Below are 72,089 nucleotides of genomic sequence, written 5' to 3'. Positions count from 1 at the left end.
AACCCAAGGGATGTGCATGATAACCTTGATGGACTAGAGTTGGGTTAACATGCTTTGAGGTTTCCTAATCAAGAGTTGATGTTTAACGACCGAAGGGATGTGCATTATAACATTGATGGACTAGAGTAGGGTTAACATGCTTTGAGGTTTCCTAATCAAGAGTTGATGCTTAACGACCCAAGGGATGTGCATGATAACCTTGATGGACTAGAGTTGGGTTAACATGCTTTGAGGTTTCCTAATCTAGAGTTGAGGCTTAACGACCCAAGGGATGTGCATGATAACCTTGATGGACTAGAGTTGGGTTAACATGCTTTGAGGTTTCCTAATCAAGAGTTGATGCTTAACGACCCAAGGGATGTGCATGATAACCTTGATGGACTAGAGTTGGGTTAACATGCTTTGAGGGTTATATCGTTGAAATCAATGCTCTCAATCTTTTATCTTTTCACACAATTGGATATTAACTTTTTTGTTTAGTTTAAAAACATGCAGGGATGTGCATGATAACCTTGATGGACTAGAGTTGGGTTAACATGCTTTGAGGTTTCCTAATCAAGAGTTGATGTTTAACGACCGAAGGGATGTGCATGATAACCTTGATGGACTAGAGTTGGGTTAACATGCTTTGAGGTTTCCTAATCAAGAGTTGATGCTTAACAACCCAAGGGATGTGCATGATAACCTTGATGGACTACAGTTACGTTAACATGCTTTGAGGTTTCCTAATCAAGAGTTGATGCTTAACGACCCAAGGGATGTGCATCATAACCTTGATGGACTAGAGTTGGGTTAACATGCTTTGAGGTTTCCTAATCAAGAGTTGATGCTTAACGACCCAAGGGATGTGCATGATAACCTTTATGGACTAGAGTTGGGTTAACATGCTTTGAGGTTTCCTAATCAAGAGTCGATGCTTAACGACCCAAGGGGTGTGCATGATAACCTTGATGGACTAGAGTTGGGTTAACATGCTTTGAGGTTTCCTAATCAAGAGTTGATGCTTAACGACCCAAGGGATGTGCATCATAACCTAGATGGACTAGAGTTGGGTTAACATGCTTTGAGGTTTCCTAATCAAGAGTTGATGCTTAACGACCCAAGGGATGTGCATGATAACCTTTATGGACTAGAGTTGGGTTAAAATGCTTTGAGGTTTCCTAATCAAGAGTTGATGCTTAACGGCCCATGGGATGTGCATGATAACCTTTATGGACTAGAGTTGGGTTAACATGCTTTGAGGTTTCCTAATCAAGAGTTGATGCTTAACAACCCAAGGGATGTGCATGATAACCTTGACATACTAGAGTTGGGTTAACATGCTTTGAGGGTTATATCGTTGAAATCAATGCTCTCAATCTTTTATCTTTTCACACAATTAGATATTAACTTTCTTGTTTAGTTTAAAAACATGCAGGGATGTGCATGATAACCTTGATGGACTAGAGTTGGGTTAACATGCTTTGAGGTTTCCTAATCAATTGTTGATGTTTAACAACAGAAGGGATGTGCATGATAACCTTGATGGCTAGAGTTGGGTTAACATGCTTCGAGGTTTCGTAATTAAGAGTTGATGCTTAACGACCCAAGGGATGTGAATGATAATCTTGATGGACTAGAGTTGGGTTAACATGCTTTGAGGTTTCCTAATCAAGAGTTGATGCTTGACGACCCAAGGGATGTGCATGAGAACCTTGATGGACTAGAGTTGGGTTAACATGCTTTGAGGTTTCCTAATCAAGAGTTGATGCTTAACAACCCAAGGGATGTGCATGATAACCTTGATGGACTAGAGTTGGGTTAACATGCTTTGAGGTTTCCTAATCAAGAGTTGATGCTTAACGACCCAAGGGATGTGCGTGATAACCTTGATGGACTAGAGTTGGGTTAACATGCTTTGAGGTTTCCTAATCAAGAGTTGATGCTTAACAACCCAAGGGATGTTCATGATAACCTTGATGGACTAGAGTTGGGTTAACATGCTTTGAGGTTTCCTAATCAATAGTTGATGCTTAACATCCCAAGGGATGTGCATGATAACCTTGATGGACTAGATTTGGGTTAACATGCTTTGAGGTTTCCTAATCAAGAGTTGATGCTTAACGACCCAAGGGATGTGCATGATAACCTTGATGGACTAGAGTTGGGTTAACATGCTTTGCGGTTTCCTAATAAAGAGTTGATGCATAACGACCTAAGGGATGTGCATGATAACCTTGATGGACTAGAGTTGGGTTAACATGCTTTGAGGGTTATATCGTTGAAATCAATGCTCTCAATCTTTTATCTTTTCACACAATTGGATATTTACTTTTTTGTTTAGTTTAAAAACATCCAGGGATGTGCATGATAACCTTGATTGAATAGAGTTGGGTTAACATGCTTTGAGGTTTCCTAATCAAGAGTTGATGTTTAACGACCGAAGGGATGTGCATGATAACATTGATGGACTAGAGTAGGGTTAACATGCTTTGAGGTTTCCTAATCAAGAATTGATGCTTAACAACCCAAGGGATGTGCATGATAACCTTGATGGACTAGAGTTGGGTTAACATGCTTTGAGGTTTCCTAATCTAGAGTTGATGCTTAACGACCCAAGGGATGTGCATGATAACCTTGATGGACTAGAGTTGGGTTAACATGCTTTGAGGTTTCCTAATCAAGAGTTGATGCTTAACGAACCAAGGGATGTGCATGATAACCTTGACGGACTAGAGTTGGGTTAACATGCTTTGAGGTTTCCTAATCAAGAGTTGATGCTTAACGACCCAAGGGATGTGCATGATAACGTTGATGGCCTACAGTTGGGTTAACATGCTTTGAGGTTTCCTAATCAAGAGTTGATGCTTAACGACCCAAGGGATGTGCATGATAACCTTGATGGACTAGAGTTGGGTTAACATGCTTTGAGGTTTCCTAATCAAGAGTTAATGCTTAACGACCCAAGGGGTGTGCATGATAACCTTGATGGACTAGAGTTGGGTTAACATGCTTTGAGGTTTCCTAATCAAGAGTTGATACTTAACAACCCAAGGGATGTGCATGATAACCTTGATGGAGTAGAGTTGGGTTAACATGCTTTGAGCATTCCTAATCAATAGTTGATGCTTAACAACCCAAGGGATGTGCATGATAACCTTGATGGACTAGAGTTGGGTTAACATGCTTTGAGGTTTCCTAATCAAGAGTTGATGCTTAACGACCCAATGGATGTGCATGATAACCTTGATGGACTAGAGTTGGGTTAACATGCTTTGAGGTTTCCTAATAAAGAGTTGATGCATAACGAACTAAGGGATGTGCATGATAACCTTGATGGACTAGAGTTGGGTTAACATGCTTTGAGGGTTATATCATTGAAATCAATGTTCTCAATCATTTATCTTTTCACACAATTGGATATTAACTTTTTTGTTTAGTTTAAAAACATGCAGGGATGTGCATGATAACCTTGATGGAATAGAGTTGGGTTAACATGGTGTGAGGTTTCCTAATCAAGAGTTGATGTTTAACGACCGAAGGGATGTGCATGATAACATTGATGGACTAGAGTAGGGTTAACATGCTTTGAGGTTTCCTAATCAAGAGTTGATGCTTAACGACCCAAGGGATGTGCATGATAACCTTGATGGACTAGAGTTGGGTTAACATGCTTTGAGGTTTCCTAATCAAGAGTTGATGCTTAACGACCCAAGGGATGTGCATGATAACCTGGATGGACTAGAGTTGGGTTAACATGCTTTGAGGTTTCCTAATCAAGAGTTGATGCTTAACGACTCAAGGGATGTGCATGATAACCTTGACAGACTAGAGTTGGGTTAACATGCTTTGAGGGTTATATCGTTGAAATCAATGCTCTCAATCTTTTATCTTTTCACACAATTGGATATTAACTTTTTTGTTTAGTTTAAAAACATGCAGGGATGTGCATGATAACCGTGATGGACTAGAGTTGGGTTAACATGCTTTGAGGTTTCCTAATCAAGAGTTGATGTTTAACGAAAGAAGGGATGTGCCTGATAACCTTGATGGCTAGAGTTGGGTTAACATGCTTCGAGGTTTCCTAATCAAGAGTTGATGCTTAACGACCCAAGGGATGTGCATGATAACCTTGATGGACTAGAGTTGGGTTAACATGCTTTGAGGTTTCCTAATCAAGAGTTGATGCTTAACGACCCAAGGGATGTACATGATAACATTGATGGACTAGAGTTGGGTTAACATGCTTTGAGGTTTCCTAATCAAGAGTTGATGCTTAACGACCCAAGGGATGTGCATGATAACCTTGATGGACTAGAGTTGGGTTAACATCCTTTGAGGTTTCCTAATCAAGAGTTTATGCTTAACGACCCAAGGGATGTGCATGATAACCTTGATGGACTAGAGTTGGGTTAACATGCTTTGAGGTTTCCTAATCAAGAGTTGATGCTTAACGACCCAAGGGATGTGCATGATAACCTTGATAGAGTAGAGTTAGGTTAACATGCTTTGAGGTTTCCTAATCAAGAGTTGATGCTTAACGACCCAAGGGATGTCCATGATAACCTTGATGGACTAGAGATGGGTTAACATGCTTTGAGGTTTCCTAATCAAGAGTTGATGCTTAACGACCCAAGGGATGTGCATGATAACGTTGATGGCCTACAGTTGGGTTAACATGCTTTGAGGTTTCCTAATCAAGAGTTGATGCTTAACGACCCAAGGGATGTGCATGATAACCTTGATGGACTAGAGTTGGGTTAACATGCTTTGAGGTTTCCTAATCAAGAGTTAATGCTTAACGACCCAAGGGGTGTGCATGATAACCTTGATGGACTAGAGTTGGGTTAACATGCTTTGAGGTTTCCTAATAAAGAGTTGATGCATAACGACCTAAGGGATGTGCATGATAACCTTGATGGACTAGAGTTGGGTTAACATGCTTTGAGGGTTATATCGTTGAAATGAATGCTCTCAATCTTTTATCTTTTCACACAATTGGATATTAACTTTTTTGTTTAGTTTAAAAACATGCAGGGATGTGCATGATAACCTTGATGGAATAGAGTTGGGTTAACATGATTTGAGGTTTCCTAATCAAGAGTTGATGTTTAACGACCGAAGGGATGTGCATTATAACATTGATGGACTAGAGTAGGGTTAACATGCTTTGAGGTTTCCTAATCAAGAGTTGATGCTTAACGACCCAAGGGATGTGCATGATAACCTTGATGGACTAGAGTTGGGTTAACATGCTTTGAGGTTTCCTAATCTAGAGTTGAGGCTTAACGACCCAAGGGATGTGCATGATAACCTTGATGGACTAGAGTTGGGTTAACATGCTTTGAGGTTTCCTAATCAAGAGTTGATGCTTAACGACCCAAGGGATGTGCATGATAACCTTGATGGACTAGAGTTGGGTTAACATGCTTTGAGGGTTATATCGTTGAAATCAATGCTCTCAATCTTTTATCTTTTCACACAATTGGATATTAACTTTTTTGTTTAGTTTAAAAACATGCAGGGATGTGCATGATAACCTTGATGGACTAGAGTTGGGGTAACATGATTTGAGGTTTCCTAATCAAGAGTTGATGTTTAACGACCGAAGGGATGTGAATTATAACATTGATGGACTAGAGTAGGGTTAACATGCTTTGAGGTTTCCTAATCAAGAGTTGATGCTTAACGACCCAAGGGATGTGCATGATAACCTTGATGGACTAGAGTTGGGTTAACATGCTTTGAGGTTTCCTAATCAAGAGTTGATGCTTAACGACCCAAGGGATGTGCATGATAACCTGGATGGACTAGAGTTGGGTTAACATGCTTTGAGGTTTCCTAATCAAGAGTTGATGCTTAACGACTCAAGGGATGTGCATGATAACCTTGACAGACTAGAGTTGGGTTAACATGCTTTGAGGGGTATATCGTTGAAATCAATGCTCTCAATCTTTTATCTTTTCACACAATTGGATATTAACTTTTTTGTTTAGTTTAAAAACATGCAGGGATGTGCATGATAACCGTGATGGACTAGAGTTGGGTTAACATGCTTTGAGGTTTCCTAATCAAGAGTTGATGTTGAACGAAAGAAGGGATGTGCCTGATAACCTTGATGGCTAGAGTTGGGTTAACATGCTTCGAGGTTTCCTAATCAAGAGTTGATGCTTAACGACCCAAGGGATGTGCATGATAACCTTGATGGACTAGAGTTGGGTTAACATGCTTTGAGGTTTCCTAATCAAGAGTTGATGCTTAACGACCCAAGGGATGTACATGATAACATTGATGGACTAGAGTTGGGTTAACATGCTTTGAGGTTTCCTAATCAAGAGTTGATGCTTAACGACCCAAGGGATGTGCATGATAACCTTGATGGACTAGAGTTGGGTTAACATCCTTTGAGGTTTCCTAATCAAGAGTTTATGCTTAACGACCCAAGGGATGTGCATGATAACCTTGATGGACTAGAGTTGGGTTAACATGCTTTGAGGTTTCCTAATCAAGAGTTGATGCTTAACGACCCAAGGGATGTGCATGATAACCTTGATAGAGTAGAGTTAGGTTAACATGCTTTGAGGTTTCCTAATCAAGAGTTGATGCTTAACGACCCAAGGGATGTCCATGATAACCTTGATGGACTAGAGTTGGGTTAACATGCTTTGAGGTTTCCTAATCAAGAGTTGATGCTTAACGACCCAAGGGATGTGCATGATAACGTTGATGGCCTACAGTTGGGTTAACATGCTTTGAGGTTTCCTAATCAAGAGTTGATGCTTAACGACCCAAGGGATGTGCATGATAACCTTGATGGACTAGAGTTGGGTTAACATGCTTTGAGGTTTCCTAATCAAGAGTTAATGCTTAACGACCCAAGGGGTGTGCATGATAACCTTGATGGACTAGAGTTGGGTTAACATGCTTTGAGGTTTCCTAATAAAGAGTTGATGCATAACGACCTAAGGGATGTGCATGATAACCTTGATGGACTAGAGTTGGGTTAACATGCTTTGAGGGTTATATCGTTGAAATCAATGCTCTCAATCTTTTATCTTTTCACACAATTGGATATTAACTTTTTTGTTTAGTTTAAAAACATGCAGGGATGTGCATGATAACCTTGATGGAATAGAGTTGGGTTAACATGATTTGAGGTTTCCTAATCAAGAGTTGATGTTTAACGACCGAAGGGATGTGCATTATAACATTGATGGACTAGAGTAGGGTTAACATGCTTTGAGGTTTCCTAATCAAGAGTTGATGCTTAACGACCCAAGGGATGTGCATGATAACCTTGATGGACTAGAGTTGGGTTAACATGCTTTGAGGTTTCCTAATCTAGAGTTGAGGCTTAACGACCCAAGGGATGTGCATGATAACCTTGATGGACTAGAGTTGGGTTAACATGCTTTGAGGTTTCCTAATCAAGAGTTGATGCTTAACGACCCAAGGGATGTGCATGATAACCTTGATGGACTAGAGTTGGGTTAACATGCTTTGAGGGTTATATCGTTGAAATCAATGCTCTCAATCTTTTATCTTTTCACACAATTGGATATTAACTTTTTTGTTTAGTTTAAAAACATACAGGGATGTGCATGATAACCTTGATGGACTAGAGTTGGGTTAACATGCTTTGAGGTTTCCTAATCAAGAGTTGATGTTTAACGACCGAAGGGATGTGCATGATAACCTTGATGGACTAGAGTTGGGTTAACATGCTTTGAGGTTTCCTAATCAAGAGTTGATGCTTAACAACCCAAGGGATGTGCATGATAACCTTGATGGACTACAGTTACGTTAACATGCTTTGAGGTTTCCTAATCAAGAGTTGACGCTTAACGACCCAAGGGATGTGCATCATAACCTTGATGGACTAGAGTTGGGTTAACATGCTTTGAGGTTTCCTAATCAAGAGTTGATGCTTAACGACCCAAGGGATGTGCATGATAACCTTTATGGACTAGAGTTGGGTTAACATGCTTTGAGGTTTCCTAATCAAGAGTTGATGCTTAACGACCCAAGGGGTGTGCATGATAACCTTGATGGACTAGAGTTGGGTTAACATGCTTTGAGGTTTCCTAATCAAGAGTTGATGCTTAACGACCCAAGGGATGTGCATCATAACCTTGATGGACTAGAGTTGGGTTAACATGCTTTGAGGTTTCCTAATCAAGAGTTGATGCTTAACGACCCAAGGGATGTGCATGATAACCTTTATGGACTAGAGTTGGGTTAACATGCTTTGAGGTTTCCTAATCAAGAGTTGATGCTTAACGACCCATGGGATGTGCATGATAACCTTTATGGACTAGAGTTGGGTTAACATGCTTTGAGGTTTCCTAATCAAGAGTTGATGCTTAACAACCCAAGGGATGTGCATGATAACCTTGACATACTAGAGTTGGGTTAACATGCTTTGAGGGTTATATCGTTGAAATCAATGCTCTCAATCTTTTATCTTTTCACACAATTAGATATTAACTTTCTTGTTTAGTTTAAAAACATGCAGGGATGTGCATGATAACCTTGATGGACTAGAGTTGGGTTAACATGCTTTGAGGTTTCCTAATCAATTGTTGATGTTTAACAACAGAAGGGATGTGCATGATAACCTTGATGGCTAGAGTTGGGTTAACATGCTTCGAGGTTTCGTAATTAAGAGTTGATGCTTAACGACCCAAGGGATGTGAATGATAACCTTGATGGACTAGAGTTGGGTTAACATGCTTTGAGGTTTCCTAATCAAGAGTTGATGCTTAACGACCCAAGGGATGTGCATGAGAACCTTGATGGACTAGAGTTGGGTTAACATGCTTTGAGGTTTCCTAATCAAGAGTTGATGCTTAACAACCCAAGGGATGTGCATGATAACCTTGATGGACTAGAGTTGGGTTAACATGCTTTGAGGTTTCCTAATCAAGAGTTGATGCTTAACGACCCAAGGGATGTGCATGATAACCTTGATGGACTAGAGTTGGGTTAACATGCTTTGAGGTTTCCTAATCAAGAGTTGATGCTTAACGACCCAAGGGATGTGCATGATAACCTTGATGGACTAGAGTTGGGTTAACATGCTTTGAGGTTTCCTAATCAAGAGTTGATGTTTAACGAAAGAAGGGATGTGCCTGATAACCTTGATGGCTAGAGTTGGGTTAACATGCTTCGAGGTTTCCTAATCAAGAGTTGATGCTTTACGACCCAAGGGATGTGCATGATAACCTTGATGGACTAGAGTTGGGTTAACATGCTTTGAGGTTTCCTAATCAAGAGTTGATGCTTAACGACCCAAGGGATGTACATGATAACATTGATGGACTAGAGTTGGGTTAACATGCTTTGAGGTTTCCTAATCAAGAGTTGATGCTTAACGACCCAAGGGATGTGCATGATAACCTTGATGGACTAGAGTTGGGTTAACATCCTTTGAGGTTTCCTAATCAAGAGTTTATGCTTAACGACCCAAGGGATGTGCATGATAACCTTGATGGACTAGAGTTGGGTTAACATGCTTTGAGGTTTCCTAATCAAGAGTTGATGCTTAACGACCCAAGGGATGTGCATGATAACCTTGATAGAGTAGAGTTAGGTTAACATGCTTTGAGGTTTCCTAATCAAGAGTTGATGCTTAACGACCCAAGGGATGTCCATGATAACCTTGATGGACTAGAGTTGGGTTAACATGCTTTGAGGTTTCCTAATCTAGAGTTGATGCTTAACGACCCAAGGGATGTGCATGATAACGTTGATGGACTAGAGTTGGGTTAACATGCTTTGAGGTTTCCTAATCAAGAGTTGATGCTTAACGACCCAAGGGATGTGCATGATAACCTTGATGCACTAGAGTTGGGTTAACATGCTTTGAGGGTTATATCGTTGAAATCAATGCTCTCAATCTTTTATCTCTTCACACAATTGGATATTAACTTTTTTGTTTAGTTTAAAAACATGCAGGGATGTGCATGATAACCTGGATGGACTAGAGTTGGGTTAACATGCTTTGAGGTTTCCTAATCAAGAGTTGATGTTTAACGACCGAAGGGATGTGCATGATAACCTTGATGGACTAGAGTTGGGTTAACATGCTTTGAGGTTTCCTAATCAAGAGTTGACGCTTAACGACCCAAGGGATGTGCATGATAACCTTGATGGACTAGAGTTAGGTTAACATGCTTTGAGGTTTCCTAATCTAGAGTTGATGCTTAACGACCCAAGGGATGTGCATGATAACCATGATGGACTAGAGTTGGGTTAACATGCTTTGAGGTTTCCTAATCAAGAGTTGATGCTTAACGACCCAAGGGATGTGCATAATAACCTTGATGGACTAGAGTTGGGTTAACATGCTTTGAGGTTTCCTAATCAAGAGTTGATGCTTAACGACCCAAGGGATGTGCATGATAACCTTTATGGACTAGAGTTGGGTTAACAAGCTTTGAGGTTTCCTAATCAAGAGTTGATGCTTAACGACCCATGGGATGTGCATGATAACCTTTATGGACTAGAGTTGGGTTAACATGCTTTGAGGTTTCCTAATCAAGAGTTGATGCTTAACAACCCAAGGGATGTGCATGATAACCTTGACATACTAGAGTTGGGTTAACATGCTTTGAGGGTTATATCGTTGAAATCAATGCTCTCAATCTTTTATCTTTTCACACAATTGGATATTAACTTTCTTGTTTAGTTTAAAAACATGCAGGGATGTGCATGATAACCTTGATGGACTAGAGTTGGGTTAACATGCTTTGAGGTTTCCTAATCAATTTTTGATGTTTAACAACAGAAGGGATGTGCATGATAACCTTGATGGCTAGAGTTGGGTTAACACGCTTCGAGGTTTCGTAATTAAGAGTTGATGCTTAACGACCCAAGGGATGTGCATGACAACCTTGATGGACTAGAGTTGGGTTAACATGCTTTGAGGTTTCCTAATCAAGAGTTGATGCTTAACGACCCAAGGGATGTGCATGATAACCTTGATGGACTAGAGTTGGGTTAACATGCTTTGAGGTTTCCTAATCAAGAGTTGATGCTTAACAACCCAAGGGATGTGCATGATAACCTTGATGGACTAGAGTTGGGTTAACATGATTTGAGGTTTCCTAATCAAGAGTTGATGCTTAACGACCCAAGGGGTGTGCATGATAACCTTGATGGACTAGAGTTGGGTTAACATGCTTTGAGGTTTCCTAATCAAGAGTTGATGCTTAACAACCCAAGGGATGTGCATGATAACCTTGATGGAGTAGAGTTGGGTTAACATGCTTTGAGCTTTCCTAATCAATACTTGATGCTTAACAACCCAAGGGATGTGCATGATAACCTTGATGGACTAGAGTTGGGTTAACATGCTTTGAGGTTTCCTAATCAAGAGTTGATGCTTAACGACCCAAGGGATGTGCATGATAACCTTGATGGACTAGAGTTGGGTTAACATCCTTTGAGGTTTCCTAATAAAGAGTTGATGCATAACGACCTAAGGGATGTGCATGATAACCTTGATGGACTAGAGTTGGGTTAACATGCTTTGAGGGTTATATCGTTGAAATCAATGCTCTCAATCTTTTATCTTTTCACACAATTGGATATTAACTTTTTTGTTTAGTTTAAAAACATGCAGGGATGTGCATGATAACCTTGATGGAATAGAGTTGGGTTAACATGCTTTGAGGTTTCCTAATCAAGAGTTGATGTTTAACGACCGAAGGGATGTGCATGATAACATTGATGGACTAGAGTAGGGTTAACATGCTTTGAGGTTTCTTAATCAAGAGTTGATTCTTAACGACCCAAGGGATGTGCATGATAACCTTGATGGACTAGAGTTGGGTTAATATGCTTTAAGGTTTCCTAATCTAGAGTTGATGCTTAACGACCCAAGGGATGTGCATGATAACCTTGATGGACTAGAGTTGGGTTAACATGCTTTGAGGTTTCCTAATCAAGAGTTGATGCTTAACGACCCAAGGGATGTGCATGATAACCTTGATGGACTAGAGTTGGGTTAACATGCTTTGAGGTTTCCTAATCAAGAGTTGATGCTTAACGACCCAAGGGATGTGCATGATAACGTTGATGGACTACAGTTGGGTTAACATGCTTTGAGGTTTCCTAATCAAGAGTTGATGCTTAACGACTCAAGGGATGTGCATGATAACCTTGACAGACTAGAGTTGGGTTAACATGCTTTGAGGGTTATATCGTTGAAATTAATGCTCTCAATCTTTTATCTTTTCACACAATTGGATATTAACTTTTTTGTTTAGTTTAAAAACATGCAGGGATGTGCATGATAACCTTGATGGACTAGAGTTGGGTTAACATGCTTTGAGGTTTCCTAATCAAGAGTTGATGTTTAACGAAAGAAGGGATGTGCCTGATAACCTTGATGGATAGAGTTGGGTTAACATGCTTCGAGGTTTCCTAATCAAGAGTTGATGCTTAACGACCCAAGGGATGTGCATGATAACCTTGATGGACTAGAGTTGGGTTAACATGCTTTGAGGTTTCCTAATCAAGATTTGATGCTTAACGACCCTAGGGATGTGCATGATAACATTGATGGACTACAGTTGGGTTAACATGCTTTGAGGTTTCCTAATCAAGAGTTGATACTTAACGACCCAGGGGATGTGCATGATAACCTTGATGGACTAGAGTTGGGTTAACATCCTTTGAGGTTTCCTAATCAAGAGTTTATGCTTAACGACCCAAGGGATGTGCATGATAACCTTGAAGGACTAGAGTTGGGTTAACATGCTTTGAGGTTTCCTAATCAAGAGTTGATGCTTAAGGACCCAAGGCATGTGCATGATAACCTTGATAGACTAGAGTTGGGTTAACATGCTTTGAGGGTTATATCATAGAAATCAATGCTCTCAGTCTTTTATCTTTTCACACAATTGGATATTAACTTTTTTGTTTAATTTAAAAACATGCAGAGATGTGCATGATAACCTTGATGGACTAGAGATGGGTTAACATGCTTTGAGGTTTCCTAATCAAGAGTTGATGTTTAACGACAGAAGGGATGTGCATGATAACCTTGATGGCTAGAGTTGGGTTAACATGCTTCGAGGTTTCCTAATCAAGAGTTGATGCTTAACGACCCAAGGGATGTGCATGATAACCTTGATGGACTAGAGTTGGGTTAACATGCTTTGAGGTTTCCTAATCAAGAGTTGATGCTTAACAACCCGAGGGATGTGCATGATAACCTTGATGGACTAGAGTTGGGTTAACATGCTTTGAGGTTTCCTAATCAATAGTTGATGCTTAACAACCCAAGGGATGTGCATGATAACCTTGATGGACTAGAGTTGGGTTAACATGCTTTGAGGTTTCCTAATCAAGAGTTGATGCTTAACGACCCAAGGGATGTGCATGATAACCTTGATGGACTAGAGTTGGGTTAACATGCTTTGAGGTTTCCTAATAAAGAGTTGATGCATAACGACCTAAGGGATGTGCATGATAACCTTGATGGACTAGAGTTGGGTTAACATGCTTTGAGGGTTATATCGTTGAAATCAATGCTCTCAATCTTTTATCTTTTCACACAATTGGATATTAACTTTTTTGTTTAGTTTAAAAACATGCAGGGATGTGCATGATAACCTTGATGGAATAGAGTAGGGTTAACATGCTTTGAGGTTTCCTAATCAAGAGTTGATGCTTAACGACCCAAGGGATGTGCATGATAACATTAATGGACTAGAGTAGGGTTAACATGCTTTGAGGTTTCCTAATCAAGAGTTGATGCTTAACGACCCAAGGGATGTGCATGATAACCTTGATGGACTAGAGTTGGGTTAACATGCTTTGAGGTTTCCTAATCAAGAGTTGATGCTTAACAACCCAAGGGATGTGCATGATAACCTTGATGGACTAGAGTTGGGTTAACATGCTTTGAGGTTTCCTAATCAAGAGTTGATGCTTAACGACCCAAGGGGTGTGCATGATAACCTTGATGGACTAGAGTTGGGTTAACATGCTTTGAGGTTTCCTAATCAAGAGTTGATGCTTAACAACCCAAGGGATGTGCATGATAACCTTGATGGAGTAGAGTTGGGTTAACATGCTTTGAGCTTTCCTAATCAATACTTGATGCTTAACAACCCAAGGGATGTGCATGATAACCTTGATGGACTAGAGTTGGGTTAACATGCTTTGAGGTTTCCTAATCAAGAGTTGATGCTTAACGACCCAAGGGATGTGCATGATAACCTTGATGGACTAGAGTTGGGTTAACATGCTTTGAGGTTTCCTAATAAAGAGTTGATGCATAACGACCTAAGGGATGTGCATGATAACCTTGATGTACTAGAGTTGGGTTAACATGCTTTGAGGGTTATATCGTTGAAATCAATGCTCTCAATCTTTTATCTTTTCACACAATTGGATATTAACTTTTTTGTTTAGTTTAAAAACATGCAGGGATGTGCATGATAACCTTGATGGAATAGAGTTGGGTTAACATGCTTTGAGGTTTCCTAATCAAGAGTTGATGTTTAACGACCGAAGGGATGTGCATGATAACATTGATGGACTAGAGTAGGGTTAACATGCTTTGAGGTTTCTTAATCAAGAGTTGATTCTTAACGACCCAAGGGATGTGCATGATAACCTTGATGGACTAGAGTTGGGTTAATATGCTTTAAGGTTTCCTAATCTAGAGTTGATGCTTAACGACCCAAGGGATGTGCATGATAACCTTGATGGACTAGAGTTGGGTTAACATGCTTTGAGGTTTCCTAATCAAGAGTTGATGCTTAACGACCCAAGGGATGTGCATGATAACCTTGATGGACTAGAGTTGGGTTAACATGCTTTGAGGTTTCCTAATCAAGAGTTGATGCTTAACGACCCAAGGGATGTGCATGATAACGTTGATGGACTACAGTTGGGTTAACATGCTTTGAGGTTTCCTAATCAAGAGTTGATGCTTAACGACTCAAGGGATGTGCATGATAACCTTGACAGACTAGAGTTGGGTTAACATGCTTTGAGGGTTATATCGTTGAAATCAATGCTCTCAATCTTTTATCTTTTCACACAATTGGATATTAACTTTTTTGTTTAGTTTAAAAACATGCAGGGATGTGCATGATAACCTTGATGGACTAGAGTTGGGTTAACATGCTTTGAGGTTTCCTAATCAAGAGTTGATGTTTAACGAAAGAAGGAATGTGCCTGATAACCTTGATGGCTAGAGTTGGGTTAACATGCTTCGAGGTTTCCTAATCAAGAGTTGATGCTTAACGACCCAAGGGATGTGCATGATAACCTTGATGGACTAGAGTTGGGTTAACATGCTTTGAGGTTTCCTAATCAAGAGTTGATGCTTAACGACCCTAGGGATGTGCATGATAACATTGATGGACTAGAGTTTGGTTAACATGCTTTGAGGTTTCCTAATCAAGAGTTGATGCTTAACGACCCAAGGGATGTGCATGATAACCTTGATGGACTAGAGTTGGGTTAACATCCTTTGAGGTTTCCTAATCAAGAGTTTATGCTTAACGACCCAAGGGATGTGCATGATAACCTTGATGGACTAGAGTTGGGTTAACATGCTTTGAGGTTTCCTAATCAAGAGTTGATGCTTAAGGACCCAAGGCATGTGCATGATAACCTTGATAGACTAGAGTTGGGTTAACATGCTTTGAGGGTTATATCATAGAAATCAATGCTCTCAGTCTTTTATCTTTTCACACAATTGGATATTAACTTTTTTGTTTTATTTAAAAACATGCAGAGATGTGCATGATAACCTTGATGGACTAGAGATGGGTTAACATGCTTTGAGGTTTCCTAATCAAGAGTTGATGTTTAACGACAGAAGGGATGTGCATGATAACCTTGATGGCTAGAGTTGGGTTAACATGCTTCGAGGTTTCCTAATCAAGAGTTGATGCTTAACGACCCAAGGGATGTGCATGATAACCTTGATGGACTAGAGTTGGGTTAACATGCTTTGAGGTTTCCTAATCAAGAGTTGATGCTTAACAACCCGAGGGATGTGCATGATAACCTTGATGGACTAGAGTTGGGTTAACATGCTTTGAGGTTTCCTAATCAATAGTTGATGCTTAACAACCCAAGGGATGTGCATGATAACCTTGATGGACTAGAGTTGGGTTAACATGCTTTGAGGTTTCCTAATCAAGAGTTGATGCTTAACGACCCAAGGGATGTGCATGATAACCTTGATGGACTAGAGTTGGGTTAACATGCTTTGAGGTTTCCTAATAAAGAGTTGATGCATAACGACCTAAGGGATGTGCATGATAACCTTGATGGACTAGAGTTGGGTTAACATGCTTTGAGGGTTATATCGTTGAAATCAATGCTCTCAATCTTTTATCTTTTCACACAATTGGATATTAACTTTTTTGTTTAGTTTAAAAACATGCAGGGATGTGCATGATAACCTTGATGGAATAGAGTAGGGTTAACATGCTTTGAGGTTTCCTAATCAAGAGTTGATGCTTAACGACCCAAGGGATGTGCATGATAACATTAATGGACTAGAGTAGGGTTAACATGCTTTGAGGTTTCCTAATCAAGAGTTGATGCTTAACGACCCAAGGGATGTGCATGATAACCTTGATGGACTAGAGTTGGGTTAACATGCTTTGAGGTTTCCTAATCTAGAGTTGATGCTTAACGACCCAAGGGATGTGCATGATAACCTTGATCGACTAGAGTTGGGTTAACATGCTTTGAGGTTTCCTAATCAAGAGTTGATGCTTAACGACCCAAGGGATGTGCATGATAACCTTGATGGACTAGAGTTGGTTTAACATGCTTTGAGGTTTCCTAATCAAGAGTTGATGCTTAACGACCCAGGGGATGTGCATGATAACGTTGATGGACTAGAGTTGGGTTAACATTCTTTGAGGTTTCCTAATCAAGAGTTGATGCTTAACGACCCAGGGGATGTGCATGATAACCTTGATGGACTAGAGTTGGGTTAACATGCTTTGAGGTTTCCTAATCAAGAGTTGATTCTTAACAACCCAAGGGATGTGCATGATAACCTTGATGGACTAGAGTTGGGTTAACATGCTTTGAGGTTTCCTAATCAATAGTTGATGCTTAACAACCCAAGGGATGTGCATGATAACCTTGATGGACTAGAGTTGGGTTAACATGCTTTGAGGTTTCCTAATCAAGAGTTGATGCTTAACGACCCAAGGGATGTGCATGATAACCTTGATGGACTGGAGTTGGGTTAACATGCTTTGAGGTTTCCTAATAAAGAGTTGATGCATAACGACCTAAGGGATGTGCATGATAACCTTGATGGACTAGAGTTGGGTTAACATGCTTTGAGGGTTATATCGTTGAAATCAATGCTCTCAATCTTTTATCTTTTCACACAATTGGATATTAACTTTTTTGTTTAGTTTAAAAACATGCAGGGATGTGCATGATAACCTTGATGGAATAGAGTTGGGTTAACATGCTTTGAGGTTTCCTAATCAAGAGTTGATGTTTAACGACCGAAGGGATGTGCATGATGACATTGATGGACTAGAGTTGGGTTAACATGCTTTGAGGTTTACTAATCTAGAGTTGATGCTTAACGACCCAAGGGATGTGCATGATAACCATGATGGACTAGAGTTGGGTTAACATGCTTTGACGTTTCCTAATCAAGAGTTGATGCTTAACGACCCAAGGGATGTGCATGATAACCTTGATGGACTAGAGTTGGGTTAACATGCTTTGAGGTTTCCTAATCAAGAGTTGTGGCTTAACGACCCAAGGGATGTGCATGATAACGTTGATGGACTAGAGTTGGGTTAACATGCTTTGAGGTTTCCTAATCAAGATTTGATGCTTAACGACTCAAGGGATGTGCATGATAACCTTGACAGACTAGAGTTGGGTTAACATGCTTTGAGGTTTCCTAATCAAGATTTGATGCTTAACGACTCAAGGGATGTGCATGATAACCTTGACAGACTAGAGTTGGGTTAACATGCTTTGAGGGTTACATCGTTGAAATCAATGCTCTCAATCTTTTATCTTTTCACACAATTGGATATTAACTTTTTTGTTTAGTTTAAAAACATGCAGGGATGTGCATGATAACCTTGATGGACTAGAGTTGGGTTAACATGCTTTGAGGTTTCCTAATCAAGAGTTGATGTTTAACGACAGAAGGGATGTGCATGATAACCTTGATGGCTAGAGTTGGGTTAACATGCTTCGAGGTTTCCTAATCAAGAGTTGATGCTTAACGACCCAAGGGATGTGCATGATAACCTTGATGGACTAGAGTTGGGTTAACATGCTTTGAGGTTTCCTAATCAAGAGTTGATGCTTAACGACCCAAGGGATGTGCATGATAACCTTGATGGACTAGAGTTGGGTTAACATGCTTTGAGGTTTCCTAATCAAGCGTTGATGCTTAACGACCCAAGGGATGTGCATGATAACCTTGATGGACTAGAGTTGGGTTAACATTCTTTGAGGTTTCCTAATCAAGAGTTTATGCTTAGCGACCCAAGGGATGTGCATGATAACCTTGATGGACTAGAGTTGGGTTAACATGCTTTGAGGTTTCCTAATCAAGAGTTGATGCTTGAAGACCCAAGGGATGTGCATGATAACCTTGATAGACTAGAGTTGGGTTAACATGCTTTGAGGGTTATAGCGTTGAAATCAATGCTCTCAATCTTTTATCTTTTCACACAATTAGATATTAACTTTTTTGTTTAATTTAAAAACATGCAGAGATGTGCATGATAACCTTGATGGACTAGAGTTGGGTTAACATGCTTTGAGGTTTCCTAATCAACAGTTGATGTTTAATGACAGAAGGGATGTGCATGATAACCTTGATGGCTAGAGTTGGGTTAACATGCTTCGAGGCTTCCTAATCAAGAGTTGATGCTTAACGACCCAAGGGATGTGCATGATAACCTTGATGGACTAGAGTTGGGTTAACATGCTTTGAGGTTTCCTAATCAAGAGTTGATGCTTAACGACCCAAGGGATGTGCATGATAACTTTGATGGACTAGAGTTGCGTTAACATGCTTCGAGGTTTCCAAATCAAGAGTTGATGCTTAACGACCCAAGGTATGTGCATGATAACCTTGATGGACTAGAGTTGGGTTAACATCCTTTGAGGTTTCCTAATCAAGAGTTTATGCTTAACGACCCAAGGGATGTGCATGATAACCTTGATGGACTAGAGTTGGGTTAACATGCTTTGAGGTTTCCTAATCAAGAGTTGATGCTTAACGACCCAAGGGATGTGCATGATAACCTAGATAGACTAGAGTTGGGTTATCATGCTTTGAGGGTTATATAGTTGAAATCAATGCTCTCAATATTTTATCTTTTCACACAATTGGATATTAACTTTTTTGTTTAATTTAAAAACATGCAGAGATGTGCATGATAACCTTGACGGACTAGAGTTGGGTTAACATGCTTTGAGGTTTCCTAATCAAGAGTTGATGTTTAACGACCGAAGGGATGTGCATGATAACATTGATAGACAAGAGTAGGGTTAACATGCTTTGAGGTTTCCTAATCAAGAGTTGATGCTTAACGACCCAAGGGATGTGCATGATAACCTTGATGGACTAGAGTTGGGTTAACATGCTTTGAGGTTTCCTAATCTAGAGTTGATGCTTAACGACCCAAGGGATGTGCATGATAACCTTGATGGACTAGAGTTGGGTTAACATGCTTTGAGGTTTCCTAATCAAGAGTTGATGCTTAACGACCCAAGGGATGTGCATGATAACCTTGATGGACTAGAGTTGGTTTAACATGCTTTGAGGTTTCCTAATCAAGAGTTGATGCTTAACGACCCAGGGGATGTGCATGATAACGTTGATGGACTAGAGTTGGGTTAACATTCTTTGAGGTTTCCTAATCAAGAGTTGATGCTTAACGATCCAAGGGATGTGCATGATAACCTTGATGGACTAGAGTTGGGTTAACATGCTTTGAGGTTTCCTAATCAAGAGTTGATGCTTAACAACCCAAGGGATGTGCATGATAACCTTGATGGACTAGAGTTGGGTTAACATGCTTTGAGGTTTCCTAATCAATAGTTGATGCTTAACAACCTAAGGGATGTGCATGATAACCTTGATGGACTAGAGTTGGGTTAACATGCTTTGAGGTTTCCTAATCAAGAGTTGATGCTTAATGACCCAAGGGATGTGCATGATAACCTTGATGGACTAGAGTTGGGTTAACATGCTTTGAGGTTTCCTAATAAAGAGTTGATGCATAACGACCTTAGGGATGTGCATGATAACCTTGATGGACTAGAGTTGGGTTAACATGCTTTGAGGGTTATATCGTTGAAATCAATGCTCTCAATCTTTTATCTTTTCACACAATTGGATATTAACTTTTTTATTTAGTTTAAAAACATGCAGGGATGTGCATGATAACCTTGATGGAATAGAGTTGGGTTAACATGCTTTGAGGTTTCCTAATCAAGAGTTGATGTTTAACGACCGAAGGGATGTGCATGATAACATTGATGGACTAGAGTAGGGTTAACATGCTTTGAGGTTTCCAAATCAAGAGTTGATGCTTAACGACCCAAGGGATGTGCATGATAACCTTGATGGACTAGAGTTGGGTTAACATGCTTTGAGGTTTACTAATCTAGAGTTGATGCTTAACGACCCAAGGGATGTGAATGATAACCTTGATGGACTAGAGTTGGGTTAACATGCTTTGAGGTTTCCTAATCAAGAGTTGATGTTTAACGAAAGAAGGGATGTGCCTGATAACCTTGATGGCTAGAGTTGGGTTAACATGCTTCGAGGTTTCCTAATCAAGAGTTGATGCTTAACGACCCAAGGGATGTGCATGATAACCTTGAAGGACTAGAGTTGGGTTAACATGCTTTGAGGTTTCCTAATCAAGAGTTGATGCTTAACGACCCTAGGGATGTGCATGATAACATTGATGGACTAGAGTTGGGTTAACATGCTTTGAGGTTTCCTAATCAAGAGTTGATGCTTAACGACCCAAGGGATGTGCATGATAACCTTGATGGACTAGAGTTGGGTTAACATCCTTTGAGGTTTCCTAATAAAGAGTTTATGCTTAACGACCCAAGGGATGTGCATGATAACCTTGATGGACTAGAGTTGGGTTAACATGCTTTGAGGTTTCCTAATCAAGAGTTGATGCTTAACGACCCAAGGGATGTGCATGATAACCTTGATAGACTAGAGTTGGGTTAACATGCTTTGAGGGTTATATCATAGAAATCAATGCTCTCAGTCTCTTATCTTTTCACACAATTGGATATTAACTTTTTTGTTTAATTTAAAAACATGCAGAGATGTGCATGATAACCTTGATGGACTAGAGATGGGTTAACATGCTTTGAGGTTTCCTAATCAAGAGTTGATGTTTAACGACAGAGGGGATGTGCATGATAACCTTGATGGCTAGAGTTGGGTTAACATGCTTCGAGGTTTCCTAATCAAGAGTTGATGCTTAACGACCCAAGGGATGTGCATGATAACCTTGATGGACTAGAGTTGGGTTAACATGCTTTGAGGTTTCCTAATCAAGAGTTGATGCTTAACAACCCGAGGGATGTGCATGATAACCTTGATGGACTAGAGTTGGGTTAACATGCTTTGAGGTTTCCTAATCAAGAGTTGATGCTTAACAACCCAAGGGATGTGCATGATAACCTTGATGGACTAGAGTTGGGTTAACATGCTTTGAGGTTTCCTAATCAAGAGTTGATGCTTAATGACCCAAGGGATGTGCATGATAACCTTGATGGACTAGAGTTGGGTTAACATGCTTTGAGGTTTCCTAATAAAGAGTTGATGCATAACGACCTAAGGGATGTGCATGATAACCTTGATGGACTAGAGTTGGGTTGACATGCTTTGAGGGTTATATCGTTGAAATCAATGCTCTCAATCTTTTATCTTTTCACACAATTGGATATTAACTTTTTTGTTTAGTTTAAAAACATGCAGGGATGTGCATGATAACCTTGATGGAATAGAGTAGGGTTAACATGCTTTGAGGTTTCCTAATCAAGAGTTGATGCTTAACGACCCAAGGGATGTGCATGATAACATTAATGGACTAGAGTAGGGTTAACATGCTTTGAGGTTTCCTAATCAAGAGTTGATGCTTAACGACCCAAGGGATGTGCATGATAACCTTGATGGACTAGAGTTGGGTTAACATGCTTTGACGTTTCCTAATCTAGAGTTGATGCTTAACGACCCAAGGGATGTGCATGATAACCTTGATCGACTAGAGTTGGGTTAACATGCTTTGAGGTTTCCTAATCAAGAGTTGATGCTTAACGACCCAAGGGATGTGCATGATAACCTTGATGGACTAGAGTTGGTTTAACATGCTTTGAGGTTTCCTAATGAAGAGTTGATGCTTAACGACCCAGGGGATGTGCATGATAACGTTGATGGACTAGAGTTGGGTTAACATTCTTTGAGGTTTCCTAATCAAGAGTTGATGCTTAACGACCCAGGGGATGTGCATGATAACCTTGATGGACTAGAGTTGGGTTAACATGCTTTGCGGTTTCCTAATCAAGAGTTGATGCTTAACAACCCAAGGGATGTGCATGATAACCTTGATAGACTAGAGTTGGGTTAACATGCTTTGAGGTTTCCTAATCAATAGTTGATGCTTAACAACCCAAGGGATGTGCATGATAACCTTGATGGACTAGAGTTGGGTTAACATGCTTTGAGGTTTCCTAATCAAGAGTTGATGCTTAACGACCCAAGGGATGTGCATGATAACCTTGGTGGAATAGAGTTGGGTTAACATGCTTTGAGGTTTCCTAATCAAGAGTTGATGTTTAACGACCGAAGGGATGTGCATGATAACATTGATGGACTAGAGTAGGGTTAACATGCTTTGAGGTTTCCTAATCATGAGTTGATGCTTAACGACCCAAGGGATGTGCATGATAACCTTGATGGACTAGAGTTGGGTTAACATGCTTTGAGGTTTACTAATCTAGAGTTGATGCTTAACGACCCAAGGGATGTGCATGATAACCATGATGGACTAGAGTTGGGTTAACATGCTTTGACGTTTCCTAATCAAGAGTTGATTCTTAACGACCCAAGGGATGTGCATGATAACCTTGATGGACTAGAGTTGGGTTAACATGCTTTGAGGTTTCCTAATCAAGAGTTGTGGCTTAACGACCCAAGGGATGTGCATGATAACGTTGATGGACTAGAGTTGGGTTAACATGCTTTGAGGTTTCCTAATCAAGATTTGATGCTTAACGACTCAAGGGATGTGCATGATAACCTTGACAGACTAGAGTTGGGTTAACATGCTTTGAGGGTTATATCGTTGAAATCAATGCTCTCAATCTTTTATCTTTTCACACAATTGGATATTAACTTTTTTGTTTAGTTTAAAAACATGCAGGGATGTGCATGATAACCTTGATGGACTAGAGTTGGGTTAACATGCTTTGAGGTTTCCTAATCAAGAGTTGATGTTTAACGACAGAAGGGATGTGCATGATAACCTTGATGGCTAGAGTTGGGTTAACATGCTTCGAGGTTTCCTAATCAAGAGTTGATGCTTAATGACCCAAGGGATGTGCATGATAACCTTGATGGACTAGAGTTGGGTTAACATGCTTTGAGGTTTCCTAATCAAGAGTTGATGCTTAACGACCCAAGGGATGTGCATGATAACCTTGATGGACTAGAGTTGGGTTAACATGCTTTGAGGTTTCCTAATCAAGAGTTGATGCTTAACGACCCAAGGGATGTGCATGATAACCTTGATGGACTAGAGTTGGGTTAACATTCTTTGAGGTTTCCTAATCAAGAGTTTATGCTTAGCGACCCAAGGGATGTGCATGATAACCTTGATGGACTAGAGTTGGGTTAACATGCTTTGAGGTTTCCTAATCAAGAGTTGATGCTTGAAGACCCAAGGGACGTGCATGATAACCTTGATAGACTAGAGTTGGGTTAACATGCTTTGAGGGTTATATCATTGAAATCAATGCTCTCAATCTTTTATCTTTTCACACAATTGGATATTAACTTTTTTGTTTAATTTAAAAACATGCAGAGATGTGCATCATAACCTTGATGGACTAGAGTTGGGTTAACATGCTTTGAGGTTTCCTAATCAAGAGTTGATGTTTAACGACAGAAGGGATGTGCATGATAACCTTGATGGCTAGAGTTGGGTTAACATGCTTCGAGGCTTCCTAATCAAGAGTTGATGCTTAACGACCCAAGGGATGTGCATGATAACGTTGATGGACTAGAGTTGGGTTAACATGCTTTGAGGTTTCCTAATCAAGAGTTGATGCTTAACGACCCAAGGGATGTGCATGATAACTTTGATGGACTAGAGTTGCGTTAACATGCTTTGAGGTTTCCAAATCAAGAGTTGATGCTTAACGACCCAAGGTATGTGCATGATAACCTTGATGGACTAGAGTTGGGTTAACATCCTTTGAGGTTTCCTAATCAAGAGTTTATGCTTAACGACCCAAGGGATATGCATGATAACCTTGATGGACTAGAGTTGGGTTAACATGCTTTGAGGTTTCCTAATCAAGAGTTGATGCTTAACGACCCAAGGGATGTGCATGATAACCTAGATAGACTAGAGTTGGGTTATCATGCTTTGAGGGTTATATAGTTGAAATCAATGCTCTCAATATTTTATCTTTTCACACAATTGGATATTAACTTTTTTGTTTAATTTAAAAACATGCAGAGATGTGCATGATAACCTTGATGGACTAGAGTTGGGTTAACATGCTTTGAGGTTTCCTAATCAAGAGTTGATGTTTAACGACCGAAGGGATGTGCATGATAACATTGATGGACTAGAGTAGGGTTAACATGCTTTGAGGTTTCCTAATCAAGAGTTGATGTTTAACGACCCAAGGGATGTGCATGATAACCTTGATGGACTAGAGTTGGGTTAACATGCTTTGAGGTTTCCTAATCAAGAGTTGATGCTTAACGACCCAAGGGATGTGCATGATAACCTTGATGGACTAGAGTTGGTTTAACATGCTTTGAGGTTTCCTAATCAAGAGTTGATGCTTAACGACCCAGGGGATGTGCATGATAACGTTGATGGACTAGAGTTGGGTTAACATTCTTTGAGGTTTCCTAATCAAGAGTTGATGCTTAACGATCCAAGGGATGTGCATGATAACCTTGATGGACTAGAGTTGGGTTAACATGCTTTGAGGTTTCCTAATCAAGAGTTGATGCTTAACAACCCAAGGGATGTGCATGATAACCTTGATGGACTAGAGTTGGGTTAACATGCTTTGAGGTTTCCTAATCAATAGTTGATGCTTAACAACCTAAGGGATGTGCATGATAACCTTGATGGACTAGAGTTGGGTTAACATGCTTTGAGGTTTCCTAATCAAGAGTTGATGCTTAACGACCCAAGGGATGTGCATGATAACCTTGATGGACTAGAGTTGGGTTAACATGCTTTGAGGTTTCCTAATAAAGAGTTGATGCATAACGACCTAAGGGATGTGCATGATAACCTTGATGGACTACAGTTGGGTTAACATGCTTTGAGGGTTATATCGTTGAAATCAATGCTCTCAATCTTTTATCTTTTCACACAATTGGATATTAACTTTTTTGTTTAGTTTAAAAACATGCAGGGATGTGCATGATAACCTTGATGGAATAGAGTTGGGTTAACATGCTTTGAGGTTTCCTAATCAAGAGTTGATGTTTAACGACCGAAGGGATGTGCATGATAACATTGATGGACTAGAGTAGGGTTAACATGATTTGAGGTTTCCTAATCAAGAGTTGATGCTTAACGACCCAAGGGATGTGCATGATAACCTTGATCGACTAGAGTTGGGTTAACATGCTTTGAGGTTTACTAATCTAGAGTTGATGCTTAACGACCCAAGGGATGTGCATGATAACCATGATGGACTAGAGTTGGGTTAACATGCTTTGACGTTTCCTAATCAAGAGTTGAGGCTTAACGACCCAAGGGATGTGCATGATAACCTTGATGGACTAGAGTTGGGTTAACATGCTTTGAGGTTTCCTAATCAAGAGTTGTGGCTTAACGACCCAGGGATGTGCATGATAACGTTGATGGACTAGAGTTGGGTTAACATGCTTTGAGGTTTCCTAATCAAGATTTGATGCTTAACGACTCAAGGGATGTGCATGATAACCTTGACAGACTAGAGTTGGGTTAACATGCTTTGAGGGTTATATCGTTGAAATCAATGCTCTCAATCTTTTATGTTTTCACAGAATTGGATATTAACTTTTTTGTTTAGTTTAAAAACATGCAGGGATGTGCATGACAACCTTGATGGACTAGAGTTGGGTTAACATGCTTCGAGGTTTCCTAATCAAGAGTTGATGTTTAACGACAGAAGGGATGTGCATGATAACCTTGATGGCTAGAGTTGGGTTAACATGCTTCGAGGTTTCCTAATCAAGAGTTGATGCTTAACGACCCAAGGGATGTGCATCATAACCTTGATGGACTAGAGTTGGGTTAACATGCTTTGAGGTTTCCTAATCAAGAGTTGATGCTTAACGACCCAAGGGATGTGCATGATAACCTTGATGGACTAGAGTTGGGTTAACATGCTTTGAGGTTTCCTAATCAAGAGTTGATGCTTAACGACCCAAGGGTTGTGCATGATAACCTTGATGGACTAGAGTTGGGTTAACATCCTTTGAGGTTTCCTAATCAAGAGTTTTTGCTTAACGACCCAAGGGATGTGCATGATAACCTTGATGGACTAGAGTTGGGTTAACATGCTTTGAGGTTTCCTAATCAAGAGTTGATGCTTAACGACCCAAGGGATGTGCATGATAACCTTGATAGACTAGAGTTGGGTTAACATGCTTTGAGGGTTATATCGTTGAAATCAATGCTCTCAATCTTTTATCTTTTCACACAATTGGATATTAACTTTTTTGTTTAATTTAAAAACATGCAGAGATGTGCATGATAACCTTGATGGACTAGAGTTGGGTTAACATGCTTTGAGGTTTCCTAATCAAGGGTTGATGTTTAACGACAGAAGGGATGTGCATGATAACCATGATGGCTAGAGTTGGGTTAACATGCTTCGAGGTTTCCTAATCAAGAGTTGATGCTTAACGACCCAAGGGATGTGCATGATAACCTTGATGGACTAGAGTTGGGTTAACATGCTTTGAGGTTTCCTAATCAAGAGTTGATGCTTAACGACCCAAGGGATGTGCATGATAACTTTGATGGACTAGAGTTGCGTTAACATGCTTTGAGGTTTCCTAATCAAGAGTTGATGCTTAACGATCCAAGGTATGTGCATGATAACCTTGATGGACTACAGTTGGGTTAACATCCTTTGAGGTTTCCTAATCAAGAGTTTATGCTTAACGACCCAAGGGATGTGCATGATAACCTTGATGGACTAGAGTTGGGTTAACATGCTTTGAGGTTTCCTAATCAAGAGTTGATGCTTAACGACCCAAGGGATGTGCATGATAACCTAGATAGACTAGAGTTGGGTTATCATGCTTTGAGGGTTATATAGTTGAAATCAATGCTCTCAATATTTTATCTTTTCACACAATTGGATATTAACTTTTTTGTTTAATTTAAAAACATGCAGAGATGTGCATGATAACTTTGATGGACTAGAGTTGGGTTAACATGCTTTGAGGTTTCCTAATCAAGAGTTGATGTTTAACGACAGAAGGGATGTGCATGATAACCTTGATGGCTAGAGTTCGGTTAACATGCTTCGAGGTTTCCTAATCAAGAGTTGATGCTTAACGACCCAAGGGATGTTCATGATAACCTTGATGGACTAGAGTTGGGTTAACATGCTTTGAAGTTTCCTAATCAAGAGTTGATGCTTAACGACCCAAGGGATGTGCATGATAACTTTGATGGACTAGAGTTGGGTTAACATGCTTTGAGGTTTCCTAATCAAGAGTTGATGCTTAACGACCCAAGGTATGTGCATGATAACCTTGATGGACTACAGTTGGGTTAACATCCTTTGAGGTTTCCTAATCAAGAGTTTATGCTTAACGACCCAAGGGATGTGCATGATAACCTTGATGGACTAGAGTTGGGTTAACATGCTTTGAGGTTTCCTAATCAAGAGTTGTGGCTTAACGACCCAAGGGATGTGCATGATAACGTTGATGGACTAGAGTTGGGTTAACATGCATTGAGGTTTCCTAATCAAGATTTGATGCTTAACGACTCAAGGGATGTGCATGATAACCTTGACAGACTAGAGTTGGGTTAACATGCTTTGAGGGTTATATCGTTGAAATCAATGCTCTCAATCTTTTATCTTTTCACACAATTGGATATTAACTTTTTTGTTTAATTTAAAAACATTCAGGGATGTGCATGATAACCTTGATGGACTAGACTTGGGTTAACATGCTTTGAGGTTTCCTAATCAAGAGGTGATGTTTAACGACCGAAGGGATGTGCATGATAACCTTGATGGACAAGAGTTGGGTTAACATGCTTTGAGGTTTCCTAATCAAGAGTTGATTCTTAACGACCCAAGGGATGTGCATGATAACCTTGATGGACTTGCGTTAGGTTAACATGCTTTGAGGTTTCCTAATCTAGAGTTGATGCTTAACGACCCAAGGGATGTGCATGATAACCTTGATGGACTAGAGTTGGGTTAACATGCTTTGAGGTTTCCTAATCAAGAGTTGATGCTTAACGACCCAAGGGATGTGCATGATAACCTTGATGGACTAGAGTTGGGTTAACATGCTTTGAGGTTTCCTAATCAAGAGTTGATGCTTAACGACCCAAGGGATGTGCATGATAACCTTGATGGAGTAGAGTTGGGTTAACTTGCTTTGAGGTTTCCTAATCAAGAGTTGATGTTTAACGACCCAAGGGATGTGCATGATAACCTTGAAGAACTAGAGTTGGGTTAACATGCATTGAGGGTTATATCGTTGAAATCAATGCTCTCAATCTTTTATCTTTTCACACAATTGGATATTTACTTTTTTGTTTAGTTTAAAAACATGTCGGGATGTGCATGATAACCTTGATGGACTAGAGTTGGGTTAACATGCTTTGAGGTTTCCTAATCAAGAGTTGATGTTTAACGACCGAAGGGATGTGCGTGATAACCTTGATGGACTAGAGTTGGGTTAACATGCTTTGAGGTTTCCTAATCAAGAGTTGATGCTTAACGACCAAAGGGATGTGCATGAAAACCTTGATGGACTTGAGTTGGGTTAACATGCTTTGAGGTTTCCTAGTCTAGTGTTGATGCTTAACGACCCAAGGGATGTGCATGATAACCTTGATGGACTAGAGTTGGGTTAACATGCTTTGAGGTTTCCTAATCAAGAGTTGATGCTTAACGACCCAAGGGATGTGCATGACAACTTTGATGGACTAGAGTTGGGTTAAGATGCTTTGAGGTTTCCTAATCAAGAGTTGATACTTAATGACCCAAGGGATGTGCATGATAACCTTGATGGACTAGAGTTGGGTTAACATGCTTTGAGGTTTCCTAATCAAGAGTTGATGCTTAACGATCCAAGGTATGTGCATGATACCCTTTATGGACTAGAGTTGGGTTAACATGCTTTAAGGTTTCCTAATCAAGAGTTGATACTTAACGACCCAAGGGATGTGCATGATAACCTTGATGGACTAGAGTTGGGTTAACATGCTTTGAGGTTTCCTAATCAAGAGTTGATGCTTAACGACCCAAGGGATGTGCATGATAACCTTGATGGACTAGAGTTAGGTTAACATGCTTTGAGGTTTCCTAATCAAGAGTTGATGCTTAACGACTCAAGGGATGTGCATGACAACCTTGACAGACTAGAGTTGGGTTAACATGCTTTGAGGGTTATATCGTTGAAATCAATGCTCTCAATCTTTTATCTTTTCACACAATTGGATATTAACTTTTTTGTTTAGTTTAAAAACATGCAGGGATGTGCATGATAACCTTGATGGAATAGAGTTGGGTTAACATGCTTTGAGGTTTCCTAATCAAGAGTTGATGTTTAACGACCGAAGGGATGTGCATGATAACATTGATGGACTAGAGTAGGGTTAACATGCTTTGAGGTTTCCTAATCAAGAGTTGATGCTTAACGACCCAAGGGATGGGCATGATAACCTTGATGGACTAGAGTTGGGTTAACATGCTTTGAGGTTTCCTAATCAAGAGTTGATGCTTAACGACCCAAGGGATGTGCATGATAACGTTGATGGACTAGAGTTGGGTTAACATGCTTTGAGGTTTCCTAATCAAGAGTTGATGCTTAATGACTCAAGGGATGTGCATGATAACCCTGACAGACTAGAGTTGGGTTAACATGCTTTGAGGGTTATATCGTTGAAATCAATGCTCTCAATCTTTTATCTTTTCACACAATTGGATATTAACTTTTTTGTTTAGTTTAAAAACATGCAGGGATGTGCATTATAACCTTGATGGACTAGAGTTGCGTTAACATGCTTTGAGGTTTCCTAATCAAGAGTTGATGTTTAACGACAGAAGGGATGTGCATGATAACCTTGATGGCTAGAGTTGGGTTAACATGCTTCGAGGTTTCCTAATCAAGAGTTGATGCTTAACGACCCAAGGGATGTGCATGATAACCTTGATGGACTAGAGTTGGGTTAATATGCCTTGGGGTTTCCTAATCAAGAGTTGATGCTTAACGACCCAAGGGATGTGCATGATAACCTTGATGGACTAGAGTTGGGTTAACATGCTTTGAGGTTTCCTAATCAAGAGTTGATGCTTAACGACCCAAGGGATGTGCATGATAACCTTGATGGACTAGAGTTGGGTTAAGATCCTTTGAGGTTTCCTAATCAAGAGTTTATTCTTAACGACCCAAGGGATGTGCATGATAACCTTGATGGACTAGAGTTGGGTTAACATGCTTTGAGGTTTCCTAATCAAGTGTTGATGCTTAACGACCCAAGGGATGTGCATGATAACCTTGATAGACTAGAGTTGGGTTAACATGCTTTGAGGGTTATATCGTTGAAATCAATGCTCTCAATCTTTTATCTTTTCACACAATTGGATATTAACTTTTTTGTTTAATTTAAAAACATGCAGAGATGTGCATGATAACCTTGATGGACTAGAGTTGGGTTAACATGCTTTGAGGTTTCCTAATCAAGAGTTGATGTTTAACGACAGAAGGGATGTGCATGATAACCTTGATGGCTAGAGTTGGGTTAACATGCATCGAGGTTTCCTAATCAATAGTTGATGCTTAACGACCCAAGGGATGTGCATGATAACCTTGATGGACTAGAGTTGGGTTAACATGCTTTGAGGTTTCCTAATCAAGAGTTGATGCTTAACGACCCAAGGGATGTGCATGATAACCTTGATGGACTAGAGTTGGGTTAACAAGCTTTGAGGTTTCCTAATCAAGAGATGATGCTTAACGACCCAAGGGATGTGCATGATAACCTTGGTGGACTAGAGTTGGGTTAACATCCTTTTAGGTTTCCTAATCAAGAGTTTATGCTTAACTACCCAAGGGATGTGCATGATAACCTTGATGGACTAGAGTTGGGTTAACATGCTTTGAGGTTTCCTAATCAAGAGTTGATGCTTAACGACCCAAGGGATGTGCATGATAACCTTGATGGACTAGAGTTGGGTTAACATGCTTTGAGGTTTCCTAATCAAGAGTTGATGCTTAACGACCCAAGGGATGTGCATGATAACCTTGATGGACTAGAGTTGGGTTAACACGCTTTGAGGTTTCCTAATCAAGAGATGATGCTTAACGACCCAAGGGATGTGCATGATAACCTTGGTGGACTAGAGTTGGGTTAACATCCTTTTAGGTTTCCTAATCAAGAGTTTATGCTTAACGACCCAAGGGATGTGCATGATAACATTGATGGACTAGAGTTGGGTTAACATGCTTTGAGGTTTCCTAATCAAGAGTTGATGCTTAACGACCCAAGGGATGTGCATGATAACCTTGATGGAGTAGAGTTGGGTTAACATGCTTTGAGGTTTCCTAATCAAGAGTTGATGCTTAACGACCCAAGGGATGTGCATGATAACCTTGAAGGACTAGAGTTGGGTTAACATGCATTGAGGGTTATATCGTTGAAATCAATGCTCTCAATCTTTTATCTTTTCACAGAATTGGATATTAACTTTTTTGTTTAGTTTAAAAACATGCTGGGATGTGCATGATAACCTTGATGGACTAGAGTTGGGTTAACATGCTTTGAGGTTTCCTAATCTAGAGTTGATGTTTAACGACCGAAGGGATGTGCGTGATAACCTTGATGCACTAGAGTTGGGTTAACATGCTTTGAGGTTTCCTAATCAAGAGTTGATGCTTAACGACCAAAGGGATGTGCATGATAACCTTGATGGACTTGAGTTGGGTTAACATGCTTTGAGGTTTCCTAGTCTAGAGTTGATGCTTAACGACCCAAGGGATGTGCATTATAACGTTGATGGACTACAGTTGGGTTAACATGCTTTGAGGTTTCCTAATCAAGAGTTGATGCTTAACGACTCAAGGGATGTGCATGATAACCTTGACAGACTAGAGTTGGGTTAACATGCTTTGAGGGTTATATCGTTGAAATCAATGCTCTCAATCTTTTATCTTTTCACACAATTGGATATTAACTTTTTTGTTTAGTTTAAAAACATGCAGGGATGTGCATGATAACCTTGATGGACTAGAGTTGGGTTAACATGCTTTGAGGTTTCCTAATCAAGAGTTGATTTTTAACGACAGAAGGGATGTGCATGATAACCTTGATGGCTAGAGTTGGGTTAACATGCTTCGAGGTTTCCTAATCAAGAGTTGATGCTTAACGACCCAAGGGATGTGCATGATAACCTTGATGGACTAGAGTTGGGTTAATATGCTTTGGGGTTTCCTAATCAAGAGTTGATGCTTAACGACCCAAGGGATGTGCATGATAACCTTGATGGACTAGAGTTGGGTTAACATGCTTTGAGGTTTCCTAATCAAGAGTTGATGCTTAACGACCCAAGGGATGTGCATGATAACCTTGATGGACTAGAGTTGGGTTAATATCCTTTGAGATTTCCTAATCAAGAGTTTATGCTTAACGACCCAAGGGATGTGCATGATAACCTTGATGGACTAGAGTTGGGTTAACATGCTTTGAGGTTTCCTAATCAAGAGTTGATGCTTAACAACCCAAGGGATGTGCATGATAACCTTGATAGACTAGAGTTGGGTTAACATGCTTTGAGGGTTATATCGTTGAAATCAATGCTCTCAATCTTTTATCTTTTCACACAATTGGATATTAACTTTTTTGTTTAATTTAAAAACATGCAGAGATGTGCATGATAACCTTGATGGACTAGAGTTGGGTTAACATGCTTTGAGGTTTCCTAATCAAGAGTTGATGTTTAACGACAGAAGGGATGTGCATGATAACCTTGATGGCTAGAGTTGGGTTAACATGCTTCAAGGTTTCCTAATCAAGAGTTGATGCTTAACGACCCAAGGGATGTGCATGATAACCTTGATGGACTAGAGTTGGGTTAACATGCTTTGAGGTTTCCTAATCAAGAGTTGATGCTTAACGACCCAAGGTATGTGCATGATAACCTTGATGTTGAGTTAACACGCTTTGAGGTTTCCTAATCAAGAGATGATGCTTAACGACCCAAGGGATGTGCATGATAACCTTGATGGATTAGAGTTGGGTTAATGTCACACCCCCAAACCAAGGATGGCGGAAACGTCCGGGGGTGGAGGACTTCATGTAGAGTATCACAACAATGAGTATAATAGTGCTCAAAGTAAATACAACCAACACAAATATAATTGAAAACGTTACATCAAAGCACATGTTTACATGATTCACATCAATTACATTATAATACAAAATGAACTGTTTGACGATTTATCGTCCCATCCTCAAAACATTGTTGATTTCCTGTTTTCACTGAATTCCTGAGAATACAAGTAGTTTTGAAACGTGTCAACACAAAGGTTGGTGAGTTCATAAGAGATTTCGTTAGAAAAGTAAATCGTTTTCCCTGTAAAAGCGTTAGAATATGTATCCAGAAAATCCGATATTTTCATTAAAATCTGTGTAAGGTAGTCTTATGACTGAAGACCAAAATGTATAAGTAACCTTTCTTATTATTAGAAAATGTTATGCACTTAAATGGACATGGACGCGTTTGAATTAAATGAAATTTCTGTATGTTCTCATGTTCGTTAATACTTTATACATATGTAGTCCTAAATTAGAGGACCGAGAAATAACAAGTATTGACCCTACTTAAAAGTATAAATGTGGTTTCAAATGATGTGTAGTCGTAACTACCAAAACCAAAAGTGTACAGTAATATCTGTACTCATAGAGATAAAAAGTGATTTTAAATCGACATAAAACTCATTTAGGTTTTAAAAATAAAATCCCGTAAACTTATGGATTGTTATATCCCTATGTGAGTCGCTATAATCATTCTATGACTATGTGAACCTGCCACGACGTTCTCAGTGTCGCGAAAAATAAAATGACATTTGTCACCCGTAGACCTGCAGGTCCAACTGTAGCTAGCAGAAAGGTGTGGGGTGTCAAATCCAATATAGATCTATATACAAGTTTTGAGGATGACATCCTCAAAACATAGATCATGTATACTAGACGATGACATCCCAAATGTTTTAAAATGAATAAAAATACTTTTTTCGGAAATGCTTTGATAACATATTTATCATGTTTTACTGGGAACAAATTCCGCAACATTTTTATTAAAAGAGGTACTCCGATTTTTATAAAGCATAAACAAAATTGGTCTTTTCTGGCCGTGAAAACGGGGATGTCACGAAAACCCTAGCTGACTCGTCGAGTTGGCTCATGCACTCATTGAGTCCCTCTTGACCAATTCTCATTCAGGCGATTCTAAGGAGAAATAATGTCGCAAACTCTAGATCTATCCTCCGAAGCCTGAAATACCATGTAAAGTTGCAAGCTTGACATCCATGCGTGGCATGTGGTGCCCGAAATGCCAAAACAAGCTCTATATGGGGTTTAATGCATAAAAGCTTGTGCCTAGCTTTCTAAAGCTTGGATCTTTGGGCTCAGGGTACCTCATATTTTCCATTTTTGAAGTCTCAACTCCAAGGAAAGCTAAAAAACTCCATAACTTAAAGAAGTATAGAAAAAGGCCATACACTCCCTAGAAAAGATATCTAGCCAAACAATGAGCAAGGTGGTAGCTTTTTACCTTCAAACAGAATCTAGAAATGAATGAACACCGAATCCAAGAGCTCCCTCTCGTCCGAAGCCTTTTGTTCCTCAATTTTCCTCCAAAAATGCACTAAAATATGCAATATTAGCCTATCTTTCTCTCACACGAGGATATAGCTCAATTAGGGTTACTCTTAGAGTGTTAAGATGATAAGGGAGGCAGAAATGAAGGCTTAAGGTCCTTTAAGTAGGACACAAACCCTAAAAATTAGGGTTTTCTCACTCAAATTCTACTCATCAAGTTGGGGTCCTCCAACTCGTGGGGTAGACTCTAAAAATCACGCGACCATTAACTCCTCTACTCGGCAAGTTGTGGCATCCAACTCGTCAAGTTGCTCTGACATCATGAACGCAACTTAAGTAAATATTATACATGGAAGTCAGGAGGTTACATTCTCGTCATAGTCAACCCCTGGATTTGAGTAAAGCCTTTCGTAACTAGTATAGTCTTTCATCCATGTCAGTCTTCTTCATGAAGATCCATTTGCACCCAACTGTCTTACAACCTAGTACATTGTCAACCAAATTCCAAACTTGATACATGGACTTGATCTCGTTGTCCATTGTATCTTTCCACTTGGCTGAGTCAGGGCATGCCATGGCTTCCTTGTAGTTAGCCGGTTCATCCAAATTTACCAGTGTACTATTACAGATAAATGTATCACATTTTGCAGGACACCTTACAACTTTGATTGTATTCCAACTCTAGTGGAACGCCTAAGTGGTAATGACTCGTCAATTGGTTCAACTGGAATTTCTTCCTCAAGTTGAGCCCTAGCATTTTCAGAAGTTCCTTCATCGTTTGACTCTTGAATTTCTTCAAGATCAATTGTACTCCCATTGTCCTCTTTTCATATGAGCTCTCTCTCGCGAAAGACTCCCCTTCATGCTATGAATACCTCGTTCTCACTAGGTTTGTAGAACAAATATCCAAAGGATTTTTGTAGGTAGCCGATGAAAATACATCTTTCACTTCGAGGTTTAAGCTTGTCGTGAGTCTCTCGTCTAATGAAAGCTTCACAACCCCAAACCTTGATATTTGCTAACGAGGGAACTTTCCCTGTCCACATCTCATGAGGTGTTTTAGCAACCTTCTTAAGAATAAAAATGTGGGCGGCGGTCTCTAAGGCATACCCCCAGAATGTAATTGGAAGTAAAGCTCGACTCATCATGGAATGAACCATTTCAAACAAGGTTCGATTACGTCTCTCGGCCACACTATTAATTTGTGGTGTCCAAGGATGTGTCAGTTGTGAAACTATTCCATATTCCTTGAGCTAGTCGTGGAACTCAATACTAAGATACTCACTGCCTCTATCGGATCTAAACGTCTTTATCTTCCTGTCCAATTGATTCTCGTCTTCTTGTTTCAACTTTTGGAACTTTTCAAAGGTTTCTGACTTATGCTTGATTAAGTAGATATAGTCATATCTGCTATAATCATCAATAAAAGGCACATAGAATCGATTTGCATCCCTTGCGGTGGATCTAAAGGGATCACACACATTTGTGCGTATGAGATCCAACAATCCTTCACCTCTTTCACAAGACCCTGTGAAAGGTGATTTTGTCATCTTTCCCAGCAAACAGGACACACATGTATCATATGACCTTAAGTCAAATGATTCCAACACTCCATCTTTTTGGAATTGGTCTATATGTTTCTTGTTAACATATCCAAGATGACAATGCCACAAGCATGCTTTGTCTACACCATTAGAATAATCAATTTAAAAAACACTATTACCTAAATTCTCTACAATCATCACACTTTCATACACACCATCACAAGGAAAAGCTTCATAATTAAAAAAAAAAAACATTTATAAAAGCAAAAATAAAGCCATTCTCATCATTCAAAGAATATCTAAAACCTTGTCAAAATAAAGCATGAAATGAAATGATGTTTTGTGTCATATTGGACGAGTAGCAAAATTTATCAAATCCAAACCTAACCCACTACTAACCACTAAGCTATAAACTCTAATCATGGTAACAGGTGAAAATCGCCTATTGCCGATGACTAAGTTCATCCTTCCATGCTCCACATATTTACTTCTTCTTATCCCCTGCAAATCAGAACAAATGTGAAAACCACATTCTGTATCAAGGAACCAAGAATGAGAATATGACCAGTTATTAGATAAGAAAGTGTAAATACTTGTCGAGGTTGGCTTCACCTTACACTCCTTGATATCTTAAAAGTATTTTCGGAAACTTCTTTTTTCAATTCCCTTTGTTGTAACAGTAGAAGCAAGTGGCTTCTTTGGGGCTAGAGGTAGGGTAGCTTCAGAACTGGGCTTTCCTTTGGTTGCATTACTTGACGATGCAGCTTGGGACTTTCCCTTCCAGTTCTGCTTTAGAGGACCTTTCCTCTTTTTGCCTTTTCCTTGACCAATGTCCATGACTGTAGCAGTAGTAGGAGTAGAGGCAATACTTTTCCCCCTTTATTCCCGCTTCATCCATTCGCAGGAGGTTTTGGAGTTGAGCCAATGTAGTCTCTTGGTTGTTCAAATGATAAGTTAAGATAAACTGATCATAACAAATGGGCAATTAGTGCTAGACTATATCAATAGCAAATTCTAACAGACTCCCTGTCTTTCATCTTGCTAGTGATGAGGGACTTTACTACCTTGTACTTTTCCTGATGAGATCGTTGATGGTACTTTTCCATCAAGACCTTGTTTATCTCATATGGCTAGTAATCCTCATTGAAGCTTTGTAGCTCAGGAGTCATAGTTGTCACCATGATGCAAGAAACTTTTGTTGCATCATTGTAGTACTTCTTATACTCAGCTAGTTCTTCAGGAGTAGCTTTTGTTTCATCAATTTCAAAGAGTTCCTTTTCAAGGACATACTCTTTATCTTTAAAGAGAAGAGACATCTTTATGTTGCTCATCCAATCGTTGTAATTGGTGCCATCCAATGTCACCCTCGAGCAGATGTTAAGCAACGAAAAGTTGTGTTTATTGGAGGAAGATGAACCAAACGCATCGATTGAGTAGACATCTACAAAAGAAAGATAGTTTTTAGTTAGATAAGAATAATCCTCAATATAACACCCAAGAGAAATATCAAAGCTAGGATCCAACTAGATAATTTACAACTTAGAAGAGGGATGTCCTAATCTAATTGTAAATTATTATAAAGGTGGGTAAATGACAATTTACCAATTTCACCACAAGAAAACGAAATTTGAACGAATTAAGTTTTTAATGAAATTTCTTGATCTTTTGAGATTCGTCGAACTCTTCAATGACATGTTTAATCTCGATCATGCTCTTCCATTTGTGACTAGGATACCGAGGATCACAAACAAGATGTGAATAACCATGAAAATTAGCTAGGTACTCTTGATGGCATTTAGCATCTCATTTTAATATGTCGTTTTGCCACATATGCTCCATTAATCAATGATAATTTACGAGACACCAATTTCCACTCTTTATTAATCCCTATTAGTGTTACAGTTAACCACACATGCTCCACTAACGACTTGTAAAATGCAATGTGCAATTTCATGGGTTAGCATACAAATTTACATCTTTTTTCCTAAAGTAACCTGGATTGGGAATTTTATAAAAATATGTTTAGTTACTTTATGATTTATTATACTTATTAATGAGGATTAAGATGTCCTATCAAACCCTTCGACTAACAACCCACCACCAATCAATGAAGCAATGGGTGAGAGTGGACACCCATTTAATCTCCATCTTATAGGCAATTTCCTTATACCCCCTTATAAACCAACTTTGTGAATGAGGCGTAATAACGGTTCGACTTAGTCTTATACGTATCGTAATAATTAAACATTTAATTTTACATATAGTATAAGGTTGTATTTTTAAAATTTTTCGAAAAATACTAGGTTATATTTTAAATTTTGAAAATTAATAAATTAATTTTTTTTAATTTAAAATTTAAGCCAATCATAAATTCAAGATAAAGCTATCAAATTACTTTTTGAAAAATATTCAATTTTATACAACTAAAACATTATTAAAGATAATTATCCTAATCAATTCATGAGATAATCAATAAAACCGAATTTTATGGATCTACCCACCACATTGTGGTAAATAATTACCACGTCGTGATGAAAGTCGCCACGTTGTGGTGGCAGAATAGAATGACGATTTTGTTTTTTCCTCCTTGTTCAAGTTATTGTATCAATTCAATAAAAAACTAAACCTTCGCTCCAGGTCGATGCATGACACAAATTAGGGTCGAATTACCATAATCACATAGTAGAAGGTAAGCATTATGTTTTCAATTTTGAGGTATTTTTATTCCGTTTTAGGGCATTTTTATTCTCTTGGAGTTGGGGTCCTTTCGTAAGGTTTATGTTGGTTTACCAGATGTTGTGGGTAGATTTGGGAATCACACCATTGTCTCCTTCTTCACCTCTACGTAACAGACCCACTCATCCCATTTATCTTTTTTTCAGTTTTTATCTGTTCTTTTGAAGATTTTACATGGATTCTGTACTAGAAACTTCAATCCAAACAATTCCCACCTTAGATTTCTACCCTAATTTCCCCTCTAAAGTTATAGTTTTTCTTATTTTTTATAACATGCTTTTAATTTCAGTACCTTTGGATCCGACTTCATAGTAATTAAAATATGAGTTTCTTTCTTGAATTGATTTATGCTCAGGTCATTTTCCTTGACTTTTTCTCCAACTTAATTTGACGGAATCTGTGCAATAACGCAAGTAAGTAGTTTTTTTCTTTGTTTTTTTATCATTTCATTTAGTTTTTTGCCCTTAGGAAATCAATTGCCCCTTATTTGGAGGTCAAATTTTTTCCTAAGGTTGACAAATTTCCTCTTTTTTCCTATCAAGGCATGAAATATTTTATTGACTTGCAACAAGGTGTCATTTAATTTCCTCTTTTTTTGTTTAAATTTTGTAGCAGCATAATACAGTATGCAAATAAGCATGATGATGTATGGTGGAGATGGCACAAATGGACATGGTTCATCAACAACTGTTATGGGTAATGTTATGGGTAAGCCTGTTAAAAAACTAAAAACTGTTTAATAAACTTTTTTTGTTTTTGTTTTTATTGTCGTTCTATAACTTTCACATCATAGATTATTTGGATTATTTGTATTATTTATTTGTGAACCTAAACCAAGATTTATGTCATCTTTTTTATATTTTTATTTAAATGTTTTGGATATTTCAATGAAAGAACAATTTATGATTAAAATTTTAATGTTCACCTATTAGTTTTATGTAGATCAGCGAAATATGTATGGTTGTTGGCTTATTAATTAGTTAGATATGGAACATCGATGCAATAAATTTATGTAATTGGTGTCTCTTTGGATTATTAAATTTTTTATGTTGTTGGTTTACCCCTTTTTGAAATTATTTAGTTTACAATTGTTGTACCTGAATTTGATTTCCAAAATAGAACCCAATAAAAAAATTGCAAATATTTTTGAAAGGTATTAACTCTAATTTAAATATTGTGCAGTGGTAACCGGTACAAATATTTGCAGGTATGTATACATATTTTTCTATTAAGAATCATGATTTTCTCTTCAACTAAAATAATATATATTTTTCTACATCATATATTGATTTTACTATTGGTATGATCCATTGTTGTAATCTAAATTATTTTCTTTTACTAAATGTACTCATTTTTCTCATTTTTATGGTTCCAATATTTGTTAGGTTGTACATTAACAAAAGAGGGGCTTGCTCAAGAAGATATGTTGAAAAAGATTTCAAAGAAATGCGAAAACAGCTCAAGCAACTATAACAAATATTTCGTATTGATTTATCCCTTTGAAGGTCAACATTTTGCTCTTTATTGGTGTTCTTTTTGTCAAAATAAAAATTCTTGCATAAACTCCTATTATATAGTCAACATTGAGTTGAAGGAAGGAAGTTTGGCAGAATTAATTAAATTTGGGATTTTTTTAGGTTAAAGTGGAAGAAAAGAGGTCACATGAACGTAGCGACATACTATTTAATTTTCATATTTATCGAGATTTATTTTATTATATATCTGTTTAACTTTTTTAGAAAGTACAGTGTATTTTTTGTTGGTAAGTTGCTCACCATAACAATAAATTGTAGAATTATGTATTTTTTGTTTAAATTTTAAAATGAAAACATTTGCCTCATCATGAAATGAGCTAAAAATAAGGATATGTTTATGTAACAAGACCTGGGGAGGGGGTGCTAACTTCGACACTTTATTAACTGAGCCACACCCTTAACACTTAACAATTGGTATTTTTTTTCTTTCTCCGTGCACATGTGTTGATCATTTTCTTTATTTCTTCATAGAAAGGAAAAACATGACATAACGTGATTACACCCTAATGTTACAAATGAAAACAATCTACAAATTACATTTGGACAAACCCATGATATACACACTTTTAATTGTAGTGAAGTACGCGTTGAAGATTATGAATGCACGTTGCTATTTTATGGGTGATAAAATTTGCGTTCTTTGGTTGTTTATAAAAAGTATGTCGTTATTTCTTCTTTCTAATAAAGAGATTTACTATTCCTCTGAACATTCAATGGGTTTTAAAGTATTTTTAGTTTATGTTATTTTCTTTTTGCAGATATTTGCTAAAGGGGTGGAGAAAGTAATATGTTGTCGTAAACTTCTCAACAAAAGTACATTGCTATTTCATGTATTTAAATATTTTGCTTGTTTTGTTTGTTTGTAATATTATATTAGTAAGTGGGTTTTACTAACCTGAAGAAGACAACAGAGGCCATGATCTCAACAAAAGTACATTGTTATTTCATACATTTAAATATTTTGCTTGTTTTGTTTGTTTGTAATATTAGATTAGTAAGTGGATTTTAATAACCTGAAGAAGAAAACAGAGGCCATGATCGACAATCTGAAAAAAGAAATGGAAAAACTTCTTGATGACGATCTGCCATGCATGTAGCTGACTCGAAGGTGAAGACGACTGTTTTTTTTTTTTTTTTTTTTTGTCTATCACATAATCATCTATGCGTTCTTTTGGTGTTATATATATATATATATATATATATATATATATATATATATATATATATATATATATATATATATATATATATATATATATATATATATAGGGAAAGGATCAAATGAGAACACCTAAAAGGTTGAGAACGCGAGAACAAGTATATGCATTTGTGATTCCATGTATTCATTTGTAGAGAAATGATAAATTTTTACGCACAATCAACATGAATATGCTTTTTCTCTTCGGTTGAAATTAAAGGCGTAAAAATTTATCATTCCCCTACAAATGAATACATGGAATCATAAATAAATATACTTTGTTCTCGCGCTCTCAACCTTTTTGGTATTCTCATTTGATCCTACTCCTATATATATATATATATATATATATATATATATATATATATATATATATATATATATATATATATATATATATATATATATATATAACCATTTCGATTGGCATTCATTCCCCTACAACCACACTGAGAAGAAAATATAACACATGCCAAAGCGTACCACCAACGACCAAAACAAATGATCAATAATTCCTTATTATCTATATTGTTAACAAATCCATACCTCGCAAAGCGGGATTCCTCATCTAGTTTCCGATTAAATATTAATTAAATATTATTATTTCTAATTAATATATTATTCTCATAATATATTAACAAATTATTTATTTATTTCAATTTATTAATCAAATAATAAATCAACCTCTTTCTCCAAAATCATTTTTTCTAGTTGCTAGTTTTAAGGGTAACACAAAAGGATTGTGCTACTATCAATTTAAGTATATACCAATTGTAGTTATGGGCTTAGACACCTAATCCAACATCTTCATCATCAGCTTCCGAACCGGAAGACCAGTAACCTTCATCACACTTAATTGATTTTCTAGCCACTAGACACCAGTTTCTACCCGAATTTCCTTCATCATCATCACCAGATAACCAATAACCATCAACATTTTGCGAAACAATGGTGACATATGCCTTTTCACTCTCTGCTAGGTTAACGCCTGTGTTTCTGTGCTTGTTATTAATGTTGATATAGTAGTCTATGTTAACCTTTGTAACCCGTTTTGAAATAATAGAAGTGTATTATTTGAGTATTATGTGTTGTATGTCTTAATTTAATTAAGAATAAAAATAAGCGTCAAAATTAAATGTTAGATAAAGTCGATATCCATGGATAATGTTGTAGTAGTTGAAATGAGGTTTCCGAATATATAAAGAATGCCGAAATCCGAGTTATAACGAAGAAGTTATGACATGTCGAAGTTTCGCGATGGAACGACAACGCTAAATGACGTAAAAAAAGTGAAATTTACGTTAGAGCGGTATTTAGCCCTAGTGATTTAAATGAATGTCGTAGAGTTCGTTAAACCGAGAGCGTACATAAAAAGAACGCCTAAATCTGACTTCGTATGAGGAAGTTATGATTTTCTAAAGTTTTGACTTAGCAGTATGCAGCCCGAATACTCGGTTCGAGATCGAGTGATTGTTGGTTGAAACAATCTAAATGAGAATCAAAGATCTCATTGATAGTAGCACATTGGTGAAAAGACAGACGAAAACGGACGTCGGATGTAGAAGTTATGAATTTATAACGGAGTTTTCTTGTCCCGACCTACTAAAAATAAATAGTAAAAATAAATTCAAAATTAGCCAATGGAGTCTAAACGAAAGTTGTAGAGCCTAGTCTCACCTACGCGTGGATATAAAGAAGGTCGAAAACGGAGTTCGTATAAAGAAGATATGAATTTTCGAAGTTTATTAAATAATTAAAATTAAAATTTAATTATTAAATTCCGATATTATCCGAAGGAAGAGGGGGAGTCATCGATCCGATCTGAACTACGCCTAGCGTAGTTGAGTACGCCCAACGTAGTTGAGTACGCCCAGCGTACCCCGATGCATGCACCGCCTCAGACTCGAGTGCTCCGATGACACATGCAATGACGAACCAAGGCGTACGCCCCGCGTAAAGCAGTATGCCCAGCGTACTGCGAGGCCTCAGCCTCCTATAAAAGGGTTGCGAGGGCAGCCAACTCTATTTGCCAAATTCTCTTATCTTTCTCTCGTTTTGCGTGCCAGAAGTATCCTGAAGCCCTGGTATTATTCCCGAGACCCGAAGCAAGTTCCGAAGCCCCGAAGATCCCGTGAAGTGCCATTCCCGAGCCGAAGCTCTACTCACGAGAAGCCCGGTTTTTGTGAAGATCTTCCAGATCTACTGAAGAATACTACTTCTGCAAGTCGTAGTGTTGTCCGATCATCTTCTTATCATGTGAGTGTGTAGTTACTTTCTTCTAACGCATAATTATGAAGTATTTTATACGAAATATGTGTTATATGTATAATTTTGTTGTTATGTGTGTGAATGTATATTCATTTTCTTCTATCTGATATATATGATTTATTATCTATGAAATACGTGTTATGTGGGTGTGCCTCATCTGTTATGAGAAATATGTATTGAATGAGAATGTTATACTGGTTTTAAACTATGTATAAAAATATTTTTTTTATTTACTAACATGTTGGGTAGAACATGGGTAGATAGTTGGTGTGTGATAAACAGATGAGAGGCCTCGATGTTGTTGTTGTTGATCTAGTTATTCAGCGGAGTATGGATAACGACCACAGACTCTTTCTAGACAGTCTTGTGGAACACTAGCAGGTTCATAACTTGTAGGTGTTGTGAACGATGTGTTCACCGGTGTACTCTATCCCCCTCATGGTTACCTTTAGGATATCTATTGTTGAGGAAACCCCTTAGCAGTAATGTCCGTCCCGATGAAAATCCTAGATTAGGTCCCTCGAGATAGATGTTGTTTTAGGGACGTAAAGTGAGGATAACGGGAATGGGTAATCGGGTTATTGTTGGTTGGTGAAATTAAATATAATTTATTTATTGTGGGTTGAAAACCCTATATACTCACTAAGCTCCCAAACTTGACCCACTCAGTTTTATTTGTATTATAGGAAATGGCTCAAGGCCATAAGATGGAGGAATCATCGAGTTGTTTTGTTTACAAGTCTGTATATGTATATATTTATTGAATGACTTGTAATGTTTTCGTTTATGCTTTATGTTCTGTATCGGAACATGACATCCCGAGTTTTGATTATATAATGAAAATGCATCTCTTGATGAAATGCTTTGATAAATATTATCTTATCATATTTTGTTTTGGGAACAAATTCCGCAACTCTTTTAAATCAAAAGGATTTACTCTGAAATTATTTTAAAAAACATAAGTGAAATCGGTCCTTTCTGACCGTGATTTTGGGGATGTCACAGTTGGTATCAGAGCATTAGTTTAAGCGAACTAGGAATTTGTAAGATTTCTAGACTTAAACTTAGAATGCTAAGTGGAGATTGTGAGATGTGTGTCTGTTAAATTTTAGACACGAATACTAGTTTATTTTAGGAAAGTTGCCTAAAATGTTTTTATGTGCTAAATGTTATATGTTGCCATATATTATATTATTTGTTCGGATCTATGGTCTGTTGTCGACTGGATCTGGAAACCTTATGTGTGTAGGATTCTAAGCGTATGTCTACGGTATTAGAACTAACATGTAAACGTTTCAGAGTAATAAGGATGATTTGAATATCTATCGTGAATGAGGATCTAATTTCACCTTATTCGATGTGTAGATCAAAAATGGTAAGAACCAGAAGTGGCGTTGGAAACGCGGATGAAAACAGGAATCAACCGCCAGTGATTAAGCAAGCACCTGTTGTAGTAGCAGCACCAGAAGCAATAACGATGGTTGGGGTGCAAGCCATGATTTGGGCTATGTTAGCCGAACAAAGGGAAGAGATGCGACAGATGTTGCATGATAATAGGGACGAACCTATCATACCTATTGAGGAACCTGAATTATTTCCAGAGCAATCGGAGGAAGGGACAATAGTCGCATTATGAGTCAAGTTGGGACTCAAGGAGAACGAAGGAACGAACCGGAAATGAGAAACAACAAGGATGGGCGAATGTACAAGAATTTCTTGGGCGCCAATCCGCCAAGTCTTTCTGGAAGCCCAAAGCCTGTTGAGATAATGGATTGGATCTCTGAAATAGAGATGGTATTTGAAAGTTGCGACTGTAGCAACAAAAAGAAGACTGTTTTCGCAGTTAGACAACTGAAGACTGGAGTCTTGAGTTGGTGGAAGTTGTTGGCAGATACTATGCCACGAGGAGAAGCCCTGAAAATGTCATGGGATGAGTTCTTGGAACAGCTAAGGGTGAAATATTGTTCAAAGATAGATCTGATTGATCTAACAATGAGTTCCAAAACTTGAAGAAGGGGAGGATGAGCATAGATGACAATGCTACTGCATTCATTGAGAAAATGAAGTTATTTCCGTACCTAGTGCCAACGGAACTCTCCAAGATTGAGAGGTTTGCTAATGGACTGCCTGCCGACTTTGGTTCGACAGTCAAGATGGCAACTACTCTGAAAACAGATGTTCGAGCAGCTAAGAATGTGGAGGCCAAGCAGAAGGAAAAGGGTCTGGAGAGGATAGAGGTTGCTGAAAATAGAAAGTTCTATGGAACTTCAGGTTCCAACAAGAAAACAAGTTCTCAAAGTCTGGTTCGAGGGGAAGTGGAGGTGAAGCCAAGTGGTGCGACAAATGTAAGAAGAAGCATCATGGAAAATGTGAGGTAGTGGCTACATGCTACAAATGTGGAAAGCAAGGGCACTATGCCAATGAATGCACCCTCTCTAAGAAAGTTTTCTATGGTTATGGTGAGGAGGGACACATGTCGAGGGACTACCCAAAGAAGAAGGAGGCAACTAGACCCAACATTCCGCCAAAGCCAAAGGCGAGAGCATTCCAGATGACAGTGGAAGCTGCTAAAGATGAAGCTGATGTTGCTTTAGGTACCTTTCTCGTAAACACATTTCCTGCCCAAATTTTATTTGATTCTGGAGCCAACTACTCCTTTATTTCACATGAATTTGATCTGCAACGAGGAATATATGAAGCAATCCACGAATCTTGATTCTTCAATAGTCTTCAAACACGGGATCTAGGATATATAAATCAAGCACTGAAGTAATGTCTTTAAACTTCATTTTCGAATGTAATCCCAAAAAATCTTCATGAAAACCAAACCCGCCATAAAAACCCATTTCAGAACAAAGAAACCGAATTACTTCTTCTCTTTGAAGAGCTCCCCCTCCAAGTCACAATGATCTTCAAATAAGCTAATGATATAAGTCATCACAAAATATCATATAACAACCCAAACTTCAAGAGTCGTAATGCCACTTGATTGAGAAAATACTAGAAGTCGGAGATATAACAAGTCCTTAGCAGAGCTCGATAAAGAACTTCCACGGTAAAGGATACTTCTCTGTAAAAGCTTTAGCAGAGCTCGATGAAGATCTTCCACTGTAAAAGCTACCTTCATAATTCTACAACAAGCTTTATTAAAAATCTTCAACTTTGAAAAGTCACAAATCCAATTTCGAATGGCCATACCAAATTCTCCCCCGATTTATAATAAAAAACATGACTATAAAGCCTTCAAATGGTCATGAGAATGATCTTGAATGGATAAAAATTTACTAAGCTCCCCCGTGACAAAATGATATAAACGATGAAGTATAAAATCCGAAAAAGTCGTGAAAATTTGTCGTCATCACGAAAAACGACTTTCCGAACCGCCAAGACTTGATGGAATCCTTAATTTTCTGTTCACGAAAAAATGTATGCATTAAAGAATTCAAAACTGTTCACCGGCCCTCAAATTTGTAAATTTTTCTAAATATTGGGCAGAAACTGTTACTTGCTGAAAGACTGGGGCTGGAATAGTAATTTTGCATCAATTTCCCCCTTTAATTGTAACAGTTTCTAAAAATGGATCAAAACTTCCAAACTATGAATCCAAGACATCAACATCCTCCAAATTTACACTTTCGTTCCAAGCACAAAATGCGAATCTTGTCAACCGGAAGCGAATCTCAGGTTCGCTTCAAATGTTCGCGTCTATGACCTTCACTTCTATGAGTTTGCTTGTGATTGTAAGGATCGTTTGATTACACACCCAAAAAGTGAACCCAACTGAACGTTCGGTTCCATTCGGTTCTAAGCATGATCACGCGAACCTAAGTTCGTTCCAGGTTGGTTCCAAGGCCATCGATTATACCCCAAACCCAAGCATAGCTTTGCTTGTGAATCACAGTCAACGAATGTTCGTGGGTGAAGAACGAGCCTAGTTTCGTTCGTTCGCAATTTGTCATTCGCAGATCATCAATTTTGACTTTTCGATTTTAGCCAATGTTCATCCAGATGAGATCGATTCGTTCTTCATTCGTTCACAGGTAAGAACTTTTCACAGCAGCTTTGGCCTTCAAGTTTGACCACACTTTCGATTTAAGCCCCAACATACCAAACACATGCTCGTTTCTGAGACCTTAATATATTCTGATTGTTCTAAGCACTGATTGCAAGACCCACTTGGCGATGAGAAAAAAACTTCAAAGAAATTCTAAACACAGTGAAATTCCGATCTTAACATCCGATCTTAATAGAAATTCCGACTAGTAACATTCATCAACACGATTCCAATTTGATTATGTAGTCCCAATAATCTGAACTATTTTTATTATAGTGTTCTTCATCCCAATGATATATTGATCGATGTCCTCCAATCTCAACTCCAAAATCACTCTCCCATGGCACTTACTTCCGAAATCTCATACACAATCCGATTGCGTGACCATCTGAACAATACTTGACAATCCGATCCCAAGATCAAATACTACATCATCTACAAAATTTTAGTGTGTTTATCATCGTCCTTCATCTGTTCATCATAAGGCATCAAAATTTGCATTCAACAAACACCCTCCAATTGTTTCTCCAAAGATCGATTTCATTCATAGATAGAACAATATCATCAGACATTTTCCAAGTTCAACACAAAGCAAATTAATCGAAAAATCAAATCGATTATATGAATAGGAATGAGAAAATCAATTCAAAAAATGATATTGGATAAAACTGAAAATAATCGATTAATGAGAATTGATGAACACACGATAACAAACAATAACCTCAGATAATTAATAAATAATCATCAATTGTTGATTTTGACAAACCCAGAATGATCGAACGGGATGAATGAAATATAGAACAGGGGACGCAAACGGTGTTTTAAAGAAAATAGGGCTTAGAGTGGATCAAGAACAGTAAAGAACCAAATCTTCGGGCCAAAACAAAAGAAATAAGATAGAGTGATTTTGGACTTAACACACGAACATATTCAATCAGAAAATACGAACCAAATACAAATCAGATTTAAATAATACCTAGATGAACAGTGGAAGAACACCATAAATCTCCATGAACAGATCCTTGAACAAAATTTTGATTCCAAAACGCCACAACACCAATAATCTTTAATAACTTGTGCAGAAAATCATCAAATCAAGGACCGATACTTCGAAAATCAATAGATCTTCAAAGACCCGCTCTGATACCACTTGTTGTAATCTTTCTGTGTCTTGACGATGGTGTTTGTTTTTGAGTGCACGAACGGTCCAAGAACAATAGCTTCCCAGATGAGATAGCCATTATCTTCGGATCCAACCACGTAATCTTCAAAGTGATGAGCCCATACTTCGTAGTCTTGAGTGTAGAGTATGGGAACTCTAGTTGTAGAACTGATGCTGTTTGAGATGTTAATAGGGTTTGAATGCGTATCTTCATGAGACATGGTGAGCTGCTAGAATCTTACCTGTAAACTTAAGATTAGGGTTTTATCAAAAGCTGAGTAGTCGTCGTTAAGAAGACGACGGCTTCGATAAAAGCGGAAACCCTAACTATTTGTGAATACAAAAGAGAAGTGTATCGACGAACACAATCTCCTGCTCTGATACCAATTGTTAGAACAAAGTTCTATCAGGATCGTATGATTCTAAGCAGAATATAAATAAGAACGTAAATAAGAACACAAGTATTGCAATGAATATGTCGAATGATTAATGCAAAATAACCCAGAAGAGCTCGATTAAGAACTTCAATCTGTAGAGGTAAATATTAGGGTTACAAGAATCAACGTGAACAACTATTCTATTATATACACATACATGCATGCATATATTTATAACAAAACCCTAACAGCTTATCTTGATAAAGGAAACTATTCTAGATAACTACGGATGGATAAGCCCAATCCGATTACAAAACAAATAGCCCAAGACGCAACACTAAAATATTCAACACTTTGCCTGTTGATAGACTAGATAATGCCTTATTAGCCGAAGTTGCTAGTAGCAAGTTTGTACCTATTAGCCATCGTATGAAAAACATCTTAATTGACTTGAATGAGAATAAGTTCCACGAGGAATTATTGCCTATTGAACTAAACGGTTTCGACATCGTGCTTGGAATGGATTGGCTTAGCGCCAATGATGCCGAGATATTGTGCAAGAAGAAGATAGTCAAAGTAAACCCACATGGGAAGGAGTCGTTTATGGTGTATGGAGATAAACACAGAGTAAATTCTAGAATCATTTCATTAATGAAAGCCAGAAAGTGTTTGGCCAAAGGATGTATGTAACACCGTAAATTTCAGAACAATTATTTTTTTCAATTTACTTATAGAACTTAATTCCATTAAAATTCATCAAACAACCATATTAATTATCCAAAATAGGTCAATACAAAATCCCAAGATCACAATGTAAAACTCCGAGTGTGTGTGTGTGTACGGATCAAGCCGGCGCCTTCCCGCGGTCGTCACTAGTACCTGAAACAATAACATCAAACACTGTAAGCACAAGGCTTAGTGAGTTCCCTAAAATACCACATATAACACATATTAGCCACTCGAGGCTATAACTCTGTGGGTCCGTGCACCCAAACTCTATGAACCCTCAGGTTCTAGCTCTGATAAACATGCACTACATAAATCACATAGAAATAATGCAGTACAACACATAACATACATAGCATACAATACTCTATCACATAACTCAGGTTACCTACTCAAGGTAATATAGTATAGTGAGAAGACTCACCTCGCGTATCTCGGTATCTCACGAATCCTGGAAATCCCTCGTGCTCGATCCTCTGAGCTCTAATCCTCCTATAACATTATATGCTTCTAATTAACACTTTGTATCTCTAAGGTTGACTATTTATAAGGAGTCAGCACAGGTCAACTCTGGTCAACGGTCAACTCTGACCAGACTCGGCGAGTACCATGGCGACTCGGCGAGTCTAGACGTTTTCACCACCCTCTGAAATCCTCTTACTACACGTCGAGTATCCCCCCCCTTTACTCGACGAGTTTCACCTGAATGAATCGTGGGGCCACCCCGACTCAACTCGCCAAGTCTCAAGGACAACTCGGCGAGTCCAGGTTTGACTCAGTCCACTCGTCATCCCTCTCCGACTCACCCTGACTCATTGAGTCTACCCATGACTCGATTGGACCACTCGCTGAGCAGTCCCAAGGCAATCTTCAAGCTACTCGCCGAGTCGGATGAACAGACTCGGCGAGTCCATGCCATGCAACCACTCCAACTCGCTTCTAAGGTCAGATCTGCTTCCAAAAACTATAGATCTGGCCTCCCTCGACTGATTCATCACGTAAAGCTCCTATCTTGGTGCTCATAACACACCTTATAACTCAATAATGGCGTTTTTGACCCAAGGCATGAGGATTCCAATCCAAAGCCTCTATTGATCCCCAAAAAGCTTGGGTAAAGGGACACTCTGGACCCCTAAGGGTCCAGATCTATGGTTCCAACCTCATAAGGGACCAAAAGAGCACCAAATCTTGCCATAAAAGGGTTCAACAAACCCTAAATATAGATAAGCAATAACAACAAGAAGGTAACTCGGATTTATTACCACAAAAGTGATGCTCTGGACTCCAAACCCACAGAAATGTCTCCTTCTTGCTTTCCCTTGGCTAGCTCTTCTCCTTTCCTTGCAACAATGGCACCTCCAAGGTCAATAATGGCCTCCTACTTAGCTCCAATGCTCACACTCGATTAGGGTTTCACTCAAGGGGCTGGTGAGCACAAATGACGGCCATTAGGCCCTTTAAATAAGTCTCAAACCCGAGAAATTAGGGTTTCATTACACAGCGCTGACTCGCCGAGTCCATATCCTGGACTCGTCGAGTCCAGGCGCGATCCTGCGTCCAATCCGCGTCCCTACTCGGCGAGTCTGAGCTCCAACTCGCCGAGTCCCCCTCACAAAACAACAAAATACAACTAACAAGATACCTGATAAAATCCGGCTGTTGCAACTCTCCCCCACTTGGACTAGACTTCGCCCTCGAAGTCTCGCTCTAAAAACAGCTCTGGGTGCTGCTCCTGCATCATACGCACTGGCTCCCAGGTCATCTCTGATCCCCTCCGATGTTGCCACTGAACCAACACCAGAGGTACCTCCTTGTTTCTCAAAACCTTGATCTTCCGATCCCTGATGGCCACTGGTCTCTCGGCATAATTCAGGCTTGCATCTACCTGAATATCCTCTAACGGAACCACTGCCGATTCATCGGCTATACACTTCTTCAACTGCGATACATGAAAAGTGTTGTGAATCTGTCCTAACTCTGCTGGCAACTCCAACCGATAGGCTACCCGGCCTACCCTTGCAATCACACCAAATGGACCTATAAACCGGGGCCCCAACTTGCCCCTCTTCCTGAACCGGATCACCCCTTTCCAAGGAGAAACCTTCAGGAGAACGAAGTCGCCAACCTGAAATTCAAGCTCGGACCGGCGTCTGTCCGCATAACTCTTTTGTCGGCTCTGGGCGGTCAATAACTCTGTCTGACCTGCTGTATCTGCTCTGTCATCTGAATCACGATCTCTGTACTGCCCATCACTCTTTGCCCAACCTCTCCCCAACAAATGGGAGTCCGACACCTCCTACCATACAACAGCTCAAAGGGCGGCATACCGATGCTCGAATGATGGCTGTTATTGTAGGAAAACTCTGCCAAGGGTAAATACGTATCCCAGCTACCCCCAAAATCCAATACACATGCTCGAAGCATGTCCTCAAGCGTCTGAATCGTCCGCTCACTCTGGCCGTCTGTCTGGGGGTGGTATGCGGTACTAAAATGCAGCTTAGTACCTAACTCCTCATGAAATTTATTCCAGAATCGGGAAGTGAAGCGCACATCACGGTCCGAAACAATCGAGATCGGCACCCCATGCCGAGATACTACTTCCCTCACATAAATCTCTGCCAACTTCTCCGCCGAAGAACTCTCACTGATGGCAAGAAAGTGAGCGCTCTTCGTCAACCTATCCACAATCACCCAAATTGCATCGACTCCTCTGGCAGTCCTCGGCAATTTGGTGATGAAATCCATAGTGATCTGTTCCCACTTCCACTCGGGAACCTCCAATGGCTGCAACTTGCCATGCGGTCTCTGGTGCTCGGCCTTCACCCTTCGACAGACAAACCATGCGACGTCCCTCTTCATACAAGGCCACCAATACTCTTTCCTCAAATCCAAATACATTTTTGTAGCCCCAGGATGGATCGAAAATTTCGATCTATGAGCTTCCTCCATCAATGTAGTACGCGTACCACCCACAAACGGTACCCAAATCCGGCCCTGAAAAGTCATAAGCCCTCGACTATCCAACACGAACTCAGAAACCAACCCAACGACCCGTTCTCTCTTCTGCATTTTCGGATGCACAGCCTCGGCCTGTGCCCCACGAATGGCGTCCTGGAGCTATCACGGTCAATCTCAAACATACATTTCGCAATGGAGTACTCTCTGCCCTACGACTCAATGCGTCGGCTACCACATTAGCCTTGCCCGGGTGATACAAGATCTCGCAATCATAATCCTTGACTACATCTAACCACCTCCTCTGCCGCATATTTAGGTTAGGATGATCCATCAAGTACTTCAAGCTCTTATGGTCCGTGTATATCGTACAACGAACCCCATACAAGTAGTGCCACCAAATCTTGAGGGCGAACACCACTGCCCCCAGCTCTAAATCATGTGTGGGATATCTCATCTCATGAGGCTTTAACTGCCTCGATGCATATGCTATCACATGCCCCTTCTGCATCAGCACCGCTCCCAGCCCTAAAATCGATGCATCACAGAATACCACAAAATCTTCCATCCCTTCCGGAAGAGCTAATACCGGAGCTTCGCACAACCTTTGGCGAAGCGTCTCAAAGGAGGTCTGCTGCTCGGGACCCCATAAAAATGTAACACCCTTCCGGGTCAATCTGGTTAGTGGCACTGCAATCTTGGAGAAATTCTAGATAAACCTCCGATAGTACCCTGCCAGCCCAAGGAAGCTCCTGATCTCAGAAGGTGACTTTGGCACCTCCCACCTCATCACCGCGTCAACCTTGGCCGGATCGACCAATATCCCTTTCTGATTAACGAGGTGCCCCAGAAACTGGACCTCCCGCAACCAGAAATCGCACTTGGAAAACTTTGCATAAAGTTTCTCCGATCTCAAAACTCCAAGAACCTCCCTCAAATGCTCCTCATGTTGCTCTCTAGATCTCAAATATACTAGAATATCATCGATAAACACAATCACTGACCGATCCAACATCGGTCTGCATACCCTGTTCATGAGGTCCATGAACACAGTCGGGGCATTGGTGAGCCCAAAAGGCATCACCACAAACTCATAATGCCCATAACACGTCCTGAATGCTGTAATCTGGACGTCCTCGTCCCGCACCCTCACCTGATGATAGCCCGACCTCAAATCGATCTTGGAGAACCAAGATGCTCCCTGCAACTGATCGAATAAATCGTCGATCCTCGGCAACGGGTAACGGTTCTTGACCGTCAGCTTATTCAATTCTCGGTAATCAATACACATTCGATGCGAGCCGTCCTTCTTCTTCACAAACAGAATGGGTGCTCCCCATGGCGAGCTACTCGGCCGAATAAACCCCTTCCCCAGCAGCTCCTGAAGCTGCGAGGATAACTCTTGCATCTCTGGAGGTGCAAGGCGATAAGGCACCTTAGCGATAGGCGCGGCTCCCGGAACCAAATCGATACCGAACTCCACTTGCCTCACGGGAGGCACACCTGGTAACTCTTCGGGAAAAACATCTGGAAGCTCACGCACCACCGGAACTTCATCCACTGAACTCGGTCTCTCGGAGATCACTCGCGTATCCATCACATACGCCATGAAACCCTTACAGCCCTGTTGTAAACACTGCCTCGCCCTAGCGGCCGAACAAAAGGCTGACCCAGAACGTGTACCCTCGCCGTATACTGAAAGAACTCCCCCACTAGGATCTCGTATGGTCACCAGCTGACGCTCGCAGTCGAAAACCGCGCCGAATCGGCTCAACCAGTCCATGCCCACTATGATACAGACATCACCCATCGTAATAGGAACCAGATCGATCGGAAACTCAACCCCAAAAATCTCTAACGCACATCCCCAGAGGACCTCTGTGACACAAATCACTCTGTCGGCGGCTATGGAAACCCGAAGAGGCCGACTCAATGCCTCACAACTAACACTGATATGCTGACTAAAGGCCAAAGATACAAAAGACCGACTCGCACCCGAGTCAAATAACACTAAAGCAGGCACAGAGTTCACAAGGAAGGTACCTATGCATAGCATAATATAAGCATAATATCTTAACACCAAAAATAAATATATAAAAGGAAACGTACCAGCCACAACGTCGGGTGCAGCGCGGACCTCTTTCGCAGTCAGCTGAAAGGCTCTCCCTCGAGCTCTCGGTGCTTCGGCCTTCACGGGCCGACTCTCTGTAGCTCTGATGGCGGCGGGAGCAGATCCCTGAGACACTCCACACAGCAGCGGACACTCCGCCTTCCGATGTCCGGTCTGGTTGCAGTGAAAACACACTGCAAACCCCTTGGGGCAGTCCTTGGCCATATGCCCCTCCTTGCCACATTTGTAGCAAGACCCTGCTCGACAGACTCCATCGTGACCCTTGCCGCACTTCCCGCAAGTGCGGCCCTTCTGGCTCCCGGGTTTGGGATCAGCGGGCTAGGCCCGCTTGGCTGCCGGCTGAAGCTGTGCCGGCCGCCGATCCCTCCCTAGAGACTCCGCCTCCTCCCTGGCCTGAGTCTCAAGCTCAATCTCCCTCTTCCGGGTATTTTCCTGAAGCTCAGCAAATGTCCGATACGAGGAGTTCGCAGCGAACTCCCGAATATCCCGTCTCAAAATGCTCAGGTAGCGGCTCATACGTGCCTGCTCAGTGGACACGTGCTCAGGGCAGAACATCGCCCTCTCATGAAACATCCTCGTGATCGCGGTAACTGACTCAGTACCCTGCTTGAGGGTCAGAAACTCCTGTGCCAGACGCTCCTTCTCCACCTGGGGAACGTACTCATCTCGGAACATGGTAGTGAACCTCTTCCAGGTCACTGCCGAAAGCTCAGTAGGCGTGAAATGCGCCGTCACAAACTTCCACCAGTCCTTCGCTCCCAAGCGAAGCTGGTTCAGCGCGAACCGAACCTTCAAATGCTCAGGGGATGAGCAAGTGAAGAAGCACCCCTCCATATCAGATATCCACCTCATAGCTGCCACCGGATCCTGTGTACCATCAAACTCTGGTGGTTTGGTGTTGCTGAAACCCCGAAACAGTGACGCATCACCTCCCTGGGGTCTCGCTGCAGCGATCGCTGCGGTAGCCGCTGCAACAGCAGCCTCAGAAAGAGCGGCATAACGCTCGTCAAATGTCTTAATCAGCGCGGTCTTAATAGACCCGAACATCTCTGGTATCTCAGCTCTGATGACCGCAGCCACCTCCTCATGAATGATCTGGTATCCCAAGATTCTTATTTGGACTGTGTACTACCCCGGTGCTTTCAGTAGTACGGGCCCAATACTACTGTCCACACCGTCTCAGTACACACCCCAAACCTTCCTCTTCGGATCCCAATTCCCAAGTACTCTATCATGCGTAAACCACTTTCTAACAGATCTCTCATAAACCCCTTGCTGCTACCTACTCACTCTCAGCATCTCATAGCAGCTCACCCCTCCCTAAGCTAAGGCATCACAATCAGGCCACTCTAGTCCTATTAGCAATACCTAGCCTACTCTAGCATGCAGATACATCATATTAATATTAATATCACGTAATATAAAGGTATTTTGGGAATTCACCGTTCGGGCGCTGACTGATCGTACACACGTATCTTCCTGGAATTTGTTTCTTTTTCAAGAAAGTCTTTTACTCTTAGAAAATTTTGGTTTTCTTTTGAAAATATCTTTCCAATTCCTCAGTTTGAGTTCAAATACTCCCGAAGGTGTACCCGAATCCCTCAAACCAAGGCTCTGATACCAATTTGTAACACCGTAAATTTCAGAACAATTTTTTTTTTCAATTTTCTTATAGAACATAATTCCATTAAAATTCATCAAACAACCATATTAATTATCCAAAATAGGTCAATACAAAATCCCAAGATCACAATGTAAAACTCCGAGTGTGTGTGTGTGTACGGATCAAGCCGGCGCCTTCCCGCGGTCGTCACTAGTACCTGAAACAATAACATCAAACACTGTAAGCATAAGGCTTAGTGAGTTCCCCAAAATACCACATATAACACATATTAGCCACTCGAGGCTATAACTCTGTGGATCCGTGCACCCAAACTCTGTGAACCCTCAGGTTCTAGCTCTGATAAACATGCACTACATAAATCACATAGAAATAATGCAGTACAACACATAACATACATAGCATACAATACTCTATCATATAACTCAGGTTACCTACTCAAGGTAATATAGTATAGTGAGAAGACTCACCTCGCGTATCTCGATATCTCACGAATCCTAGAAATCCCTCGTGCTCGATCCTCCGAGCTCTAATCCTCCTATAACATTATATGCTTCTAATTAACATTTTGTATCTCTAAGGTTGACTATTTATAAGGAGTCAACACAGGTCAACTCTGGTCAACGGTCAACTCTGACCGGACTCGGCGAGTACCATGGCGACTCGGTGAGTCTAGACGTTTTCACCACCCTCTGAAATCCTCTTACTACACGTCGAGTATCCCCCCCCCCCTTTACTCGACGAGTTTCACCTGAATGAATCGCGGGGCCACCCCGACTCAACTCGCCGAGTCTCAAGGACAACTCGGCGAGTCCAGGTTTGACTCAGTCCACTCGTCATCCCTCTCCGACTCACCCTGACTCATTGAGTCTACCCATGACTCGATTGGACCACTCGCTGAGCAGTCCTAAGGCAATCTTCAAGCTACTCGCCGAGTCGGATGAACAGACTCGGCGAGTCCATGCCATGCAACCACTCCAACTCGCTTTTAAGGTCAGATCTGCTTCCAAAAACTATAGATCTGGCCTCCCTCGACTGATTCATCACGTAAAGCTCCTATCTTGGTGCTCATAACACACCCTATAACTCAATAATGGCGTTTTTGACCCAAGGCATGAGGATTCCAATCCAAAGCCTCCATTGATCCCCAAAAAGCTTGGGTAAAGGGACACTCTGGACCTCTAAGGGTCCAGATCTATGGTTCCAACCTCATAAGGGACCAAAAGAGCACCAAATCTTGCCATAAAAGGGTTCAACAAACCCTAAATCTAGATAAGCAATAACAACAAGAAGGTAACTCGGATTTATTACCACAAAAGTGATGCTGCTCTGGACTCCAAACCCACAGAAATAGCTCCTTCTTGCTTTCCCTTGGCTAGCTCTTCTCCTTTCCTTGCAACAATGGCACCTCCAAGGTCAATAATGGCCTCCTACTTAGCTCCAATGCTCACACTCGATTAGGGTTTCACTCAAGGGGCTGGTGAGCACAAATGACGGCCATTAGGCCCTTTAAATAAGTCTCAAACCCGAGAAATTAGGGTTTCATTACACAGCACTGACTCGCCGAGTCCATATCCTGGACTCGTCGAGTCCAGGCGCGATCCTGCGTCCAATCCGCGTCCTTACTCGGCGAGTCTGAGCTCCAACTCGCCGAGTCCCCCTCACAAAACAACAAAATACAACTAACAAGATACCTGATAAAATCCGGCTGTTACAATGTACGTCGTATCTATCATTCGTGACTGATGCTAAGAAGGAGCAAAAGGCGATGCAGAGCATTCCTGTCGTATGTGATTATCCGGAAGTATTTCCCGAAGATCTTCCCGGATTACCGCCTGATAGATAAGTGGAGTTTAGAATTGACTTGTTACCAGGGACGACGCTAATAGCAAAAGCACCTTATCGATTAACACCGACAGAGATGAAGGAACTGATGATGCAACTTCATGAGTTATTGGACAAAGGTTTCATTAGACCTAGTTCATCACCCTGGGGAGCTCCGGTGTTATTCGTGAAGAAGAAAGATGGAAGTATGAGAATGTGCATTGATTACAGAGAGCTAAACAAGGCAACAATAAAGAATAGATATCCGTTACCGAGGATTGATGACCTATTCGATCAACTTCAAGGTTCGAGCTATTTCTCGAAGATCGATCTTAGGTCAGGATATCATCAGCTGAAAGTAAAAGAGCAGGATATAGAGAATACTGCATTCAGAACACGATATGGGCACTACGAGTTTTTGGTTATGTCGTTTGGACTAACCGATGCTCCAGCGGCATTCATGATTTAATGAACAGTGTTTGTAATCCGTTCCTAGATAAATCTGTGATAGTGTTCATAGATGACATTCTGATTTATTCGAAAAGCCAAGAGGAGCATGACAGACACTTGCGAGAAGTGTTAGAAGTTTTGAAGAAGGAGAAGTTGTATGAAAAGTTCTCCAAATGTAAATTTTGGATTAGAGAAGTCCAATTCTTAGGTCACGTGGTCAACCAAGAAGGGATAATGGTTGACCCAGCAAAGATTGAAGCTGTAATGGAGTGGGAACCACCAAAAAGTCCCACGAAGATCCAAAGCTTTTTGGGATTAGCCGAATATTACCGAAGGTTTATCCAAGGCTTTTCTTCGATCGCTACTCCATTAACAGCTTTGACCCACAAAGGAGCTACTTATGCTTGGAATGATAAGCATAAAGAAGCATTCGAGAAGCTAAAGAAGAAACTATGCGAGGCACCGATACTTTCTCTCCCCGATGGAGTTGAAGACTGTGCTGTTTATAGCGATGCGTGTGGGGTTGGATTGGGTTTTGTTCTGACCCAAAGGCGTAAGGTGATCACATATGCGTCTTGACAATGGAAAGATCATGAAAAGAACTACCCGACTCATGATTTGGAGTTGGCAGCGGTAGTTTTCGCTCTAAAAATATGGAGGCATTACCTCTATAGCACGAAGTGCAAACTTTTCACTGATCATAAGAGTCTCCAATATCTCTTTAATCAGAAAGAATTGAATATAAGGCAACAATGCTGGCTAGAGTTACTTAAGGACTACGACTGTAAGATACTTTACCACCCTAGTAAAGCTAATGCTGTTGCTGATGCACTCAGTCGGAAAGTCAATCTTGAAAGGAAAAGGCCAAGAGCGTTGAGAATTGAAGTTGTTTCGACCATTGTGGAAAGTATAAAGAAAGCTCAAGAGGAAGCTTCTGAGAAGAATGACCGTAAGGAAGAACGTTTGGGAAAAACATTGGTGTTCGGTATAAACAGTCATGGTCAGAAGGTGTTCCAAGATCAGATTTGGATACCTAAGACAGGAGGAGTCAGAGATCTTCTAATGGAAGAAGCTCACAAGACCATGTACTCGATTCATCCCGGTAGCACTAAAATGTACAGGGACCTGAAACCCTATTATTGGTGGCTGACGATGAAGCTTGATGTTGCAAAGTATGTGGCGGAGTGTGTGACTTGTGCTAGAGTCAAGACACAACATTAGAAACCGTATGGGAGTTTAGAACCATTACCTGTGCCTATGGGTAAGTGGGAAGACATTGCTATGGATTATGTCACTAAACTGCCCAGAACAAAGAATGGTCACTACATGATTTGGGTGGTCGTTGATCGATTCACTAAGAGTACGCATTTCATAGCAGCCAAGGAGAAATGGTCCATGGATAAGCTTGTGAATTCTTACGTGAAGGAAATTGTGAGTCTTCACGGTGTTTCATTAATGATTGTATCGGATTGTGATAGCCGTTTCACCTCGAGGTTTTGGAAAAGTCTACAATAGGAAATGGGTACCAAGTTGTGTTTAAGTACATCCTACCATCCGCAGGCTGATGGTCAGAGCGAACGGACGATACAAACACTTGAAGATATGCTGAGAGGATGTACTCTGGAATTTATAGGTAACTGGGATGAACATTTACCTTTGGTAGAATTTTCCTACAATAATAGTTTTCACTCGAGCATAAAGATGGCACCTTATCAAGCTTTGTACGGACATAAGTGTCGTACGCCGTCTTGTTGGCTTGAGGCTGGGGAAAAGCAGTTTATGGGACCCGAGATGGTTCATCAAACTGCTGAAAAGTTGAAAATAATTAGGGAAAGAATGTTAGCAGCTCAGGATCGTCAAAAGAGCTATTCTGACAACAAGCGAAGACCGATGACTTTTGAAGTTGGAGATTCGGTTTTGCTTAAAGTCTCGCCATGGAAGGGACTTATAAGATTTGGTAAAAGGGGAAAATTAAGTCCAAGGTTTATTGGACCGTTTAAAGTTCTTCAGAGGATTGGGAACCAAGCTTACAAGCTTGAATTACCAGAAGAACTGAATGGAATTCATAACACTTTCCATGTGTGTTCTTTGAGGAGGTTCACGGGAGAAGTTCCCGACATGATTCCAATTTCAGAGTTGAGAATCGATGAGAACAAAAGGTTGATTGAAGAACCAGAGGCAATCGTTGACCGAAAGACTAAGAAGTTGCGACACAAGATGGTCGAGTTAGTGCTTGTCCGATGGAAACACACGAATGGGCCGAATCTCACCTGAGAGACGGAGAGTGACATGATGGGTCGCTATCCGCATTTGTTTGTTGATTTATGATTCTGGGGATAGAATCACTCTAAGGTGGAGAGAATTGTAACGCCTATGTTTTTGGGCTTGTCATTAAGGTTGATATAATAGTCTAGGTTAACCTTTGTAACCCGTTTTGAAATAATAGAAGTGTATTATTTGAGTATTATGTGTTGTGTGTCTTAATTTAATTAAGAATAAAAATAAGCTTCAAAATGAAATGTTAGATAAATATGATATGTATGGATAATGTTGTAGTAGTTGAAATGAGGTTTCCGAATATATAAAGAATGCCGAAATCCGAGTTATAACGAAGAAGTTATGACCTGTCGAAATTTCGCGATGGAACCGGCAACTCTAAATGACATAACAAAAGTGAAATTTATGTTAGAGAGATATTTAGCCCTAGTTATCTAAACAAATGTCGTAGAGTTCATTAAACCGAGAGCTTACATAAAAAGAACGCCCAAATCTGACTTCGTATGAGGAAGTTATGTTTTTCTGAAGTTTCGACTTAGCAGTATGCAGTCCGAATACTCGGTTCGAGATCGAGTGGTTGTTGGTTGAAAAAATCTAAATGAGAATCGAAGATCTCATTGATAGTGGCGCATTGGTGAAAAGACAGACGAAAACGGACGTCGGATGAAGAAGTTATGAATTTATAACGAAATTTTCTTGTCCCGACCTACTAAAAATAAATAGTAAAAATAAATTCAAAATTAGCCAATGGAGTCTAAACGAAAGTTGTAGAGCCTAGTCTCACCTACGCGTGGATATAAAGAAGGTCGAAAACGGAGTTCGTATAAAGAAGATATGAATTTTCGAAGTTTATTAAATAATTAAAATTAAAATTTAATTATTAAATTCCGATATTATCCGAAGGAAGGGGGGGGGAGTCATCGATACGATCCGAACTACGCCCAACGTAGTTGAGTACGCCCAGCGTACCCTGATGCATGCACCACCTCGGACTCGAGTGCTCTGATGACGCATTCAATGACGAACCGAGCCGTACGCCCAGCGTACTGCGAGGCCTCAACCTCCTATAAAAGGGTTGCGAGGGCAGCCGACTCCATTTTCCATATTCTCTTCTCTTTCTCTCGTTTTGCATCGTTTTACGTGCTAGAAGTATCCCGAAGCCCTGGTATTATTCCCGAGACCCGAAGCAAGTTCCGAAGCCCCGAAGATCCCGTGAAGTGCCATTCCCGAGCCGAAGCTCTACTAGCGAGAAGCCCGGTTTTTGTGAAGATCTTCCGGATGTACTGAAGAATACTACTTCTGCAAGTCGTAGTGCTGTCCGATCATCTTCTGATCACGTGAGTGTGTAGTTACTTTCTTCTAACGCATAATTATGAAGTATTTTATACGAAATACGTGTTATATGTATAATTTTGTTGTTATGTGTGTGAATGTATATTCACTTGCTTCTATCTCATAGATATGATTTATTCTCTATGAAATACGTGTTATGTGGGTGTGCCTCATTTGTTATGAGGACTATGTATTGAATGAGAATGCTATACCGGTTTTAAACTATGTATAAAAATATATATTTTTATCTACTAATATGTTGGGTAGAACATGGGTAGATAATTGGTGTGTGAAAAACAGATGAGAGGCCTCGATGTTGTTGTTATTGATCTAGTTATTTAGCGGAGTATGGATAACGACCACATACTCATTCTAGACAGTCTTGTGGAACGCTAGCAGGTTCATAACCTGTAGGTGTTGTGAACGATGTGTTCACCGGTGTACTCTATCCCCCTCATGATTGCCTTTAGGATATCTATTGTTGAGGAAACCCCTTAGCAGTAATGTCCGTCCCGATGAAAATCCTAGATTAGGTCCCTCAAGATAGATTTTGTTTTAGGGACGTAATGTAACACCATAAATTTCAAGACAAAATTTTCATTTAAAACAATCATTTTGTTCTTAGAAACACTTGTTCAAAATCTCATTCATAGTCGAATTACAAAACATAACTCCATTTTCACTTGCATAGAAAACCAGGATCCTCCAAAATATGACTCTTTCTCTGGTGTGTACAATCAAGCCGGTGCCGTCCCGTGATACTGAAAGAAACCTGAAAAACATAACACAAAACACTGTAAGCACAAAGCTTAGTGAGTTCCCCAAAATACCACACACAGCACATATTAACCACTCGAGGCTATAACTTTATGGGTCCGTGCACCCAAACTCTGTGAACCCTCAGGTTCTAACTCTGGGAACCTTCCGGTTCCAACTCTATAAACATGCACAGCATAAATCACATAGAAGTAATGCAGTACAACACATCACGTACATATGACATACAAATACTCTGATCACATAACTCTAGTTACCTACTCGAGGTAAAGTATAGTGAGAAGACTCACCTGGCAAGCAGAAAGCAGATATCCCCACACTTAAATCTCGAACTCGCCACCGCCTAACACGTAAGGCAAAATATTCTCATGAATATAACTCTCGAGACTAGAATCAATCCTCTCATAGCACCCTCTTAAGGGTAAAAGACTATTTTACCCCTCTCTTGGCCCAAAGGCCACATCGCTGACCAAAACCTAAAAGTCAACGGCCAACCCTTGGTCAAAATCAAAGTCCTCAGTCAAAGTCAACCCCTGACTGACCCTACTCGCCGAGTCAACCCTGTGACTCGTCGAGTTCCCATAATCAGAACTTCACTCAATCCGCGACCTAACTCGCCGAGTCACCCCGAGACTCGCCGAGTCCAACAACTCTGAGTCCACTCGTACACAACTCACCGAGTCATCCCTCGACTCACCGATTCTCGACTCAACCAGAGAATATCGGGACCCTTCGACAAGACTCGCCGAGTCTAAGGCTATCATCAACCTACTCACCGAGTTGTTCTTCCAACTCGCCGAGTCCCAGATCATCTTCAAGCAACTCGTCGAGTACACCCATGTGACTCGCTGAGTACCACCGGTCTGAACTCATTCAGAAGCATTCCAGGTCGTGCAACTGCTCCAAAACATAGATCTAGTCTCCTACCACTCATCCATCACGTAAAGTGGCAAACTTTACGTGAATCCAAAGAGATCTAAGTCGTTTGCACATTGGGCTAGCGTTTGGGACATGTAAGCTTCACTAAACACTCCAACACAGGGACTTTCATGCTCTCTGATTCTTCTCCCTTCCAGATCTGAGGTAGAAACCTCAGATCTAACCTCTAGACTTCCCATTACATCCATAGACAAATTCCCACAAACCCCAAAATGAAGAAACAACATAACAACAGTCCAATAACGAGATATTACCTCTAAGAGATGCCCCAACTGCAATGTAATTCGAATCCAAGCAAAGCCCCTTGCTCCAAGCCTTCAATCTCCCAAAATTCCTTCAACAATTACTTCTCCAAGCTCCAATCCACTCAACAATGGTGCTTCTCCGCGATTTAGGGTTTTCTGGGGCTCAAGGGGTGATAAAAAGAGGCTGGGAGGAAAACATAATGATCTTTATATAAGGCTCAACCCCGAGAATTAGGGTTTTCTCCACTCAGCGCCTACTCGCCGAGTCCATTACACTGACTTGCCGAGTCGGCCACTTAACACGCGACCAAGTCGCGACTCTACTCGCCGAGTCCGCACATGGACTCGCCGAGTCACTCTTTCCCAATTTACTCTTTTAGCCCTTCGACTCTACTCTTGATATTTCGGGATGTTACACGTAAAGTGAGGATAACGGGAATAGGTAATCGGGTTATTGTTGGTTGGTGAAATTAAATATAATTTATTTATTGTCGGTTGAAAACCCTATATGCTCACCAAGCTCCCAAGCCTGACCCACTCAGTTTTATTTGTATTACAGGAAGTGGTGCAAGGCCATAAGATGGAGGAATCATCGAGTTGTTTTGTTTACAAGTCTGTATATGTATATATTTGTTGAATGACTTGTAATGTTTTCGCTTATGTTTTATGATCTGTATCGAAACATGACATCCCGATTTTTTATTATATAATGAAAATGCATCTCTTGATGAAATGCTTTGATAAATATTATCTTATCATATTTTGTTTTGGGAACAAATTCCGCAACTCTTTTAAATCAAAAGGATTTACTCTGAAATTATTTTAAAAAGCATAAATGAAATCGGTCATTTTTAGCCGTGATTTTGGGGATGTCACAGCTAGCTCCTGAGCACGTCGATCATAATAAGCAAATTTTTTCACCTTTGGTTATGGAGGATTATCAGCCAAGTAGTCATTTTCATAATGGTTACCAAGATCACATTTGTGACATACAATCTTTTGTTTGGCTGATTTCGGAACTTCCTGAGGTTCCGAGGTGTGATTCGGAATGTTGGGTCGATAAGTAGGTGGTTTTTCAATTGTTTTAGGATAAGGTTGATGATTGCTTTGGTGAGGAGTTTTGTGACACCAGTCAAAATAGGTCAAAAACAATCACATGTGAATATGCCAATCATGTAATGTGATTTTTGTTAAACTAGTAACGTGATAAAATTACTATGTAATTCATGTCAAAGTATGAACTTTCATACATATTTTATGATACAACTCAAAGTATACGTTCATACGATTCCAAAAATATAGAGAACGTCTAAATCTGACTTCGCATGAAGAAATTATGATAAACCGAACACTTTAAATCTCTATAATAAAAGGAATTTAAAATAGACTTAAAATTAGCTATTTAAGTCTAAAAGAGAGTTGTATTGCTCTTAAATACCTACGCGTGCATATAAAGAACGTCAAAAAAGGAGTTCGTATGCAAAAGTTATGGCATTCTGAAGATTTAGCTTTTAAAAACCCTAAACTAGCAAATTCACGACATGCGTTTTATGACGCTCATAACATTCTGTCATAATTTGGAATCTAGAAGTTGCGAGAGGATAAGAATCAATTCACGACGTGAGTTTTATGACACTGACTACGTGAGGAGTAATTCTGTCATAAAACGGAATCTAGAAGCTGCGAGAGGATAAGATCCAAAATTTACGACGTGAGTTTTATTACACTCACGACGTGAGTGTCATAAAATCTTACTATAAATAGCCATTTCGACCCCAAGGCTTAGTACACCATTTCTTTCATTCTCTCTCGTTTCCGAAGGCTGTTTTCCCTTCCTGAGCTTGACTACGACGAACTTCTGACCGTTTAAATTCTATAAACACGCTACTAAGATGAGTTTCACGGCCCCACTTTCTAATATTTCGGGGGAAAACACATGCTAGTCATTGTATATATGTTATTATTATGTCTATATGATAATATATAGTTATAATAGCCGGGGTATAGTTGTTCTAAATATAATATTTTGAATATATACAACTATTATCAACTTATCGGTATGTTAATATATTAATATAGATCTTGAGTTATACTTAGGATTCTACATATGTTTTTTGTGTGCGATATAGTTCCGAAGCTATATTCGGAAGTTTTGTATGTTAAGTTATATAGTATGTTGCAATTAATAGTTTTATGTCAAGATAAAACTAGATATGTTATATGTTGTTATTATTAGTTTTATGTCAAGATAAAACTGGATATGTTGTTATTGTTAGTTTTATGTCAAGATAAAACTAGAAACGTTATATGTTGTTATTATTGGTTTTATGTCAAGATAAAACCTGGTTTTACTTCAAGTTATAGTTGTTATACTGCCTAAATGTTATGAAATTAGGAGTAATGTTTAAAAGCATAGTCTAGTAACTTAGGCTTTTAGACATGAAAATGCTTTTGTTGTTAGAACTATAGAATGTCGTCAAAGTCTACCTGAGCTAATGTATTCATCATCTAAGATTGGGGATCTTAGTGAAAGTCCTCTGACCTGTATTCGTTAATCTCGTGTGAGCGAGGAAGTCGTGTATAATTAGTATACAGGTTGACCACCCCACTTGTGACTGTTAGCTACAGTCAACCAAAAGCGAGTGATGAACTATCCTTTTATTTGTTATTGTTCCGGCGTTGATGAAACATGTGGAAACTACCGCAAGGTGTGATCCTTGTACTACCTCAAGGTGTAATCCTTGTACTACCGCAAGGTGTAATTCTTGTACTACTGCAAGTTGTGATCCTTGTACCACCGCAAGGTGTAATCCTTGTACCACCGCAAGGTGTAATCCTTGTACTACCGCAATGTGTGATCCTTGTGATAATAATAGGAGGTATATGACTATGTCATACAGACTCATGGTAGCAACTTGTTAGAAACATTATACTTCGTCGTTATACAAGTATTAATGTTAAGTATAAGTTTCCCCTACTTATTGTTGGGTTTTGAGCAATCTAACACTTCCTAAGTGTGCATGCAACCCTAATATACCTTGGATCTATGTTTGTCTAAATACATGCAAAATAATAATTTTCCAAGGTTTATAACCTATCTAACATGGCATGGGGAACATTTCAACATAAAAGAGTTAGAAGAGATTACATACCTTTTGATGAGTTGGGTTCTTAGGAGTTTGAGGGCCAAGCACCAATAGTGTGAATGCCTCAAATGGAATCACAAACACCACAAACTCTTGGAAAACTTTGAGAGAGTATACACACTCTTGTATTTTCGGCCACACACATGCACACACACACTAGATCACTAGTTTTCTCTTAGGCTTCATTTCATGCTCCATAAGCATGCTTATATAGTATGCATGGTTAGGGTGAAACCCTAATAACCCATGTCTTTTCCTTTTCCAAGGATCCATGGGTTAAAAGCTCCATGGATCATCCATGGACTTCCACATAAGCCTAGCCCATTAACAAATGAGTATTAGCCCACACTATATAAAACAAATAGCCCATAATTTAATTAGTATTCCTTTTAATCTCTAAATTAATCCATAATTAATTTAAGACTAAAACTAATTAAATAACGTAACTTCATATTAATATATTATAACTCATAATATATTAATAAACATATGTGTATAACTCTCATAAAATTATCCATAATAGTTTGGATGAGATGCAACCCAAATGGACCATGTCGGTCGGGTCAAGTATATACCAAATAAGTTATGGACTTAGACACCTTATCCAACAGACTCCCACTTGGATAAGTCTAATAACTATATTTGCCTATAACTTCAGGAACCAACCAACAATCGTAGCTCTCGAAAACTCCCTCGAACAATGAAGACTCTGTCGAACTATGAAGCGCCATTTTAGATAAGTGATCACATAATCCTCTGTTCTCATGATATCAGCCGGACAAACACATGGAACTATGTCTTGCTTATTGTCTAGCAGTTGTTTCTCGATTTTCCGATTTGTTTGACGAAGAACTTCACTGAACACATCGGTTTAGTTCTGACCAGGCCTGGTACATGGGTCAACACAAAATCATCGAGGGGCCCAGATATCGCTTCTATTTCTAGAAGGAACAGATAAACTTCGACTGATATGCTTGTTCTACTACTTATTGAATTGTACACAAAGGCACGTTTTATAACATCAAGTTACTGATGCGTTTACGTGCAATCAATGCACAACCAACTCATAGGTAACAACTCATATCTCTAGGTTTAAAGATTTATATGATGTTATCGTCTCACGATCACTCGAGATAAATTCCATGAAGTGATACAAGTGAGCGTGGGTTTATACCAATACTCATAACTTATGAGTACTCATGAATGTTGCAGCAACCATTGCCATGTCTAAACACCTTTAAGGCATCTACAAACCCAATTCATGACAATCTTGATTCATACCTACTTCCGACGTATGATCGATTGTGGAGGTTTGAATAAATTAATTATTCTGGAAGTCAAAACATGCAAAACTGAAACAATAGTAAATAATTGACAATGATAGTAACACTTTACTCATAAATAAATCACAAATTTTATTCATCATCAAACGTCGATTACATTTTACAAGTTTCAGGAAAACTATCTAATCTGTAAAACTAATATCGTCCCTCAGCCCGATGCGTCTCGCATGCTGAAAATGCTTAACCCTCGTCAGTCCCTTCGTAAGGGGATCTGCAGGATTCTCATATGACGATATCCTCCTTGTCACAAGGAGTCCTTCTTCAATCTTGTGCCTTATGAAGTGATATTTTCTGTCAATGTGTCGGGATCTGCCATGATCTCTTGGTTCCTTGGCTAAGATAACCGCAGCATTGTTGTCACAGAAAATCTCTATAGGTTCCTTAATAGCTGGTACAACTCCAAGGTCTCCGATGAAGTTCTTTAGCCATATCGCCTCCTTCGCTGCTTCACTCGCTGCTATATACTCTGATTCACAAGTCGAATCAGCCACCGTCTCCTGCTTGGAACTCTTCCAAGAAATTGCCCCTCCATTTAAGGTAAAGATCCAGCCCGACTGAGAGCGGAAATTATCCCTATCAGTCTGAAAACCAGCATCACTATACCCTAATATTCTCAAGTCATCACTGCCACCAAGGGTAAGAATCCAATCCTTAGTCCTCCGCAGGTACTTGAGAATGTTCTTTACCGCGGTCCAATGAGCCTTGCCAGGGTTCCACTGATACCTGCTGACCATGCTCAAAGCAAATGCCACATCAGGACGGGTACAAGTCATAGCATACATGATCGAGCCAACTGCGGAAGCATACGGTAATTGGCTCATCTCAGCTATCTCTGCCTCTGTACTCGGACTCTGAGTCTTACTCAGTTTGGTATTGCTTTGGATCGGTAAATCTCCTTTCTTGGAATTCTCCATGTTGAACCTTTTCAACACCTTATCCAAGTAGATACTCTGACTAAGTCTAATTAGTCTTCTACTCCTTTCTCTTAATATCCTTATCCCTAGGATATAGGTAGCCTCCCCTAGGTCCTTCATAGCAAAGCACTTCCCAAGCCAGGACTTAACCTCCTGCAAGGTTGGGATGTCATTTCCTATGAGTAGTATGTCATCCACATACAGTACCAAGAAGCTAACTATACTCCCACTAGCTCTGACATACACGCAAGACTCATCTTCGCTTCTCAAGAAGCCAAACTCTTTTACCTTCTCATCAAAACAAAGATTCCAGCTACGAGATGCTTGTTTTAATCCATAAATGGATTTCTCAAGCTTGCATACTCTATTAGGGTACTCTGCATTGACAAAACCCTCTGGTTGATTCATGTACACATCCTCAGCCAACTTTCCATTAAGGAAAGCGGTTTTGACATCCATTTGCCATATTTCATAATCATGAAATGCTGCAATGGCTAACATAATCCTAATAGACTTAATCTTGGCCACCGGCGAGAAGGTTTCATCATAATAAATACCTTGAGTTTGAGTAAAACCCTTCGCAACCAGTCGAGCCTTATAAGTATGCACTTTTCCTTCCATGTCGGTCTTCTTTTTGAAGATCCATTTGCAATCGACTGTTTTACGGCCTGGTACATTGTCAACCAAGTTCCAAACTTGATTGTCATACATGGACTGTATCTCACTGTCCATAGCCTCCTTCCATTTAGCAGACTCCGGGCCTGCCATGGCTTCCTTAACACTGCTAGGTTCATCCAAATTTACTAGTGTACTATCACTAATAAACGTATCACCTTCCGTAGTAATATGAAAACCATAATAAAACGAAGGTGTGTTCCTAACCCGTGTGGAACGTCTCGGAGGTACAGACTCGTCAGCTGGATCAACAGGAGTTTCCTCCTCAGGTTGATTGCTAGTGTCTGAGGTTCCTTCATCAATTGATTCTTGAATTTCTTCAAGATCAATCTGCCTCCCACTGTCTCCTTGGCTTATAAATTCTTTCTCGCGAAAGATCCCTCTTCGTGCTACAAAGACCACATTCTCACTGGGTCTGTAGAAAAGGTAACCGAAGGATTTCTGTGGGTAGCCGATGAAAATACACCTTTCACTTCGGGGTTCAAGCTTATCATGAGCTTCGCGCCTCACGAAGGCTTCGCAACCCCAAATTTTGA

The 72,089-nt window shown here is 39.8% G+C and overlaps 1 long non-coding RNA gene across 1 annotated transcript; it reads left to right on the top strand.

Annotated features, from left to right (window-relative positions):
- The first annotated feature begins 39,456 nt into the window (after positions 1 to 39,456).
- LOC145033369 (uncharacterized) lies at positions 39,457 to 42,050 on the top strand. Its single transcript, XR_013677509.1, has 6 exons — positions 39,457 to 39,557; positions 39,960 to 40,017; positions 40,217 to 40,312; positions 40,787 to 40,811; positions 40,990 to 41,109; positions 41,898 to 42,050. It is a non-coding gene; the product is annotated as an uncharacterized LOC145033369 (long non-coding RNA).
- The last annotated feature ends 30,039 nt before the right edge of the window (positions 42,051 to 72,089 follow it).

The sequence above is a fragment of the Lactuca saligna genome, chromosome 3 (genome assembly GCF_052625555.1).
Source record: "Lactuca saligna cultivar CGN05327 chromosome 3, ASM5262555v1, whole genome shotgun sequence".
NCBI classification, from domain to species: domain Eukaryota; kingdom Viridiplantae; phylum Streptophyta; class Magnoliopsida; order Asterales; family Asteraceae; genus Lactuca; species Lactuca saligna.
Note: the sequence above shows the minus strand (reverse complement) of the source record. Positions and strands in the feature narration are given on the sequence as shown.